Source organism: Schistocerca gregaria, chromosome 8 (assembly GCF_023897955.1).
Source record: "Schistocerca gregaria isolate iqSchGreg1 chromosome 8, iqSchGreg1.2, whole genome shotgun sequence".
NCBI classification, from domain to species: Eukaryota; Metazoa; Arthropoda; class Insecta; order Orthoptera; family Acrididae; genus Schistocerca; species Schistocerca gregaria.
The window spans coordinates 389,233,919-389,297,818 of NC_064927.1; the positions used below are offsets into that span (position 1 = coordinate 389,233,919).

The 63,900-nt window shown below is 39.4% G+C and overlaps 1 protein-coding gene across 1 annotated transcript; it reads right to left on the bottom strand.

Moving 5' to 3' along the window:
* Window positions 1-4,073: 4,073 nt before the first annotated feature.
* Window positions 4,074-37,374, bottom strand: LOC126284001 (lachesin). Its single transcript, XM_049982543.1, has 7 exons — window positions 37,113-37,374; window positions 30,410-30,651; window positions 28,858-29,114; window positions 19,191-19,454; window positions 15,268-15,407; window positions 8,260-8,377; window positions 4,074-7,544 (listed from the first exon to the last, which is right to left on the bottom strand). Exons 1-7 carry the CDS (start codon window positions 37,156-37,158, stop codon window positions 7,523-7,525), a joined length of 1,089 nt encoding a protein of 362 aa, XP_049838500.1. The 5' UTR covers window positions 37,159-37,374; the 3' UTR covers window positions 4,074-7,522.
* Window positions 37,375-63,900: the final 26,526 nt, after the last annotated feature.

Genomic DNA, 63,900 nt, shown 5'->3' on the forward strand with positions numbered 1-63,900 from the left:
TGCAGAAAACCGTTCACGACATGGCTGACAAAGTGATGAGATGGTCAACTGCAGAATGGTATGAGCAAAATTCAAATTGTGCAGTGGTTAATAAATTGTGAGACTCGAGCCACCATATCAGCCAGGCATGAATCATACATTCCAACACCTTGCAAACACAACTGGTGAGAGAAATGGAGCAGTAGCTGGAAGGAAGGTGTTTCCCTTATTGGGCTTAGGTATAGATATGATAGTGGCTTCATGCCACTGTCTGGGAAACCTACTATCTGTCCAGAAGTGATTGTACGTATGAAGGAGAAAGTGCTTGCGCGCAAGAGAAAAGTGCTGCAACACTCAATGTGAACATCGTCTGACCCTGGGGTGGAAGATCAGAATGAAATCAGAGCACACTCTTATTCCCTCATAGTAAAGGTGCATTGTAGCATTCACAATTCTGAGACAAGAAGGTTATCACTCGAGTCTCCTCCACTCATTTTTGGCAGAGCAAAGTGGGTTGATAGTGAGTGAAGCTCAAAATCTCCACAAAATAGCGGCCTAAAGGTCTTGTAAATAACAATGGGGTCCACAATCACATCATCTGCTATGGTTGGGTGACTTTGATTCCAGAGAGCTGTTGGATGTTGGCCCACATGACGGAAGGGGTGGTGGAACTGTTAAAAACTCACAGGGTGACAGTTACAAATGCAGAGACCACATCCCCGTGTGCGAATTCCATCACAGCATGCCTCAGACCACCATGGCACCGGGATATCGCGCAGCAAAGGTGAAATGTGTGGTATGGAATATTCTGTGGCGGTAAGAATAATTTTTGTAAGGTACTCTACTTGGTCATCATAACTGTGGAAACGCTGCTCAGCAGGGAGGAGTAAAGTCTCCAGTCGGTCTTATAAGGCTGACAATTGGGTTTACACATAGGTGGGTAGAAGTGCGCAATTGGATAGCACACAGCAAATGGTTGCTTTGAGTACATGTCAGAGAGAACGGACCACTTGAAATGACAGGCAAGCTGGGCAGTACAGAACAAGAGGTACAATTGGGTATAGGCGAGCATGGAATCTGCAAGTATATGGGTGCTCCAGTGTTAAGGCAGATGAGATTGAGTTAACTGTGAAGGTCATCCAAGAGAGCACCTCTTGTACAGGTTGTGGAAGAGCCCCAAAGGGGAGGTATGCATTAGTCACCAAACAGCAAAAAGGGGTGAGGGAGTTGACCAATAAGCTGAAGGAAGTCTGCACTGGTGACCCCAAATGACAGACAGATGTTAACAAACATTGCAAAGAAAAAAGATGGAGTGAGGAAGTTAAGTGTGAACTGCAACAGCTTGCAGTTAGGTATTCAGTGAGGTGGAACGAGATCCTTGGGGGGAAGGTCAAAGCGGACCAGAAAGAAATACGAGAGATAAAAGTGGTCATGAGGACACAAATTCATTTCCTGGAGGCAGAAAATCAGGGAATTCTGCAATTCCAAGAACAGTCATAATTCCTCCTTGTTGGATCAAATGCCACAAATGTTCCAGTGAAGCCGAGTCATGACAGGGAAAGGGAGAAGGCAGGAAAGAATGAAAAATTGTCACCTCAGTGGTTGCCAAGTGCTTCCCTCCAAAGACTCACTGCTACAGGGTGCAGAGACTGAAGGATCCTGAGATCTACAAAGATGTTGGCAGTTTCTCTAGGTCGGCCTGTTGATTCCAGGACACAAAAACGGTTGGCAGTGAGCACTGGTGATACGGAGGTGAGCTGTGTGAGGGTATCATGTGGCAAGACTGTGGAAAAGGATCTGAGTCGGCGAAGGAGAAGACCAGTTTCTTTGTTTGACTTCTTAGAGCCTTTGCGGTTGGGAGATGAAGACTCAGACATTTGTTGGCTGGAGAGACATAAATAGTCTTTGCACGAGTATTCCTTGTCTTTTCTGGCCTGCCAGTTGTGTAGTAGGTGATTTCGCCACTGGAGGTGGAGATTTGATGGCTTGTTTCACAGCTGGTGAAAGCGATGGGGATGCTACTGTGACACTGGGCAATTAGACAACTGCAGTACTGAATTTGGGATTGCAAGTCTGCGTGGCCACGTCCTCCGTGAAGCAATGTGTAGCAAGAATGGTAGAATAAGTGCTAGATGGTAAAAAGCAGGGTGTTCGACTAGCCAACAACTTGCGATATGGTAAGGCACTCTTTCCTTCAACCAGATCTGAAAAGTCCATTCATCAAGATTCACAGGACATTGTCAGGATGAGACCACATAGTTGTCAGTGCAATTTACACAGCGGGAAGGAGGCGGCGGACAATTGCCCTCTTGAGCATGCCTACCACAAGTGACACATTTGGCCATGTTTTGACTGAAGATTAGAGTGTGGTTGTAATGTTGACACAGGTAACGGTGCATCAGGTTTGGAATATACAGTTGCACCGTGAGACAGTTGTTGGGCTTGAAAATTACAACTGGTCTCCAAAATCAAAGTGCTATTACATAAACGAGCAGGATTTTACAGTACATGATGCTGCATCAACACCTTTCTGAGTAATAAACGAATTAACCATAGCGAAGGACTGACCATCCTCAGTAAGTGATACCACAAGAAAATGAGGTGCATCTGGGATATTCTTGGAATCTTTAGCCTCATTCCGTTTTGTTTAGCAGACAATTCTGCGATGCTGACTGGCTCTTTGGGAGAAAATCCCCCGACTGCCAGTGTCTCAGATGGTATTCTGCTTGCAACTGGTGGGCCCCCTCACGGTGGGGGATAACCCATCTTAGATGATTGTTGATACCACAGGTCACACTTCTCGAACGTCTGACAGAGGGAACAACTGGCAATTCGAGAAGGTCACAGCTCAAGCAATCACCCCTCCTTGGGCCTGGCCTATGCCAGAGGTGATGCAAATCCCTCCTGTCGACCCATGTCTGGGAATTACATGTTACCCAGTCACACATTATTTGTCAAGAAGTGTGGGCTGGCCTTCAGGAGTGCACACAGAGGAAGAAGAAACAAAGAGGAACCTCACTAAATGCCGAAGTGAAGGAAATAAAAACCAACAGGAGGACTGTTCTGATGCCAGGCTACTGGAACTTCTCAACACATTCCCAAAAATATCCCAGATGCATTCCCCAAGGGAGGAGAAAAAGTTTTGGGGGAGGATAGACAAGCAGTACGGAAAGGGGAAAAGGGGCTGCTAAGGCTGGGGCCTCGTGGTAGCCTGGCACGAGCTTACCAAAGAGCGGTGAGTCCCCTGGTGGGAGGGGGTACTTGTTGTGAGGGCAAGAGCAAGAGTTAAGGTATATTTGTATGTTCCATTTATTTATGCAGGACAGTTACAAACAGTCTGAAAAGCTTGTAACACAGTTGAAAGGTAGGTTTTGCCAGAAAAAAACTGTTAACAAAAAATGTGATTTTTAAACCATTTCCAAGTTAATTAACATTGAAGCTAGCAAATCAGGTCGTCACTGGGGCAAATTCAAGTGGCTCACCAGTTAAGTTAGTGTCAGTTGTTCTCATTACGTAAATGATAATACACAAGTCTTCTCAGGTTTAGTCTTTACTACCATCCAATGCCCAATTTTTTTACTGCTTGCTAGGTCTTACAAAACCAAAGGAAAAACATGTTTGGCTACACCGTCTCTGGTGGGCTGCTTGAATATGGGCATGCAACAGCCTGACTTTCTAACTTCAATGCTAATTAACTCTGAAACAGCGCAATGTATAGAATTTTTTTCTAAGCAATTATATCTCAAGCAGTTCCTACCCTACTACACCTTACAAGCTTTTCAGACTTTTCATGACCACCCTGTATATTCACAGTTGTGAATTCTGATTAAAAATTATAACTGACTGCCTACAGTGTTCAATTTTTTAAAATTTCCCTACAATGTTGTTAATAATTGTCAATTAAGAAGCAACATACTTTTACATACCTGGCAGTTTTTCAATCTGTTGTTACGACATGAGTAAAAATTTGCCTCTACAGGATCCTAAAGCATGAGAGCTTTACAGAGACTGACGGTACAATTGCAACAAGGAAACTGTTTTGTAAATATCAATGATGAAATTAATTGCGGGTAGCTGAATAATAATGAGAAATATTAAATGCTAGGTCTTTTTAATGACAAAATTGTGCTCTTTATTTCACATTTCAACAAAAAAACTACATTTCATTTCAAGGAAATTCTTTCGATCAATATAACAAAGACTGTTGAAATTTCTGTATAAAAGTACAAAAATAATGACAGATCTAGTTATTGGCATTATGAAAATATAAACTGGATATCATATGCCTTTGAGGCAGTAACAACTGTAAAAAAAGATGGCAATCAGCTGCCAATATTATTTTTTGGGCATCACAGTACTCAATGAGCAACAAGGCAAATTTTCAATTTGCATGTTAATACTTATGTAATACATATTGTACTTCATTACAAATGCATATTTTCTTATATTTTGAAAAAAGAATATCCTAGCTACAAACAACATTTAATTTTGATAAACAAGCTGCAGTGCTTTTCTATATGGCTTCAAGAGATCACCTGAGAAGAAGAAGAAGAAGAAGAAGAAGAAGAAGGAGGAGGAGGAGGAGGAGGAGGAGGAGGAGGACGAGGACGAGGAGGAAAAGATCTAGTTTTTTTCATGTACTAATTTACATTTTAATCATTTTCTCTTATTTTCATGTATCTATAAAAGATAGAGGGGAGGGATTAGAAGAGTCTGTATTTACGACTGCATATTTACTCTTCCCTTCACAGTTATCCCATAAAACATTTTGAAGCAAACTACAATTATCAAGTAAACTTAACAGCAATAATTTTCCTCCTTGTGACATCCACAGTCTTATCTGGAAAATGTTATGATCCACATAAACAATATATTGTATATTTTATCTCCTTTGTCTCTGATGCAAAAAGTAACACATGAAACACAGGTCAATATGCAGCAAATAATAAAATAAAAACCTCTGTAGCAAACAGCGCACATCAGTTTGAATTTTTTTTGGAAGTTTACAAAAATTTAAAAGATTCTTTACATGTATATTTGACAGTTTTGCAGCCAAGGCTCTTGTATAAAGTACAAAATCTAGAGATTTATTCTGGCTGAAGTCTAGAGAACAGAAAAAGTTAATATGCAGCCAAATGTTCCTGCTTTAAAACTATTATGGGAAAACCTAAAACTTTGACAATAACTGTAACCCTTACACATACAATACCATACTATGAATACATATTGTTGAAACATATCTGTAATTCAGTTAATTGTAAAGTGAATGCATTCTACAGATATTGTCAGAATTAACAGCTCATGTGTAGAAACGGTAGGTAAAGCTCCAAAACAAACATCTTGTAATGTAAGCATTTTATGTGTTGGTTACTGTATGTTGTTCTTGTGGGCATAAAATGTAAGTGTTGCTGCTTTTCGTGAAACATTTATTTTTTGAGAATTTATTTTCCAGCAACATTATGTAATTAGTGTTATCTGTAGTCCACAGAAATTGATCTGTATCTCAAAACTTTACCATACTGTTTCACGTTAAAAAATACATTTTGTCGTGGTAAGTTACCAAATGTCCTCACAATCCGAGAACCTAAGTTTCACTGCTCACATTCAAAAGCACTAGGCTGATTTATTACTGATTTTGAAGTGAAACATAGCAACTGTACCACTTTAATGTGCGTGGTGTGAATGTTCTTACACTGTAACACATTTTTGTGAAAGTTCTGCTAGACAAATGAAGAGTAAGGAAGGTTGTTCTCTGAATATAATTAAAAGTGTCACATTTGGAATCTAATAAGACACATCATTACTTTTAAAAATCCTACTTTAATATTTTGAGCTGAGCTATCTACTGTTTTAATATAGAAAAACAGAAAATGCATATAAAATTTATTCCAGTGTTACTTTTACATATTGGAATGTTTCTCTTTTACAATTGTCTGCCTCTGAAATTATACAATACCTAATGATTTTTGGCTGCAGGTACTTGTAATAACTGTACAATATGGAATTTATGACCAAAATTAAATCAATTTATGAATGAAAGCCAAAGTTTACAATAGCCACAACCAACTTGAAAGCAAGTTACAAAAATGATATGTACACAAACAAATTAAATATAAATACAAAGTAAACACGCATATACTGTTGTTACTACATAAATATTGCAGAAGTACTACAAAGATACATTACAAAGTGAAAATACCCACACAAGAAATATGTAAGCATATCATGGTGCAGGTCAACCACACAAAAAACGTGCAAATGCTAATCGGATGAATATCAGTGGGTACATGATTCTGAATATTTTATGATCTGTTTATTAGCTATTCAATCTAAATGACAAAATAGCAGCTAGTATTAAAGGCTTAAACTGTGTGTATGTGATAGCAAGAAATACTGGGTAATATAGTAAAATTGGTATACCAAAATGTTGTGATTTGAGAAACTAAAAGTACGAGAAAGTTTAGAATATGACATATTTAACTGTAGCAAAGACATATCACCAACAGACACAAACATATATCTGCAAATGCCAAAGATTAAAAACAATGGTTGGTTTTAATATTTTGAGTTTATTACTTTGTTTTAAAACAGCTTCCATATCAGTCTTATTACTGCCCAGATCTTAAGAAAGACTTAATTAAATTAAACTTACAAAAATGATTAATACCATTTACTGTGTTATGCAATACCCACGGCTTTCTATTCCACCTGTTTATGATTTAACTTATTATGAAGTTATAAGCTTTAGAATCACTTTTCTACAGAATTCAAAGAGTTACATTCGACTAAAATATATGTTTACAATCTTTACTGCAGCCTGCACAATGGACTGGACTCTCGTAAACCAAAATTTTATAAGGAAGAGTATGATTAGCTAATATTTACATAGTACAAAATTACGAATATCATACACAGTAATGAATCATCACAAAAGGCAATAATGCAAAAACTTTACATGCTATTAAGTAAAAACTTAGCTGCCCATTGGATATAAAAAAATTAAAAGCTGCAGCAGCAGCATTTCAAAAGGAATGTAACGTTCTCAAAGAAAATCTCACTCTCACAATTCTACCACATAGCACATCAAAGAAACATATTTTTGTACCACTACACATGTTGTGCCTGAGTAAAGCTATCAAGTCACACAATGTTCCATAATACTTTCAAAATGACACAATCAACATAATTTCAGAATAAAGCCAATTGTCTGCTTGGTACAGATACCAAACAAAACATTAAAGAAATACAGTAATTGTGACATGCCCCAAAACAAATTTAGAATCTTATTATACAATGGAGACACTTATAGAACATATCTACCATATGAAAATAAATAGTTCCTCTAAAGTCTTGTTTTTATATGTTATTCATTTCATGTGGAATGTTATGAGCAGAAGCTCCTTTAGCCTCTGTGTGATCAATGCCCACAACTTATATTTATATGTCAGATAATCTGCAAAGCACTGCCATCCACAGAAAGACTAACAGTATAAGATCCAAAAGAATATAGCTGCCTTCATTTGGCCACACAACAAAACGAAAATTAATGTTTGGTGTTGAGGTTTCTGCAAACAAGAATAAATGCATCATTAGTAACAGTTCACAAGCATTTTAACTGCCACAGTAGTAATGATAATTCACTATCACTTTCAAAATACTTGATGGCTTATACATAAAACTAATGCAAAATAAGTTTTTACAGTTTTGCTTATAACACACAAAGCTATTTCAGTAGTGGCAGAGGTGATAAGAGCTACAGTTTTCTCCATACATTACACTTATCACATCAAATATTAGACAACTACAATAACACATAAAAACATAGTTTTGAGGAAATATATCGAGACTTTTTCATAATGCCGACAATCACTTATGTACTGCCCACATAGTACAGATTGTTTGTTTTTAAAAAGCATGGTGATGCAACATTACATTTTTCTATTGCAACAGAATTCTCTGAAAACTGTGTTCCATTATAAAACCTATTTTGTATGATCAGATTATGTTGGAAAAATATGATTCCTTGCAATTACTGTCTGCTACCCTAATGCATTAAATTAACTGTATAAGTGACATTAATGAATGTTGTTCTGTTTTGGTGTAGATAAAATAACAACTACGATTTACAGGTAGAATCCATTCAGGAAATCTGGTATATTGTAATAGGTATTATTAAGTACTCAATACTTACACACTCGATCAATACATAAACATGCTACAGCATAAGACGTATGCTTCCTTACTACTGAATGTAAAAATAAACACATCAATAAAACCTACCGATGCAATGCAACTATAATAGTTGAGATGAGAATGAGAGCCATGCTAGTTGATATTTCTGCTGCATCTCCTCCATATGCTTGACCACAGGCAGGGGGACAAACAGGGATAATGGTTTCTGCAAACAAAACATGGCAGCATGTGCCAGTTTTTGGTAAACATAACAAGCAAACTGCACATTCCGCAAGACATATATAGCATAAAATACTGCTGTATCTATAGATGTCGTTCTCTCAAGAAACACAAGAAAAGCAGTTTTAATATTCAAAAACTATTTGTCAGATGCAGTGCAAGCATTCTAATCACTGAAGGCAATATAATAAACAAAACAAGTACTACTTCACGACAGATGAACACCAAAAAACAATTTTAAATAATATTTTGTATAGCACACAATAATAATTTGGCTTTCCCTCAACATGGGAGATGCAAAACTCTTGAATCACAACTGCTCCATGGACAAATGAACTCTGCTAACACTCCAATCTAGTGCACCAAGTGTAGAGCGGTGTGGGACAGTAGGGTGTGGGGAAAAAGGAATTTTGCAGACAGACACTGCTAGAGCAAAACAACCACAATGTCAGCCTGCCAAATAGATTTCCCTGCCTAGCCACATGCACACAAGTCTGTTGAAATGAGTTTTTAAACAAGATTTAAATTCTACACTACATATACTATGTTGTTCATTTATGCCACTATCAAAAAGTGGAGAAGTCACACTGTTCATTGTACAATAAGAGCTGTTCCATTTATCAAATTATTTGAAAGTCAAGTGATTGTTGTTGTGGTCTTCAGTCCTGAGACTGGTTTGATGAAGCTCTCTATGCTAATCTATCCTGTGCAAGCTCCTTCATCTCCCAGTACCTACTGCAACCTACATCCTTCTGAATCTGCTTAGTGTATTCATTTCTTGGTCTCCCTCTACGATTTTTACCCTCCACACTGCCCTCCAATGATAAATTTGTGATCCCTTGATGCCTCAGGACAAGTCCTACCAGCCGATCCCTTCTTCTAGTCAAGTTGTGCCACAAACTTCTCTTCTCCCCAATCCTATTCAATACCTCCTCATTAGTTACATGATCTACCCACCTAATCTTGAACATTCTTCTGTAGCACCATATTTCAAAAGCTTCTATTCTCTTCTTGTCCAAACTATTTATTGTCCATGTTTCACTTCTGTACATGGCTACACTCCATACAAATACTTTCAGAAATGACTTCCTGACACTTAAATCTATACTCGATGTTAACAAATTTCTCTTCTTCAGAAACACTTTCCTTGCCATTGCCAGTCTACATTTTATATCCTCTCTACTTCGACCATCATCAGTTATTTTGCTCCCCAAATAGCAAAACTCCTTTACTACTTTAAATGTCTCATTTCCTAATCTAATTCCCTCAGCATCACCCGACTTAATTCGACTACATTCCATTATCCTCGTTTTGCTTTTGTTGATGTTCATCTTATATCCTCCTTTCAAGACACTGTCCATTCCGTTCAACTGCTCTTCCAAGTCGTTTGCTGTCTCTGACAGAATTACAATGTCATCGGCAAACCTCAAAGTTTCATTTCTTCTCCCTGGATTTTAATACCTACTCCGAATTTTTCTTTTGTTTCCTTTACTGCTTGCTCAATATACAGATTGAATAACATCGGGGAGAGGTTACAACCCTGTCTCACTCCCTTCCCAACAACTGCTTCCCTTTCATGCCGGTTTCTGTACAAATTGTAAATAGCCTTTCGCTCCCTGTATTTGACCCCTGCCACCTTTAGAATTTGAAAGAGAGTATTCCAGTCAACATTGTCAAAAGCTTTCTCTAAGTCTACAAATGCTAGGAACGTAAGTTTCTAGCTTCTAAGATAAGCCATAGGGTCAGTATTGCCTCACGTGTTCCAACATTTCTACGGAATCCAAACTGATCTTCCCCGAGGTCGGATTCTATCAGTTTTTCCATTCGTCTGTAAAGAATTCGTGTTAGTATTTTGCAGCTGTGACTTATTAAACTGATAGTTCAGTAATTTTCACGTCTGTCAACACCTGATTTCTTTGGGATTGGAATTATTATATTCTTCTTGAAGTCTGAGGGTATTTCGCCTGTCTCGTACATCTTGCTCACCAGATGGAAGAGTTCTGTCAGGACTGGCTCTCCCAAGGCCGTCAGTAGTTCTAATGGAATGTTGTCTACTCCCGGGGCCTTGTTTCAACTCAGGTCTTTCAGTGCTCTGTCAAACTCTTCACGCAGTATCGTATCTCCCATTTCATCTTCATCTACATCCTCTTCCATTTCCATAATATTGTCCTCAAGTACATCGCCCTTATATAGATCCTCTATATACTCATTCCACATTTCTGCTTTCCCTTCTTTGCTTAGAACTGGGTTTCCATCTTGATATTCATACATGCGGTTCTCTTTTCTCCAAAGATCTCTTTAATTTTCCTGTTGGCAGTATCTATCTTACCTCTAGTGAGATAAGCCTCTACATCCTTACATTTGTATCTAGCCATTCCTGTTAGCCATTTTGCACTTCCTGTCGATCTCATTTTTGAGACGTTTGTATTCCTTTTTGCCTGCTTCATTTACTGCATTTTTATATTTTCTCCTTTCGTCAATTAAATTCAATATTTGTTTTGTCACCCAAGGATTTCTACTAGCCCTCATCTTTTTACCTACCTGATCCTCTGCTGCCTTCACTACTTCATCCCTCAGAGCTACCCATTCTTCTTCTACTGTATTTCTTTCCCCCATTCCTGTCAATTGTTCCCTTATGCTCTCCCTGAAACTCTGTACAACCTCTGGTTTAGTCAGTTTATCCAGGTCCCGTCTCCTTAAATTCACACCTTTTTGCAATTTTTTATGTTTTTAAAAGATCAAACTAGACAATACCAGCCACAAATATCACATGATTCTCTTACACTGATGAGCTGAAACAAATTGACTACCTGTTTAATACCATATTGGTCCACCTGTGGAACACAATGCAACAGACACACTGCATAGCATAGTTTTGACTAGTCCTTGTTAAGTTTCTGGATGTATGTGAAACAGTAAATTTCAGGCCTGTGGTTTGTGGTCACAGAGCTAGTGCCCAATAATGCTCCAAATGTGTTCCCCTGGGCTCAGATCAGACATTGACATACAATGTTCTGGGGCTCTCTGGCACACACAGTTGTCCTACTGGAAGATGGCATAGCCAATGAGAAAATTACCAAGTATGAATGGCTGCTAGAGGTCAACGTTAATGTAGTCCACAGCTGCCAATGTATCTCTGATTACCACCAAATGCCCTTTGGAGCACAGGTGAATGTGACACTTAACAGAATACAGCTCCCTACTGGCCAGCTTGGTTAGCACAGTGCATGTTCAAGCAACTGTTTACCTAGATGATGGTGTATCTCAACACGACAGTCAACCTTGTGTAACAACAAATGTCATTCATATGATCAGGCTAAAATGACCCTCTTGATTGTGGTGTTGGATCAACAATGGAAGGTTGCCTGTTACACACTGATGTTCAACAACTTTCACTGGACGGCATGCTTCGAAACTTCTGCCTGCACTGACGTTGTATTCTGCTATCAGATCTGCCACAGATCGCCCCTAACCTGCATCACAGAGCAGGCAAGCCTCTGATGTCCTCATTCTATAAAGAGGTACAGGCATCTAATACCTTGTTTTGTATTAATGGTTTCACCGTCCTTCAAATACTTTCCAAAAATGAAATGCTCACAACAGCAACACACGAACAGCCAACTAGTTTCACTATTTCTGAGGTGCTCTATCCAAGGTGTCACATCACAACAGTGTGCCCTTTGTCAAAGATGTTTATATCAGTGGATTTTCCTGCTTGTGGCCCATATCGTCACTAGAATGATACCCTATTCATTTTTGCTGTGATTATTGACGTCCTTCCTGCATCACATGCCTGTAATGCCACCAGGTGGCATTCAATCTCATGGTGAGCAGTGATCATAATGTTGGTTCATCAGTGTATCTTCTGGCAAAATTGCAACATTCCTAGAGATTACCAGAAAAAGAGGTCACGTGTGTGTGCAGTCCTCGGCGGATTGATCACTTCGATTTTACGGTCAAAACGACCAGTTGTTAGGATTCCATCCACCTATCAACGTAACAGAACCTTCTATCACAGATATAACAAAGAATATTTATGCTTTCAATTAAAAATTAGAACTATGGAAAACAAGTTTTCAAAGAGGTTAAAAGCTTTAGTCAGCTCAAGACTGACTATACCCTATATGTGAAATCACGCTCATTTTGGCTTCTTATGTAACCAATTAACACCAGTTTCAGCTGATAGACTGGCATTATAACACCTAACTCAAGGGTCTATTTGTCAAATCCCACAACGCACCCAACTTTAATAAAATGATAACGTAAGAGCAACAGCCTTGAATGCACTGTCAAAATGTTAAATATATTTCAATGTCCTGTTCATTGTGTTACCGTTGCCGAAAGTATATTTCTTCAATTACGAGATGAATTTACTGCATTAGCAAAAAAATAAAAAACAAAAAACTAATTCAATTAATATCCTCCTAGTCATAAAATGAACTGCAACATTCACATCCTACAAATAATACCATCATGCTGTAGACGCATCTTCTGCTGCTTTCTTGTTTCCCCAACATCTGCAACCTTCATCGTATTATGTAAAATAAATTTCCAGAGGGTGGGACAAGGACGAGAGTGCTGGACACACAAAGATGCACTTTTCATGTAAGTGAGCACATCAGGACACAAATCTTGGAACCAGGCCTGGTCTTACACTTAATTTTTATTAATTAATGTCAATATCAGTAACTACTATTAAACATATATATCTTTTTGCACATGTGCACACAACAACATATATACAGCTGATGAAACTAAGCTATTGACATGTCATGCAGCACTTCAACAATAAAATTCTATATTTCTCAACTGTGACTGTGTATTTACCGCAGAAGAATCTTACATCGTTCAATCTAACTTCAGTTTGTTTGACATATTTTATTTCAATAATCAGCTCATCATGAATTAGTTAACGACAGTACATGCTAAATTCATGACAAAATTTGTCACACACAGATAATCAACAAAATTAATCAGAACTTCATCTCAACAAAAATGCTGGTGAGGGTCTCAGACTGGTGAGCAATACTCAAAAACCTGTCATCAGTGTTTCGCAAGCTACACCTTTCATGGATGAATTATCATATAACAGTTACCCCTTCTTCTGCCATATCACATCCTCCCAATTGACAACTCCACATTACCTACACGATGTGCCACTCCCCACCACCTCCAACACCTGTGCATCACATGCATAGTGTATGGACCTGCCAACCCTCATATTTCTAAACAACAAACCAACTGCCTCCAAGCCACTAGTTACCCCTCCCCAAGCTCTCTTCTGCCTCTCTTCATCTATGTCACACAACCCCAACCCCCCCCCCCCAAAAAAAAATAAAAATTCAGCTCCACTGAAGTCTACCTGCCAAACTGCAATGGTGCGTTCAGCCAGCACCATGTAGGGGCATAGACGCACATAGTCGTGAGTGTGCATGGAGGTGGGGTCGGGCATGCACATGCTCGTGCGTGCTCTAGCTCAAGAAGGTCTCATTACAAAAGCTAGTAAGTTCTTTTGGTTTCTGTGTGTGCCTATCAGTAAGTGGTCTTTTTACTCCAGAAGTATTTATAGTCTTGGATAAATTACATTTCTTTAAAACACTTCCAACGATTCTCATTCTGTCCACTGTATGTCACTATAGATGGTTACTCCTACATATTTTACATTTATTACTGTTTCCAGTGATTTATCACCAACAGTGTTATCTGGAACTAACAGTTCTCTTCATCTATGTATATGCAATATGTTACATTTATTAATGTTCACTGTCAATTGGCTGTCTATGCACCAATTGTCAATCCACTGCAGATCTTGTCTTCCTGCGGCCTACTAAAGTCTGTAGGCAACAGCATCGGTCACAAAAAGCACATCACGGAGCTTCTAGCATTATCTACTAGATCATTTTTACCTATTGCAAATGGTAACGGGCCTATGCGACCACCTCTAAGATACACTTGAAATTACTTCTGCACCTATCAATTCCATGCCATCAAATCCATTCAACACTTTTTGCATTGCTCTCCTTACACTCATTTTAACTTTGTTCAGCTTGCTTATATCTTTCTCATAAAACATTCCCACTGTCACTTTCTGTATAGTGATATGTGACATACAATATGTTATTTAGCCAAACGCAAGGAAAGATCCAGCATACTGTGTTGCACATTACCAACAGATCCACTACACATCAATAATGTAGGAAGTACTGGTTTTGCTGCAGCATCGTAAAATATCTGTTACAGATATCTTGCAAAACCCCTACACCCACAAATATGCATATTATCTATCCATTCTTCATAAATTAGGAGTTATCTGACAGTGTCCAGTACACAACAAAAGTCATGCAAGTCACAAAGAAAGAATGACTGTCATTTTAAATGTCTAATTAATAAGGGGGTCAATGACAGGAATTATGAACTCTGAGACTAACTTACACTTTAGTAATCTCTGCAGGCAATCAATAGTACTGAAGACCACATTTTGTAAGGTCTTGCTTGTACAGATTTATATGTCCTACAAACCATTAACAAGTCTTGGTCTTAAGTAAACAGCAAGATACCATGTCTCAGTTTCACAGTAATACATGCACCACATATGCATATTCTTGTTGCATACCAACAAAATGCTTCACAAAGATGTGAAATATAATGCGTAATGTTTTGTTTTTTTTAAGTAATAACAGCTTCTGCCATCAACAACAAAAATAAAGTTTAGCCTATAAATAAGCAACAAGCAGCCTATACTGAAACATGCATTTAAAATGTATGTGATACCGCAAAAACTTTCTTATACTACACGAGTTTTCTGGCAGATCTCAACAAGAACCCATGCATGTACTGTTTAACTAATATTACTACTGAAGGCCATAGAAGACTCACCAAACAACTCCACTTCTTCCCGAGCTTCACCCAGTTTGTTGGCTGCCTTGCATTGGTACTTGCCATACTGCCGTTTCTCAATTGTTATCACACGAAGTGTTGTATCAGTAAATTCATCAGCTGTTGCAAAATGTGAGATGCTGTAAAAAAGGGAAACAGAAGAGGTTCACACAAATAAAACAATATCAAGGAATAACCACATGACCTCATGATCTGTTGGTTTCTTAGTTTGCTGTCAATGCTGTACTACATGAAAATATACTGCACATAATAGACATGTAAGAATTTAAATATTTGACAGGGGAGGGGAGGATGGAGCTGCATGCAAAAGCCAGGGCTGTACTGAGTGCATCCCACTCTGGCTCCTTGGACAAGAATGTAAAAAGGAAATAGGTCATGTCCTTTTCAAAGAAACCATCCTTGCATTAACCTTAAAGCATTTGTGAAAACCACAGAAAATATATCCCTAGATGCTTGGGTGGGTATCTGAAATCCACTCCTTCCAATAGTAAGTCTACTGTCTCAACTAAGTGACTTCTCAGTGTATAAGAGGGTGGAACTGAATAGGGCAAAAGGAAAGAGGGGCTTGAGTTGTAGAACTATATAACTAAAACTGGACTATGATGAGCACCATATTTCTAGACATCTTAGAAGTGGTCATTACAAAGGAGAATCATTTGATAGCTAAGGCATGCATAAATGTACCCTTGACAACCAAAGAGGTAAAAAAGGACACTCCAGCAGCTCTTCTATCTTTAACATATGTACCACAGAGGGGAGTGTGGATAGATGGAGAGAGTACATTGACAGCCCCTATGAGGGAGCTGAAGGTGTGACAGAAGAGGAAATGGGAATCAGTATCAATGATAGGGGAGGATATACTACTAGAGTCACAATTTAAGAGAGCTCTGGAAGACCTGTGGCCATGTAAGGTGAAAGGCACAGATGACAATCCTTTGGCATTTATAAAATCACTGGGGGATTTGGCAATCATATGATTATTCAGGTTGATTTTTACAATCTATGAGTTTGGAAACAAACCATCAGACTTCAGGAAAATATCTTCAACATAATTCCAAAGATACCAAGAGCAGCTAAGTGTGAGAACTATCATGCAATGAGTTTAACAGCTCACACATCCCAGTTGCTGACAAAAAATAATAGAGAGAAGAATGGAAAAGAAAACTTAGAATCCATTAGGTGGGAATCCGATTGGCTTTAGGAAAGGTAAAGGCACCACAGAGGCATTTCTGATGTTGCCCTTGTTAATGAAAGCAAGACTTGGGAAAAATAGCACCATATTCACAGGATATGTTGAAAACTATCAAATGTCTTCAACAATGTAAAATTGGATGATTGAAATACTCATAAAATGGAAATAAGCATTTGTAAAAGATGGGTAATAAACTACATGTACTAGAACCAAGAGGGAAAAAATAAGACAAAGTTCAAGAACAAAGTGCTCTGATTAAATAAGATGTAATATAGGGATGCAGTTTTTTGCCCCTACTGTTCACACTCTATACATAGAAAAAGCGGTGATGAAAATACAATGAAAGAGTCGGATCAAGATACAGGGTGAAGAGATATTGATAATATGAATTCCTGGATGTTGTTAAGCTTGATGAAACTGAGAATAATTGCTAGAAAAAACAGTCTATTGAGCACAAACTATGGAACGAATTCCACTACCTTGGATATCAAAATAACGACAGACAAAGCAAAAAGAACATAAAAACAGAGTAGCCTAGGCAAAGAGTGTTCCCAGTTAAAAGAACTCTATAGTATCAGAAAATGGTATCTGGGGGGACAAATAATTGAGGACACTAGGCTATTCTGAGATGAAGAGGTTGGCTTAAGAAAGGAATTCATAACACATCACATCATACCAGTCGGGGTAATGGGTTGAGGCAAACACCTGGAATTTGGCATTATCAGTGATCTCTATACTATCTAGATGTTGAACTTCAGCTATCTGATAGTGCCAGCCATAGATGCTCATATTTCTTGCCAAACTAAAACATGCTGCTAGGAAATATCACTAGAACACGAAAAGAAAATACTTTTCAATTTCACTTCCTCATCAGCCTATTACATCACATGTTGACATAAAGTTCAAAACAAGAAATCAGTCTGCAATTCTTTGTCGCATGCAGACCGATGGAAATTTGTTTGCCAAACTACAATATGGCAGACGACGCAAAGCACGTGTATTTGCAGACATGCTGCAGCTCTATACTCAGAGACCAGACTTCTACATCCAGGTTGTATAGATATCACTGGGCATAATTAAAGGATTCTGATATCAAGTACATAATAACCTGACCATGAACAACTACTTGGTGCTAACAGCATATGGACAGTCTTCCATTTGCAGCAAAACTGTAAAGAGTATGGAGCACTTAACTGTAACACTCCCCATCATCTGAGATGTCAAGCTATTATTAATTACATTGGTGAGTCTTACAATACTAATGTTTTTAGATTCTAGTTGTGACACGCAACTTTTTCCTGGCTGACTGCCCAGATGCTCATTCCTAGTATAAATAATACTTCCCTCTAAGCAACTCTAATTCCCAGGAACCTGTCACGCTTTCAACAGTTTCAGAATATGTCTGTCACATGATTTGTCATCAACTAAACATCTGTAAAACTTCATACATCACAAGAGTTTGCTACATGTTCATGATTTGTGGAGTAATTTCTGCAGTATAATCTTGAACAATAACTATGTCCATAGGTTTACAAAGGCCTTTATCAATTCCCTGAAGAGGTCCACTGCAAATTTGCTTGAAATGTCGGCATCTTAGGCGTTTGTGTGTGTTTCACAATGATCTGGCCTAACCTATAATGATTTTAGTCAAACGTGTTTCATTCAATAAGAGCCCGCATCTGTTTGCTATCATAATAACTAGTATGAATGATTGTTCTTACAAACAGCAATATGACACATCACTGGCAGTAGTTATCTCCTGTACAGTGAGTATTGCAGTTATAAACTTTTTCTACTTCTTTTTGCACAACAACCACATCAAAATTAACGTGAATCACGGAATTATTAATGATTTATATTTTTGTGAGAATAAACGCGTATGTTGTCACCAAAATTCATGTAAATTAATTATATAAAGCAAATGTGATGGATTACTGACATTAGCTCCTTTAAATGCAGCTGCCATGACTACTGAGGTCTATTTTCTTCATTGCATACTTCTCTCCCTCTAACTATGTAACTTTATTGTGATCTCTTTTTTTTTTTCTCACAATCTCAGTAACAGCTGAAGCTTTTTACAGTCTTTTTATGTTATTTATGTTGCTTCATGTGTTTTCTACCAACTTTGTTCAATTTTGCAACATATACGTTTCAGTACTCTCCGATCACTGCTGCAGTCTGTAACATAAAATTTATCGGTTTTTCCAATGCCTATTGCTAATCTCTCTCTGTCAATTTCACTGTACTTCTGATTGGTTGTATCTCCTCGTCACAAAGTACTGGCTGATTTCCCCTTGATCCTTGGGCAGATCTAGTTCATTTAACATTTCCCTCATTCACTGTGTGATGGACTTCCAAGAACAAAATTCCAATATGTCTCATAAAGATTGTGTGGCTTCTCGTAAGTATAGTGTGGCTTTGTATTTATTTGATTAAAGGTTTATTTAGAGATTTTCTTTTCTTCAGCTACCATAGTCTGCACAGTCTGCACAGGTACTGAAGTGACAAGTAAGGGCAAAGTCAGTGTCATACTCAGTGAATGAGCACTCGTGCACGAGGGAACTGGTACACTGGACACAATCGTAGAGAACTTGGTTTGCTGTTTTGCTGTTACAAGATCACCTGACTGTAAAACACACACACACACACACACACACACACACACACACACACACACACACACACAGTAAATGACGTGAACTGTACTAACCTGTAATGCTGGTTGTTCGAAAGGACAGTTTCATCTTTCAACCATGTAATGGCAGGGGGTGGGTAAGCCTCAACATGGCATTCCAAGTCCATATCATACTGCAAAGCCTGCCCAAGACGAGGTCTTGGTACTGTTATCACAGGTGGAAACTCCACTTCAACAGCTATGTTGCGCCGTGCTCCTTTGCCAACGCCATTTTCTGCCACACAATAATAAGTACCTCTATCCTCTTTCCCAATCCTGGAAATCTTCAAGACATTCCCTCTGTAATAGAAATTATACACAGGAATTATTTCTGAAAATATTTGCTAATAGCAACTACTGACAATTTCACAGTTGACCTGAAACATTGTACAAAATATGCTAAATTTCTTTTAATTTATGGCAGCAGACATAGAGAACAGATGTAATTGATTACAGTGATAATACAATTTTAGACTAATGTACAAGAAAGTGGCATCATTCATGTAGTTAAGAAATATAGTGGTGAAGAATAAATACCATTTTTAACACCTAGGTGATTTACCTCTATTAACAAAAGCCTTCAGTTAACTCTATTACAGTAAGACATCATCATGCTTTCATAGGTCATAAACATATGCATGGGGTAAATAATTTGGTTTTTATTGACTTCAAGCTGTTAGGAACAAGTCTTAACTGAGGTAAATGAGCCACTTTTACACCTACACTGCAAATAATTAAAAGCAATTTTTTGCTAAAATGGTTGCAGCATGTACAAGATCAGATAGTGCAAGATATTCATAGCCTAATTAGCTTCTGTCCCACATACAGATACTGCCTCAACAAAAATACTACTCCTCTTGTGGAAGGTGCTATAACTAGCTTACATATAAAAATAACTTTATCACTATGTCTCAAGTTAGCAATCCAATATTTTAGAAGCAGAAGCTGTATTAGACATGCATTCTGACTATGAAACACACAAATGATTCAGCAGCCCTCCAACTGTAGAAAGGCAAAGAGGTAATCTTTGAAGAGCAAAGATGGATGTGATTATGCTTATATCGAAAGCAGTTGTCACAGCGTAAGAAATTCACACTGCCTAAAGAAATAACAATGACAGCAGGGATTATTGTCATACAATGAGCACTTCCATACACCAAGAGTCATCGGGATGATCCAATTATTATTCTCTCCAAATGCACATCAGTGCTTGAATTACTAAGATACACCAACAGAGGAGAAAACAGTCTTTTGAGTGACACACAGCATCATCAACCTTAGCTGCATATGCATGTACATCCAATATGGACAAAGGAGAAGAAGAATCTAAATATAAAAATGTGAAAATAAATAAATTCTGTACAGATTAGGACGTAGAAGCATCTGCCTGTGAGTACTATTGGGAAGGGTAAGATTTGTGATTGTTACAGTATAGGGGTCTCCACTGGGTAATTTGAAAATTATAATGAAACATTTTGATGAGTTACTGTACTTTCTATCAGACAGGAAAGGGATTCTAAATTTGTGGTGATTTTAATGTATATTTCTTGAAGTAATTGGACAGAGGTGCTTTTAGCCACTTACAATTTGGTATCAGTCAATTTTCCTACTAGAGTTGTTCAAGATAGCAGTACCCTTAGAGATAATGTATTCACTAAACAAGAAGAAGTTAAGAAGACACATATCTACCCAGTTGTAAACAGATTGTCAGGTATGATACACAATTAATCACACTATATAACTTAGCTCCATGTACTGTACAGAAATACACTAAAAAAACTGTGTGGCTCATTAATGACAAAACTACTGATGGTTTTAGACAAAGCTTAAAAAGTTAGACTAAGGTGAATTTTACAAATCTAATGCTAACTCTAAGTTCAACGTATCTTTTTAAACCACTTGAATCCAATTTTGACAGTAATTTTCATAAAAATATAATTAAATATAATAATTGAGAAATATTAATGAAACCTTGGATCACTGCAGATATCAGAGTTTCTCCACAACAACAAAAATGACTTTTACAAAATAGCCAGAAATACTTTCGTATTATAAACCCTACTGTAACAAGTTGTAAAAAAATCCAAGAATATGTACATCTTGTCTGAAATTGACACATCAAATCACAAAATAAAATCAATATGGAATTTTGTTAAAAGAGATGCAGGGGAAAGAACCCGTAGGAGATGACACTATTTCTGTTACAGAGAATAGGAGCGCTGTTGCAGTAGCCATCAGAAAGATCGCGGGAGGCGCACATCGGCACTGCGCATCACGGACGGTAGTTGCCGCAAGTAAGAGTCCCAGCCACCAGAGGGCACGCGAGAATTCGGATGTGATCTCTGCTGGCGGAACAATAGCAACTCAGGCAGCACGGGCCGTGCATATTCAGTTCACATCGGGCATGCCTAGGACACAGTCCCGGTCTACGCTGAGTGAAGTGCGATGTAAAACGTGAACAGTGTTGCTACAATTGTGAAACACAGTTCAAGTGTAGAATATTTTCCAATAGTTACTTTTTACACATGGGTGACAAAAATTGGTGCACAAAGCTCAGCAGACAAAGCAAAACAGGACACTGACAAAGAAAGAACAACAGGACACTGACAAAGAAAGAACAACAGGACACTGACAAAGAAAGAACAACAGGACACTGACAAAGAAAGAACAACAGTACACTGAAAACAGAGGACATTTAGTGAAAAAATAGTTAATCTCATATCTCCATACAATACGTGAAGTTCATCCTGACCCTAAAAAGTAAAAGTTCATAGAGGATGGATAATATCTCCAATAAGACAGTAAAAAGTTGTGACATTACAATATGTAATTTTTTTGTCACTTACGTAATGGGTGACAGACTCAGGGTGTTTTCCCAGAAAGGTTGATCAGCTATTTACAAGTTTATGGAGTACATAATAAATGCTTTAAATGATAAAATATTACCATTTGGTTTCTTCTGTGCTGCATCTGATTGTGTCAATCATAACATACTAAGTTTCTATAGAATATGTAGTTGAATGACAGATTTAGGTCTTATTTAACAACGATACTACACAAAGCTACCATAGGTTGCTCAAGCAACACGAAGGTGAATGACAATTCATCTGTATGGAGAGTACCAAAGGGTTCGATCATTGCAGTTCTTGCTTTATGTCATTGATCTACCATTTTATTTGACTCAGGAAACAGAATTAGTCCTGTCTGCAGGTGATACAAATATTGCGATGCAAAGCAAAGAAAACACAGAAAACAGTAAATGATTTCCCCGTTATAATTACGAAGTGGTGTTTGCACTTTGGCGGTGGGAGGACACAGTTTTGTACTATCAAAGCTATTGCACCTCCTATTAACCTAGTATACCAACAGGTAATAATAAACAGGGTAGAAAATTCTATGTTCTTGGGTGTGTATACTGATAATAACTTAAACTGGGAAAACGATATAGTAGAGCTACTTTTGGCATAAGAATTATCGCAAACTTTGGGGATACAGAAAAGGTCAGGTATTTTGCATTTTTTTTCACAGATGTCTTATGGAATATTATCAAAATATCCACGGGTGTACTGTCGGGCTGTAGTGTCCAACGGGCACAATATTTCGGCGATCAAACATGTCGCCATCATCAGGTGAACTGACGGACTGAGCTCCTGTGATCGTGCCGACACGGAGATCCGTACGCTATGGCTGCTCAGGGGGAACTGGGTTCGGTCGCGGCGGCGGCCGATTTAAATACTCTCCGCCCGCGGCGCGCTCCCTCCGCCGTCCGCGCCCCGGTCGCGTGGTGGAACAGATTGCGACGGCGTCTGAGATGACGTCAGTGTGATGGCTCTGTCCGCTGTGATCGTCACAACTATACGTTTGCTCGATTTACTCTTGATTAACCCAATCGCTGGTTCCCAAGCCTTGCTAAGATTATAGCCAAAGTCACGGTTTATGAGGTCGTCATTGGTGCGAATTTCAATGGCCTCTCTAACAACGCTGTCCCAGTATCTCGACGTCTGTACTAGAATCCTCGTGCGGTCATACTCCATAGCGTGATTTTCCGACAAACAATGTTCAGCGACCGCCGACTTGCTCGGATACATCAGTCGAGTGTGACTCTGGTGTTCACGGCATCGATCCTCGACGGTACGCATCGTCTGACCAATATACGACTTGGCACATTGACACGGAATCTGGTACACGCCGGCCTTCCTCAAACCGAGGTCATCTTTGGCACTCCCCACCAGTGCACGAGTTTTATTCGGAGGACAAAACACAGTTCCGACCTGGTGTTTCTTCAGAATGCGGGCGATTTTCCCCGAGAGTGCGCCTGTGTATTCAATAAATGCAGTGCCTACCTCCTCCCTCGTGACTTCATCCATCTCAACAGGTTGTGCTGCAGTGGTTGGGCGGAGAGCACGTTGAATCTGCCACTCTGAGTACCCATTTTTTCGAAATACAGTTCGCAGATGTTCCAATTCCTGGGGTAGACTCTCTGCGTCAGAGATAGTGCGCGCCCTATGTACTAGAGTTTTAAGTACTCCATTCCTCTGTGAAGGGTGGTGGCAGCTGTCTGCGTGCAAATACAGATCAGTGTGCGTTGTCTTCCGATACACCACATGACCTAGGGTGCTGTGAGCCGTCCTCTTGACCAAGACATCAAGGAAAGGTAATTTATCCTCCGTTTCAGTCTCCATAGTGAATTTGATGTTGGGGTGTATGGAGTTTAGATGTGTAAGGAAGTCAAGGAGTTTATCCATACCATGTGGCCAGATGACGAACGTGTCGTCCTCGTTATGTGACAGAAACCGGTGTTTCGGGATGAGGGGGGTGGGGGATGGGTGGACCACCACTATGGCCCAATCCCATATAAATAATACTTACTTCTAGTCAGAGATATCACAATTTACCAGCCACCAGCTCTTGGGGGACCTAAGACAGTCCGCAAGTCTTTACATATCAACCAGTCTCCACTTTTGGACTTTGCTGCTGCTGCTGCTGTTGCGGACTTAGTGCCCTCGAAACAGTGGGTAACCTCAGCCCTACCTCACCTGCTGTTGGCATTCTACTCTGGAGGTCTACCATTCCAGCCTGGAGCAGTTTAGTCATTTGCCCACCGTCGCCTTTGCAGGAAAATTTCTTGCTGCCTACCTCTGCTCATGTGGGCAAACACTGCTGCTGCCATGAGCCATGTCCCCTTTGTTCCTGTCGGCGTCCTCTGAGAATCACTGGCATCATCACCCGCCAGCTGCACAACACTGCAACCTGTCAGGCTGGCCGGTGATGGCCGTGCCTACTCACAGTCCATGTAAGTTTATGCTGTGGGTGCACTGACTTCTCCAAGTATCATCACAATTGTTGTAGTTGACGAACAATAAATGGATGTTTTAACAATGATGTTTTGACAACAAAACATCGGATGGTTACTGGGCCTCCATTCCTGGCTCCACTGTACCCCGCCATAGTAGGGTTTGTCGTACTCCGATCTCTACAGCACTCTTCAAGTCCTAGATTAACTCTCTACAACAAAGAATGAGCGCCTTGTATGTTTTGGGCTACTGGCAAGTTCTGACTATATTTATTAGGCAAACCATTCACCATTCTGATGGACCATCATTTTCTATGCTAGCCTGAAAAATCCATCAGGTTGACTGGTAAGATGGGCACTAAGGCTTCAAGTTTATGACCTCACAGTGATATACAAAACTGGATGCAAATAGGATGTCAACAGCATTTCAAAGAATCCTTTGGCAGAGCACAGCAGTGTGGATGAAATCTGTCATCACTGCACTGAATGATATTGCTGCTGAACGCAAGGAAGGTCCAGCACTAATGAAAACCAAACAACCATGAAGCAGCAGGAGCCAAGTAAAGGAAAATTCCATTTAATAAATGAAGCATTGTACAAGAAAAACTACAATCAAATGGGGCATAATGGTTGCTTGTCATCCCAGCTCATCCACAGCCAGCTAGCTACTCTTAAGTACAGGATGTACATAAAGTATTTGTTGTGCAATCCCATATTATTTATTGTGCAAGAACCAAACATTGTACAGATATCACACACAAGTCTTTTGAAGAGAAATCCTGAAAGTTTTTTTTTTTTTTTTTTATGTGTACCACCACAATGTAGTTTGGTAATTTGCCGATAGTTGGCGCTAGTTGCAAACATGGCGAGTTCAGGTGCGTAGCAAGCTTTCAGTGTGTTGGGAGTTTGACAAAAACAAGTGTGCTTCAGCTGTAAAACAGATGTTTAGAAGCAAGTACAGTAAGAAGCCACCAACAAGGAAGGCCATTTACCACTGGCACAACAAATTTGCTATGACGGGTTGCTTGTGCCCAGCAAAGAGGAGCGGACGTCTCAGTGTGAGTGAAGTGAATGTGGACCGCATACGAGACACATTCAAAAGGAGTCCAAATAAATCGGTGTGTTGTGCATCTCGTGAACTCGAAATGGCTCCAATGACATCCCATCCCATTTTTATCGGAAGTTCATGGGTACGTAAACACAGAGCTGCTGCATTGATGGATTGGCCATGCTACAGAAGGGGACAGCTGTTTCATGAAATGGACTCCCTGGTCACCGGATCCCACTCCACGTGACATTTTTCTGAGAGGACACATTAAAGATCTAGTGTACGTACCGCTTCTACCACATGATATAGCACAGCTTCAGGAGAGAATACGGAAAATGACTGCCACAGTCGATGATGCCCTGCTGGGACGGGTATGGCAAGAATTCGATTACCATATTGACATCTGCCAGGTCACTCATGGTTTGCATATCGAATGTTTGTAAAAAAAAATTCAGAGTTTCCCTTCAAAATGCGATATGTATGACATCTGTCCAATGTTTAGTTCTTGTGCAGTAAATAACTGAAAATGTTCCCAGACTTCATGTACACCCTGTATTTTCATGATGTTATAACATCTGATCACCTGGGATGCATGAAGACTTTAGACACAGTCAGAAGGAGGTCAGGTCTGTTAGACACTACATAAGGAAAACTGATGATAGAACGATGTGCCCCAATTACCTCTGGGGCCTCGGGTACCAAATCAACTTGCAGCAGCACTATTTCAGCGAGTTCAAACCAACCTCTTGGGGATGTTCCCGAATTCAACAAATTGGAATCGGTGGACAATAGTCTGTCACCAAAGCTGTGCCATCTGAAGAGGCCACAGAGAGTGTGGAAGCTTCTTGCAAGAGATCATTCTGAAGCACAGAGGATCTTTTGCGATGGTTTCTGAGCATGGAAGTTTTCCCAGTCAAGACTAAGTAATTTTAATATTGCAACATCAACCGGATGATGACAACTGCCTACCATCCATAGACAAATGGCATCACACAATAATGCTGTAATAAGACACTGGCAGATATACCTTCGGTGTATATTGATGCTGAACAGAGAGATTAGGACACAATACTGCTCATCATGACATTCAAATATAACACAGCGAATGAAGGCACTATATAAGCTTCACACTGTTCTTTTCGCCCCAAGGTCGTGAGGCAGAAACAACGATGGGTACACTACTCCCATTTCAACTGGGCATACAAACATTAGTAGAAACTAATGTGGCTAAAACTTAGAAAATGTGATAAAGAGAATAAAAAGGAATCACATACTCTTTCCCAATCTCACCTATGATCACCTCCAGAATCACTAACGCACATGGCAACATTAAGAATGGTCAGAGGTTCTAAAACTGTCAACTAAAACACAAATAAGACAAGAGGAAAAATAAATAATTCACAGGAATATATGGCTAGCTGATCACTTACAAAAACACAGATGAGCCAGCCACCTTGACAATACTTTAAAACTGTCACCTCAAAATTTTAGGCAACAAGCCGGACATTGCACAAAAGTGGTCCTCTTGCCAGAACAAGAAACTACACACCAGAGGATTGGTCATATGCGAAGATGAGTGCATATGGATCCTGGGCACACATAAGAAAGAAAGAATGCTAAAACAACACACATTGGGCAGTGAGATATAGCCCAGGAGACTTGGTTCAGATCTTTACACCTGTGCAAAAAGTAGGACTGTCAGTGCAACTTGGGCCATACCATATCATTCTTTGCTTGTTGGACACATACATATGAAGTCAAGGAATATGACTGTTCATCAGAAAGACAAAAGAGCAGAGTCATTGTTCATGTCTTCTGGATGAAGATCTACTACAGCCAGAGGTGCACGTCAACAATGGGAGGTATTACCTTTAATGCTCTTCTTAGTGAAGAGAATGTAACAACACGACCAGAATGCATTCATATGACAGTGTCACCATACAGAGGACCACTGAGGAGATCTACATCCAGGGTGCTATAACCAATTCCAATGAGAACTTCTGAAAAGGCAGACTGCTGTTTCTATAGGAGAGGAGCAATGCCACAAGGTATGTAGTGTGCAGCGTGGTGTAGTTGTTGGTGTTGCTGAAAGCATGCAGTGTTTCACCATTTAAAACCTGATCACCAGCAATTATTTGTTACTTAGTATTTATCTTTTCTAGAAGGTTCTTGAAATATCTTATGCTTGTATACTCTGGAATATTTCACGTTTCTATAAATAGCTGCACTCTCTGTCCTGGGCAGGTCTGCTCTGATGTTCATAATAAATGTGATTTCAATGCTGTGTGTTGAATTTCACTGATGACTCTGCCTTTGGATATGGACTTGAGTGTGATTATGATGCAATAATGTGTGTAACTGGGACCATGACCAAAAAGTTTAGACCATAAAGTGTTGCATCAAAACACAAACAGAACAGAAATTGTATTATGTGTTACTCTATTGTCAGTTCATCACTCAAAAAGTTTATGCATCCTTCCACACACACTCTCATTGCTTCTAGCACCTTTCAAAGGAAGCAGTTCCACCACAGTTCTGTCCCTTCGTCAGCAGCCAACAGTTTTTTCCACACTTTGATGCAATCTTCAATTACTTTCTGGCCAAGCCTATAATTTATCAGTTATTACCTCTGAGTCATGACATTACAAGAAGAAATAACTTTGAGAGACACAGTTTTACTTTTATCTAGTAAGTGAGGCAATAAAAAGTTTACTGACATCCTGCATGTGTAATACAAGGACGACAGTTGATGCCAACCAAACTATAGTACATATGTGTCACTGCACATATTGTACAATGATACTTTTAAAAACAGGTTTTGTCACCAGAATGAGATTTTCACTCTGCAGCGGAGTGTGCGCTGATATGAAACTTCCTGGCAGATTAAAACTGTGTGCCCGACCGAGACTCGAACTCGGGACCTTTGCAAAGGTGCAGAGTGAAAATCTCATTCTGGAAACATCCCCCAGGCTGTGGCTAAGCCAGTATCCTTTCTTTCAGGAGTGCTAGTTCTGCAAGGTTCGCAGAAGAGCTTCTGTAAAGTTTGGAAGGTAGGAGACGGATACTGGCAGAAGTAAAGCTGTGAGTACCGGACGTGAGTCGTGCTTCGGTAGCTCAGTTGGTAGAGCACTAGCCCGCGAAAAGCAAAGGTCCCGAGTTCGAGTCTCGGTCGGGCACACAGTTTTAATCTGCTAGGAAGTTTCAGGTTTTCTCACATTTGATCTACATCTCATCACATCTAGTTTCTGTACTCACTACTGTAGCTTTCTCCATGTGTTCTTGAAATACACGATTGACATATGAATATTGGCAAAAGATATGTAGAACATAACAATAATACTAGAAATTTCAGTTTCTCTTACCTATATATAGAACCTCCAGTAGGAAGGATAGCATTATTCTGACGACGCCAAGAAACACGGGGTGCAGGATAGCCTCCAGCATAACACTCAAGTCTTACAGCCTGTCCCTCACTTACAACTAATGAGCGCGTAGAGTTGTCTGAAATTACAGGTGGACGGCGGACTTGAAGATCTACTTCTGCTGTTATTTTGTTGTTCAAACCAATGATCACTTGGCACTGGTAGAAACCAGCATCAGTCTCTTGAATGTCCTTTATCTGAAAATCATGCACAATTACAAACTGCTCATTTTTATTTCCTGTAACTGTGCTAATTTGTGGCACGCACTACCAAAAAACTAGTGAAAAGAAAATTTGTTTTAAACAGCTAAATATTTTACAAATAAGTTAATGTATTGAATATTTGACCTTGGGCAAGTAACTGAGAAAAAGTTAAGAAATGGTTTGAAACCAAGTTTAAGTTTGCTGGAAGTCACTAAGTGCTCTCACCGTCAAAACACCAATGAGTATAGTTTGGGCAGCTTGTACTCTGTTTCAAGCAAAAGCTGATTTTACCCCTTATCTCGATGCTTATGGTGTCACACTTCCTGCATATTGTACAATGATATAATTTTGCATGCGCAATAAGTGGTATACGCGGATAATGTCTGAAAAATGTGTTGCAAGTAAATTTAGTAATAAATTAAATCATCATCCCATATGCTGATGTTTTACTGCATGAACAGTGTAAATGTAGCAAGTGATAAACTCTTCTTTCTTTCAAGTCTTCTGGGAAGGGCAACGCCAGAAAAAAAGTTTTGTAAAGGTTTGAAATTATGTATAAAATGTATTTAAAACTGCCAAGTGCTCTCATTCTCAAAAGTGGATGAATATAGCCTAGGTAACTGGCGCACTGAGTTACGCAGCTACAAGTTATGTACAAAGCCGATAAATGTAACACTTGTCTTACTGAGTTGACCTCCAACATAAGATTATACCTCTTAATGAGTTGTTTACATCAGCACCTTAATTTTTTATATGAAATATTTAAAATCAATTTTTTGTTGCTCCTGGAAGCCGATAGGTAACCTGTAACCGGACTGTGCACTATGAATCAAAGTTAACCATTTAGTAGCACACATTACATAGGTATACATATTGCTTATGTACACACACACACACACACACTTAAAAAAAGACCACAAATTTCTTCTTTATGGAACACAAATGCGGAGAGCAGTCAGGTTTTAAAAAGTGTAATTTTATCTCCTTATACCTATCATTCCTTAACTTCATCAGTACTGGCTGAATTTACAGAAAGGATAAAGCAACTCTAACATTAAGCAGATTACAATCACAATACATTTTCCTTATATTTAACATTTTATTGTCATTTCTATATCTGGTGTACTTGTTTTTAAAGTTTATCTGAAGGACACAGTAATTGTGAAGCCAAGAACACCAGCAGTTATCCATACTATGCAGTGAATTAGTATCTGAAGCCAATATTTTTAAACAAAAATAATAGTAATTATCTCCATATTGTATGTGATACATATTCTCTGTGTACTTACCTGTAAGGTGTATGTTGAACTGGCTGTATCATACCTCAAAGCAAATCGGCTGTCACGAATAATCAACGAACTTCCAGTTGATATAGGTAACGGATCAACTTGCCTATTTCGATCCACTTTCATCCACAGCACAGGATAGTCCTGGGCATACTGCACTGAGCATTCAAGTTCCACAGTGCCACCAATGTCTTTGATTTGTTCTTGTGATATGCGTGATATTGTAGGTGTCCGCTGAGCATAAACTGTTTAAACAAAACAGTTAATTAAATTGAATGTCCTGGAGAATACTTCATCTTTGTAAAGACTTCAATTGAGTTCATTCTGCGGGTAGAGCCATTTCTACAGTATGCACTACAGAATGTCACATATTTGTACTTCCAGTCTCTTGTAACCTTATAAAATAGCATTTTGGGGCAAAACTAATCCTCCTTTAAAGAAATGTTTACAAGAAAAGAGCTGCTCAAATAAGGCCACAAATTTCTCCACAATTAGTCAAAAATGTTATAACACTCACAGAAACTTCCCCACATGTACACAAATGTGTGTAGGCTAAAAGTCCCAAATTTACAGATTTGCACACTAACAGAGTGATGGCTACAACACTGATAACTGTAATGCCTCCCATGTGTAGAATAGTTAGCACAATGTCCCAGGGATAACATTGCTCAAAAATCCCAGTCCAGCCAAACAGATTTAATGTTTACATGATTTTTCTAAATTGCTGAAGGTGGATGCTCAGATGTTTTCTTTGATAGGTGATTGCAGACTTCCTTCCTCGTCCTTCCCCAATCAGAGTTTACGCACAATTTCTAATAACATCACTGTTGATAGGATGTTACTTCTAATGTTCCCTTTTCCTGTACAGAATGAGTAAAAAGAAATTTAACTAAGAAAAATATGAGTTACATTGGACTCCTACATGTGTTGTCAGCAGACCTGTGTGTCAAGATATAGGAAGAGGAAAGGAAATTAAGATCAGAATTAAAAATCTTTTACATTTGAGGGATGTTTTAAGTGACTATGTTGCCCCACGGTAATACTAATCTTTGACCAATGTCATACCAACTCTCAAGATGCACCACAATTATTATTTTTAAAGGGAGACCAATAACCTTAAATGTTTCCATGGTACAATCATATAGACATCAAGTACAGAATCACACAAATTCTTATTAATAAATATAGAAGTTAATGGGACTGCTGAAGGAAAAGAGGGGTTTTGAGCAAGAACAAATATCTAAGATAACAATTGCAAAATCATATTAATAGCAAAATATACATGCCACAACAAGAGCAAACAATAATTCAAAAAAGCAAAAAAATGAACAATACAAGCAACCAAATGGTAACATCAGTTGAGCTATATATCTCATCTAGAAACACCCACACTACTACAAAAATCCCAGACCATACCACAAAAAGCCACGAAGTAACATCAATACACATGGTGAAACAATCGTTAAAACCAACAAAATGCGGTACTGACAACATCAGCTAATCTATATTGCACAACTTAAAACACTAATACAAATACACAGAGACTAAAAATTACAAAACAAAAGTAAGTTCAACAAAACCAAGAATCAAATGTATTAGATGCCAACTTGCACATGAATGTGGGATTGAAACACATAGATAACACAAGAAAAGAGGGCAAACAACAGTAATACAATTACACAATTCACAAACCACTTTAAAAACAAAGAAACAATAAGAACACACACCTCAATAAATAGAAAACAATGTCATTTATGAAACCTCACCCTTCCCACCCAAACAAACCTGCCACCATTTCAATTTAACACTCAAGCCAGGGCCTGCAAATGACTCACTGACTACAGCCAAATGCCCCCTTCATGTACTTTTTGATGGTTTTTTGCGAGTATCTGATGCAGTGTGGAGAAAAGACCAATAGGGATTTTTATTATTATTTACTTATTATCTGTCTCCTTTCTTACGAAGTAAATCCTTTCAACATTGTTTCAGTTTTCGAGAATGTTTTTTGTTATAAACATTCTTGCAAGTAATGCTGCATTTTTCTTAATGTGTCACAACTCCTCAGCTACAGCTATTTCTTTGACATAGCACCATCCCCAGGCCTCAAATAGCTCTCTATGCCTCAGCTTGCATTACTTCCGGTATGTATAATTAAGAATGTTTCAGTTCTTCTTGTGAATCGTCAGAATGTTTATATTGGTATCTTGGACTTTTGGACAATTTTGGTTGTTCTATCAACTTTTGTGCTTCCTAACACATATGTTGAAATATGTCTACTCAACCCCTTTCTTCCCTTCAAATTAATTGTTTTTAACTGTTTTCTATTCTGAATTTTTACTACTTCTTAACACTTCCTCATGAAGGCATTTACGATGAGTTTTGTCTGATTCTGATTCAACATGGTCTGTATGCAAATATTATTTCCTTCAAAAATTTACATTAGTTTGCAATTATAATATCTGAGTCATTCCATGTCAAATCAACACACTTTAAATAAAAATTTTACCTCACCCTCTTAGATTTTGCTGAAAGTTGGTATACTTATAGTGAGTGGGTGCTGAAACTAATAAAAATACTAAATTTCAATTTTTTACCTCAAACCATTCCTGAAATATGGTCAAGTAAACTTTTCAAAAACTGGCCAAATCAAAAGTGAAGAAAATCTCATCAACGATGCGTAAACTTTTTGTTGCTCCTGAAACTTCTTCGTCAGATACTGATGAATCCATTCTTGAAAATCTTAAAAGAAACTTTAAATTTTTTTTAAGTAGAGCAATAAAAAACTAATGTTCTTACAAGTTTACCTCAAAAATGGAATGTGGAGTGTCAGGAAAATAATGAGGGAATTTAATGCTCCTTATTACATTGTTCAGCAGTCCAAAAAAATTTTGAAAGAAAGAGGACTCATGGAAGGTCCAAACCCAAAACCAGGGAAGTGTTTACCAACAGAAACTGTAAAAACTGTACATTCATTTCATGAAAATGATGAAGTTAGCAGGGCAATGCCAGGTATTAAAGATTGTCTGACAATTACAGAAACAAGTGGAAATAAAACAAAAATATCAAGAAGACTTATTTTGTGTAACCTGAAAGAAGCTTACATACATTTTAAAGAAAGTTTCCTAACATAAAAATAGGCTTCTCTAAATTTGCTGAGTTGAGACCAAAACACTGTGTATTAACTGGCCGGAGTGGCACACACACTGTCTGCGTGTGCACAACTCACCAAAACATAAAATTAATGATAGAAAATGCCAAACTAAATATAGTAACAAACAGCAGCCTAAACAATTATAAGCAGTACATTGCAAAAATGCTTTGCAACCCCTCATCAGTTGATTGCAACATGGGAAACTGTGAATACTGCCCAGGAGAAACTGTCATACATAAAGTTTTAAAAGACTCTTTTCATGAAAACTTAATTGAACAAGTTCAGTTCTTCCAGTGGATGTCAGTTGACCGATGTAATCTGGAAATTGTTCAGAAAAATTCTGAAGATTTCATAGATTTATTTTGTAGTAAGATATCGACTTTGATTCGGCATGACTTCATTGCCAAGCAACAACGAACATTCCGTAACTCCACAAGAGAAAACCTTATGAAATTTGAATTTGTTGTCATAAGTGATTTTTCAGAAAATTATAGTATAGTTCTACAGGATGAAGTTCAGAGTTTCCACTGGGCAAGACAGCAGATTACCATTCATCCTTCTGTTATATATTACAAACAGAAAGACAAAATTGAGCATACGAGCTTCATCATTGTTTCTGATTGCCTGGAGCACAATACAACTGAGGTTTACACCTTTCAAAAGAAGCTAATTTCATATCTAACAAATAAATTTCAAAAGATTCCAAAAAAGATATTATTCTGACAGTTCTGCCGCTCAGTATAAAAATAAGAAAAACTTCCTGAAACTTTGCCTTCATGAGGAAGACTTCAACATAAAAGTTGAGTGGCAGTTTTTCAGCCACAGCACATGGGAAAGAGCCTTGTGATGGAGTAGGGGGTTCAGTAAACAGACTGGTAGCTCGTGCAAGTTTGCAAAGGCCATATCAAAATCAGATCCAAACCGCACGACATCTATTTGAGTGGGCAGTAGATAATATCACAAATGTTGATTTTGCATATTCCACTCAAGAAGACTACACTGCTTCAGAAATATTCTTAAAACACTGACTTGAAGAGGCACTGACAATCAAAGGAACACAGCAATTTCACACTTTCATTCCCAACACTACAACAAAATTAATAGTCAAATACTTCTCAGGTGATACTCAGAGTTGGGAGAGGGAAGTAACTACATTACCAGACAAACTGAAGTTACAAGATGTATCAGGCTATGTCACCACTGTATATGGCATAAACTGGTGGCTTGGGTACATTTTAGGGGGGGGGGGGGGGGGGGGGGGGAGGAAACTTGATGAAGTGAAAATAACTTTTTTCATGCACGTGGACCGGCTAAGTCATTCTCTTATCCTGCAGACGCAGATGTCCTGTGGGTGTCAGTTGTGGATGTTCTCACAAAAGTGAATCCATTTACTACGACAGGGAGAACATACGTTCTTAATGAAAGTGATGTAAACCAAACCCAGTCAGCTTTATTAAAATGTAATATGTGAAGTTCCAAGACAATTTATTGGGAAACTGCTTTCAACTCAAAACTTAATTTTTGTCACAGGTTAGTGTTAATGTATATTTTACAGAAAGTTGTTTCAAAATTATTGTTAGTACCTATTGTGTTATATTTAGCTATGTACATATACCTGTTACTCAAAAACAAGCATTACAAGAACTATTATGTAAATACTTGTACTTATTCATACTTTATTTCAGTTTGTAGTTAAATGCTCAATTTCTTGTTTTTGTTATATCAGTTAATATACTATTAGTGAAGTTGTATGAAATTAAAATAAGCAATCAACTTAATTATAAAATATGCTGATTAGTTTTGGTTTGATAAGGTGATGTTTTGATATGTCTAATACTTTTCTTTTTACTAACCTTTCAGTATATTTTAAAGAAATTCCTGTTTGTTAAAGGTCCATATGGTCAAACTAGTGCCGTGAAAAGCAAGAGTCCACAATAATTTTTTTAAACAATGAACCCATCATCACCCCAGATTTATATTTTGCCATGTGATTTATAATAGTATGAAGTAGTTATGGAAATATTTTGAAAATTTTCAATTATGTACTTTTTGTAAAAAAATTAAATCAAAATATTAATATTTTGAAACAGGTTATTAATTAAAAAGCTATGTTTTGTTGTATATCCCTGAAAAGAGCATCCATAATGACACCTTTCCCAGTTCTCTAGCTCAATTAGGGCAGCTCCTAGGACAATTTAAAAAAAGTCCACTCACACATTTTTGGCCGGTTTTTGAAAATTTTACATGACCGTATTTCAGGAATGATATGAGATAAAAAATTGAAATTTGGTATTTTTCTTAGTCTCAGTGCCCACTAAAAGTATGTCAACAATCAGCAAAATCTAAAAGGGTGAGGTAAAATAGGTGTGTTGATTTGACATGGAATGACTCATCTGCAATAACAGTTCTTTGACTAACTACCTCTCTGTTAATTAATATGTCACTCCTTTCGCCTATGTCAGTGTGATACAAATGTGATGAATGTCATGAACTGCCATTAGTTTACCAATTAACATAAGCTGTGTAGACCTAAGTCAAGCATCAAACTACACCCTTCGTAAATGTTATCCAGAAAAATATTGAGTCCAAAAGCTGACATGCATATGAGTGATTGTCACAAACAATAATAATAATTGCAGCTGACGATGAAAGCAACTAGGTGTCCTGGGTGTTGTTGGACTTTGTGCAGTGATTAGCGTCCAGAAGCTCGCAGACTAGACATTCATTACGGACACAGATTTTTATCAAATCAAGTGGTCTTAGAACTTTGCCTGGCTATGCCAACTGTCACTCTGTGGCTCCCTGTACCGTGTGGCATAGCATTTATGGAAGATGTGACTTAAAAATTGCACACAAGTTGTGTATCTAATCAACTCAAGCAGACTATTGGACTTTTCATGCAGTTTTTATTATAATTAGCTTTAATACCTCTATTGAAACACTGATGTACTGTATGAATTGTCAATCAATTATGTATAGGTACCTTAGCTGTGACTACCCCAGCATCAACATCATCTGTACGTTGATGTTACCATAGCTTTCAAAGTTGGAAAATGTGTTGCTTGAAGTTTAATCTGGTATCTAACATTAGATAAACTTTCCATTACGTTGATATCCATGTCGTTTCCGATATGAGTGTTCACATGCTAGTATCTAATTTTACCCAACGTCGTACAAGTTATTGTTATCACACAGCAAACAATATTCAAAATAATGTAACCATGCGCGACTAGTCGAAAAAAATTTAGATATGTTGGTAATCACAGAGTTGTCTGCAGCTATTTATATAAATTCTTCGTCGCAAAAAATGTACTAATACAAATAGTTATGCAAAATGTAACCCTAGCAATTCTTATACATAAAAGTTTGCATGTGCGGGTGTCCTGCTCAAAGTACAAAAATCATACATGGGTACGAAAGCTATAAAAACTAAAAATCTCCAGGTGCATGAAAATATTATATTTTATCCTAAACCCGCGAAATTTTTGTTCGTTCACTGCCACACCTAATTATTTATAAGAGGTTGCGTTAACTAGAAACAAAGATTAAACTTACCAACAGAGAAGAAACCGACCCAAATCGTAAACAGCCGTAAATCCATTTTAATAGTCACAATCGAAAAAAAATTTCTTACGCAGTCAATCAACACCTACAGACCTAGCCAACAAATAACCGCTTCACACATCTACACCGCCAGTTTTACTGAACAGTTGCTATGGTTTTGCAACAAAACAAAAGTAAACACTTCCTTGACAAATGGCGGAGACCAAACACACCCAGTTACAGAGATGATAGTACTGAATCATCAGACAAAATCAAAGATGTTAGATCGATCGAATATAATTTCAGCGAACAACCAAGATGGTCCGAGGTTAGAAAAACGGAGGTTTGACGCTTTCCTGAACGTCCTGCCATGTTTTGGAACACCGAAGATTAGAGGAATTCCTGAGCAGTCACGCTACATGGCACGTCAAAGTCGAAAGAACGTGATGACGTCACAGCTGGTTCATAACATACTCACAAGAAGCTTTTTCGCTTATGTAGGTTAGTACTGTTCTGAATTACAGACTCGACAGTTTTATACTACGACTCTTGGTTACACACCTACATGTATATAGAAATTTACATTTATACAGCATATTGCACATGGAGGATACACTTGTTTTTGGAGCTACTGCCCTGTAGTAGGCAGTAAATATTCGGATTAGAGCAGAACGGCGACGAAAACGAAAAATTAGCCGTTGATGGGTTCGACCCTGGCTGAATAGAAGGGACTGTTAATGAAAGAACTGAGGCCCGAAGATTTGCAAGAATTTCGAAACTCCGTTAGGATGGACATGGCCTGTTTTGAGAAGCTGCCATGATAGAAGATGGAATCAGAAAGTGTAACACGGTCATGAAGGAGGCTATCCCATCTTCTCGAAAGTAATAATTATATGTTTATACGTTTTGTGATCATACCAACCTAGATCACTGATAAAATTCCGGTGAACGCCCTGTTATATTGCAGGCCGGTTGTAACATTACGTTTCCAGGTGAATAGGGTATATTTTAAGAGTCCGGCTTTTAACCACAAAACAGCACACCCCACCATTTCAAAAGTCAAAAGTTGCTGTGGATACATGCACTGCAATTTGCAACAATTGAAAAGACCAATACTTAAAGGTGAACTTGTGTTATTTTTCCGTGTGTGTGTGTGTGTGTGTGTGTGTGTGTGTGTGTGTTACTCAGAGTTTTGCAATCCTCGTCCATCGCACTGGGCCAAACTGCAAAGACTTTCTCCCTTTCACTGTCAGTTTATCTTTTCTGGCATGCTGAAATCAAGCAAGAGATGCAATCAAATCAAACCTGAACTTTCGTAAACTAAGACACTACACTACAAATCGAAAATCACCGTTTGACATTTCATGCATATTACTCAGAAAGAAACGATTTCCTACTATGTTATTATTGTACAGTGTGTCATGCACACTCCTTTCCTCGCTGTGTGCCTGATTTAAGGCACTTAATGCCTCTTTGCTCCATTTCATTTCTACAATACAAAGCTATCAATGGAAAAAAATTCTTACACAAACAGCTAGTATAAAGGAGTGTACAGCAAATAAAATTCTCTTTTCTGCATTTAAGAAACCTGTTTACTGAAAAAAATTCAGAATACCCCCCAACGCGAAAAATCCTCAACACAAAAATCTGAAATTAGCCACTAGCCGCCTAACAATAACCAAACAAGCAGAAAGCACTGTGATACACCCTTATACGAATGCGCGAGTTATGGCTGCCTACTGCGCATGCGCGGATTGACGGCAGTTTCGAACTGCTCTCTATTCTGGCGCGCGGATAATGTGTCTGCTAATTTCCGTAGTTTCAAGCATTCTACCGCTAGACGGCTGTCGCACTAGACCACTACCGTTCGCGGCGGATCGCCATGTAATACCCGCTTTATTTCGTAGTACATGATAGACTTAAACAAAGGAACTTTACAGCCAACCGGTTGCAAATAACTCTGGTACAATTGACCTATGTTTCGACACCTACTACGGGTGCCTTCATGAGAATGAATCCTATAAAATAATACATAGAAAATTAAGAATGACGATTAAAAACCTTAATTAAGATGACTGTTGTCATGACGTGCAAAGGTTATTTCCGTAAAATTGCATTCCGAAAATCAATGGTCGGAATTTTGAGCCACAGACCCCAAAATTGCGTTCCCAGTTTAAAGTACACAAAAGTCACCATTGATATGTGCGATTGTGAATAGTACTAACAGTTCACATCATTAGTTAGCAAGGTTTCTCCATGAAAAATCCTTTATTTTTCAAAATTATTTTTGGTGGTCGGTAGTCAAAATACAGTCAGTAAAATCAAAGATCTGCAATGTGTCAAGATAACTACATTGTTTGTTCAAATTACAACTGACACAATTTAAAAACCTACATACTTTTAAAAAAAGATATTTCTGACGAGAAAATCACTGACCTAGTTCGTTTGCTAAGAATGATAGTAAAATACAGTTTTTCTGTTTTCAGTGGCAAACTATACCGTCAGCCTGACGACCTGCCAATATGTAACCCACTGGCAGACATCGTAGGCGATATTTTCATCAATTCGCTAGAACAGATATTCTTCAGTAATTATTCTGCTGCTAATCTGGGTATTTTATCATATTCTCGGTACATGGACGACGTTTTGATCACATACAGTAGTTCTCAGGAAGCTTTTCAGCATTTGTTTAAAATTTGCAATAGTATTCATGAAAAAATCAGCTTCACTTGTGAATTAGAAAATAACGATAGTCGGCTTAATTACTTTCACCTCAGTATTGCTGCTGAACACGACAGACTTTCTTTCAGTATTTTTCGAAAAGCAACTAATACAGATCAAATTGTACCCACTTTTTCAGTGCGTCCTAATTCCCACAAAAAGCTTTTTTCCAGTCAGCTATTCATTGTGAAGTTTCTGTACCTTTGACACCTGATAAGCTCAATAAATAGACGAATGTAATAAAAACTACTGCTGTTAATAAAGGCTATGATCTCTTAACAGTTAACAAGATCTTCAAAGCTAAAAGATACACTAAAGTAACTACGTTAGGCGTCAGTGCTGTTTCTGACAACAACGAGCAAGAAAATGTTTCTCGATTCCATTTTTAGGCCCTGTTTCTTATAAAATTCCTCGGTTTCTATATTAAAAAATGTGGATACAAAGTTACCTTCTCCACTAACAACAATTTGCATAAAATCTTGTTCACAATCTCAAGTCAACAGTTGCTCCTATATGTAATTCAGGAGCATATAAAATCACTTGAGAAACATGTCCTGTTTCTTATATAGGACAAATTGGAAGATCTTTTAGGGTCAGGTACAAAGAAAATTTACTGGGAAAAAGAGGCACTAATGTACATAATTCCACTTTATCTGATGGTCTGCTGATTTCCAGTCAGAAAACGAAAATAACTGAAGAAATTTCAATTTTGCATGGAGAAAAGAAAGGTCATATATTGGACGTACTCGAAGAGCAGGAGATTTTCAAGCATATGTCTCAGAACGATGGCCTCATCTCAAAGGATGGTTACAATTACATAACAAAAATTTTTTCAGTGGTTTTAATCCACTACTTGCAGGATTTTGATTCCCCTATTTTTTACTATATTTTTTGCCTCTAGTTCTGAAACATAATTTTCTAGGAATCTCAGATGTGTACTATGGTAGCTAACTTCATGTAGATATTTCTAGGTTTTACAGCTGTTTGTACAGTTTTTGTATGTTATTCTGTCCTTTACATAACAGTAATTTCTGTAAAGTATAATAGATAGCTACTAAACTTCACCTGTTTCACTACTGTGTAACATCAGTAATACATTAAGCTCCATTCCCTTTAATCTGGTTTTATACTTAACTGTGATTTTTCAGTAATTGCAGTAATAATGTTTCACATTGGCACATGTCACCGTCCGTGCCCGACTGGCAGTGCTACCTTGTATTGTTTTTGACGCAGCAATATAAACCTCTGGGCCAGTCAGTCAGATGTTATTCCTAGTTAGGCATACGTGACAAGGCTGGAATGTACTTTATTAAAATTTTGACTTGAGCATAGCTGCTCTAAACTCCGACCATTGCTTTTCGTAATGTAATTTTATTTAAGTAACCTTTGTGCATAATGACAGTTTTCATCTTAGTTAAGATTGTTTTATTGCGATACTTAAATTTCTATGCATTATATACAGTATTCATTCATAATTTCATTATGATGAAGACAGCCCTAGAAGATGTTGAAACCTAGGTCAATTGCACCAAAGTTATTTGCAACAGGTTGGCTATAAAATTCCTTTGTTTAAAAATTGTATACAGTTGCTGAGAAACAGCTATATTCAAAATCACATGATAGATCTTTATAAAATGACGAAATTTAGTTTAAATAAGTTTGGAATGATTGATGATGAGGAATATAGAGCAAAAGAGTCTTCGTTGGAAAAATGTTAAAAAAATCGAGAGTGTGAAAGAGAGCTCCACACTCTTTATATAGGAGCTAAATGAGGAGGAGTCATCGTTCTAATTTTTCAGAATATCTAGACAACCGTGTTTTTACCTGTGAAGCGAGATACCAATAAAAATTACAGTGAGAAATACAAGATTTAGGCATTCAATATCACCTTGACAGAAGTTGGTCCGCTGCCTATAGTATGTCTAAATGGGCAGTTTTAGTATATTTGAACTACACTGGTGTCCATAATTAATACAACAAACGGAAATTTTGTAAGGGGACTTTTATTTTGTCACAGAACAGTATAAAGAGGTAGTAGTAAAGTAGAAATTATGTAAAGAATACAGAATGTAGAAAATTGCAACATGCATAATGGTAGACAAAAATGTTTTTCGTTTTTTTTCCGACTTAACAGATTTGCACACACATTCTGACATCTGGTCAATGTGCTCCGTATGGGGTGTGACTACCTCTGGCTGCAGTACAGGCCTCACAATGATGGAGCATGCCATGAATGATGTCATCAGTCCCATATTGAGGGAATGACTTCCATTATTCCCACAGAGCTTCTCCCAGTTTTGGAGAGTGGTTGGTGGATGCTGACGTATTGCAAGCCATCTCACAGCGCTTTTCAGACATGCCCTATGGGGTTCAAACCGGGAGAGCAAGCAGGCCACGCCATGTGTACAATATCTACCATTTCCAAGAAAACATCCACCACCTGTGTTCTATGAGGTCGAGAATTATCGTCCATCAGTACGAAGTTTGGGGCCACAGCACCTCGCAACAACCGCAAAAGAGGTCTCAAGATCTCGTCATGATATCTGACAGCAGTTAAAGCTCGACGATTTAAACTTACAGTTTCATGAAGAGGCGTTTGAGCGGTGAACATAATCCCTGCCCACACCATTAAGGATACTTCTTGATATGAGTCTCTTTCCACAATGTTTGGGCCCAAAAATCGTGTTTCACGTTCCCTCCAGATGCAAATCCATTGAGAATCTCTCCAGACAAAATCAGAACTCATCTCTGAAAACAACATTGGGCACTCTTCGACTGCCCAGGTGGCATGTTGACGACTCCACTCTAAACGTTTCATTCTGTGTAGACACGTCAGAGGTAGACATAACAGCAGGTCTCCAACAACAAAGGGCACTCCGTGAAACCTTCTGCACAACTTTTGCCTCTTTACAACACATCCATGGATGCTGAGAGCTCACTTTCCAGTTGTCATGCAGTACTAAGGCTGTACTGTCTTGCACTTACAGCTAAATAACGTTCCTCTCTTCTGAAGTCACACATGGTCGGCCCTGCCCTGGTCTTCTGGATACAGTTTCGGTCTCTATAGACTGTCGCCACATCCGAGAAACAACAGAACGATTCACACTAAGCCATCAGGCCACATTAGTAAACGACTGTCCTGCTTCCTTTCTTTCTCTGGCCCTACACCGCTGAGAGTCTGGTAGGCATCCTCTCTGTGCCATACTGCACCACCTGTGGCTGTGTACACAACGATTGTGGATACGACGCTATCCGGAAAATAGTACCTCGTTTCATGGGTGGCCAGACGTCATCATAGATGTGGTTGTCCATTGACCAGAATGCCATGTTCCGTGCAGAACACGATCATATGGAAATTTGGTTGACAGTTCGTATGATTACTTCGTGAATTAAACACAGGACGAGGAAACAGCAGTTTGTTGCTTTAATTTTGGAACCACCAGTGTACGTTTGGTCGATTCAGAGGAGGGGACCAAACAGTGATATCATCGGTTCCATCAGAGTAGCGAAGGATGGGGAAGGAAGTCAGCCTTGCCTTTTCAAAGGGACCATCCTGGCATTTGCCTGAAGCAATTTAGGGTAATCACAAAAAACCTAAATCAGGATGGCCAGACGCGGGTTTGAACTGTCGTCCTCCCGGATATGATTCCATTGTGCCAACCACTGCGCCACCTCGCTCGATTTGAACTATGTTTACATACATATCTGCTACCAGCTGTTCATAGTTAATTTATTACGAATCTTATTTTATAAACTGTAAATGTATATGACCCCACTTCTGGTCAATAATTGTAAATGCCTACAGGGTTTGGGAAACGGGGGAGGCGGCTGTTACATTTGCCTCATGGTGCATGTGTGCTGGAGGTCGATCGGTCAGGATTTGAGAGTGGGCATCCAGTGCTGTCGTTAAATAACAAAACAGGAAATTAGGTACAATAAGGAGGATGTATTTCAATTTATGGTGTACTACAGGCGCGCCTAGGGTCGGAAGTTACCAGGTTTAGGCCAGTCTAGGAGGCCGAACAACCAACTGAAATGGGCAATGGAAGGGGAAGCGGTTCATGTTAACTTATACTGGGAGGACTTGTGGTCTAAATAATAACTGATTTATTCTTTCTTAATATCAACTGTCAAATGATAGCTAAAGAAACGTCATACAAACATTTATCTGACAATCTTTTTCAATTATATACAGTCTATGGTTAACAAAGTGATCAACTGGGGATCAACGCACCCACACTAACCAGAACTAATAGCTTTATCTGACTTCATAAAAGTGAATCTGTGGTATGGTCCAAAACCTATGCTACTATCAAGCATCTATACTCAACAGTTGCACAAAGAAAAACATGGATCCAAAGGACGGGGTGCCGAGAAGCTTATATTGGAGCCCTACGCCGAGGCAGCGAATACTTTACACTTCTGCAGGTGAGGGCGGCACAGAACAAAGAGCCCGCCGAGTGCAGTCACGGACAACAGCAATGTGTTATTAACGGTTCGTGCCCGGAAATAGGCAAGCATGAGGTCTTGCGTGCAGCTATTCAGAATGCAGATACTTCTCTAAGAGCCTCTGAAACCACGGTGGATTCCAGTGTACAGGTGGACCTGTCTGCTGGTCTGAAAAACCAATTTGACTCTGTGACACAACTATGCGTAACGGAATATGTAAAACGTATAGACGGCCGACTCACAAGAAATAAGTACACTCACACACAGCTTGTCGTGTGCGTAAAGCAAGAAGCAGTACCTCTGACAGCTCAGGCTCTAAGTGGCACACTAACAAAGGACACAAGTCACACCATCTAGGTAAAGACCTAGCGAAGAGCCAGTACCTGAATGTTCTTCCCTTTCTCTACAGCTTTCCTCTGTGGCTCAGTAGCATAGCACATTTGAATGCTTAGATTACACTCACTTTAGCACAATCCAATCACGGGCTAGAGCTCGGCATTCGAAACTGGGAGACCTCCCACCTGCTCTCCATACACAGATTTGACCAACCAGCGACTTTAAAAATTAATTGGGAGAAAAGTAAAACAGATTCAGCTTCGCGCCCTCTTTCCCACGCATTTACGCCGTGTCTTTGCTAAGATCATGACTTGGATGGAACCACAGCCCTCCATAAAAACATCGTTATCTCCCCTGTTGCGTCCATTTTGAACTTTCTATAGAACACTCATAAACTCGCTAAAAGCCTCGTTCCGTCACAAATGTGTTTTGTAGCAGAGTCTGGATCCCTGGGCCCCACTGCCCTATCCCATGGAATTCGAAAAACTCTCAGCCGTCTCACCCGCTTTCTACCTAACAATGGCCCATACTCTGCTTTATTGCTGGCCATGAGATCATACAATCCGCCGGTCAAAGGTGCAGCAAATCTTCAGCCTAGTCAGCCTACCTGGATGTGACCGCCAAAGACCGGGGCCACCCCACTGGTATGCACAATTAGATCCACCGGTCTAATTGGCTGTCGTCAAACATTTCCACCCAGGTAAGCCTGTCCATTCCACAGCAAAAAGCTCCCCTAGGCTCTCAGCCAGCACATGCTTTTACTGCTGCCAATCCACTCGTCACCCTCTTCCTTTGAACACAGGTAAAGCCTGCTGCTATGCCTTCTCCAGAGCACACAAGCAAGCGCATTAACTACTGCCAACCATTTCAACATATGAATGAAGTCAGATCGTATCAAATGTAGAAACTAAGTAATAAAGATCACCTTCCCTATGAACATTAAGCAGCATGACACAGCATCAAAAGTGAGAGTGCCCTGCCATCTCTCAGGGTACAAAACTGTTGAGACCCCTACCAATGCTATTTACCTCCCAATAATAGTTTTCGCTTCGAACTATCTGTAGCTGTGTATTGTGGACAAGGATAGTCAACTTGTCGATTTTCGCGGGGACAAAATCATTGTACAGCTACATCTAAAGTGGAAATCAGGAGAGACCTTGAATGAGCAAAGACCCAGAAGCGGAGATGGCCGTCAACCAGCCAGGACATATTTAAGGCAGAATCGATGACCTTTAACTTGCCAGACCAGAAACATAGGTTAAGAGCTTCAACCAGTCAGAGGGTTGCAGTCGCCATATATTGTCAACGTAGACAGGAAGGGCATAAGATATAAAACCAGAGTACACAACTTACAATGTGGCATTCCACAGCAGAACAGCAAGGTAATAACATGTGCAAACTAACAGTTTCTTAAATCAGTGGGTCTGAAGCCGTCCAATGACTTCGTGAAATATAACTAGCCCGGTGGAATATAACAAGTGTATCATGTGGCAGGAATAATTCTCGCATAAAGCTTATGCATCAGCCACATTTAACACGAACGACAAAATTGTGATTGTCATCCAACACAAAGACACTTTAACCCTCCCATTGTCAGAGTTTCATATATCATTTACAAAAAGAGATGGTGTTGTTACAGTGGCATTGAACCTTACACACAATTGTTTAGCAGTCCTGTTTCATAACATATGATATGAACTTAATGGGATCGAGATTGACAACATATGTAATGTAGGGATCAACTCTCAAATCCTATGTCTCGCTTCTCCCTCGGATTTGAACGATTTAGAAAATGCTGTATGGTTCATAGACGAGCCACTGGATAGAACAGTGGAAGAGTACAAGAGACTTACTGTGCGTATACCTTTAAAATTGCTTGTGGGATACTTTGAGAACATATGGGCAGTTGTTCTGAATGTTCAACAGGAACTTATTCTCGTACAGACCGTAACGGATAACAATTTATACATTCAAGGAACTCCATATTTAACAATCATACACAACCACTCACTCGCAGAAAGATCCCTACATAAAGACTGGAAAATTGCTCAAGCAACACCAGTACCCAAAAAGGGAAGTAGGAGTAATCTGTTGAATTACAGGCCCATATCACTAGCGTCGATTTGCAGTAGGGTTTTGGAACATATACCGTATACGAACATTATGAAGTACCTCGAAGAAAACGATTTATTTACACATTGTCAGCACGGTTTCAGAAAATATCGTTCTTGCGAAACACAACTAGTTCTTTATACTCATGAAGCAATAAGTGCCATCGACAGGGGGTGTCAAATCGATTGCATATTTTTAGATTTCCAGAAGGCTTTCGACACCGTTCCTCACAAGCGCCTTCTAACCAAACTGTGTGCTTACGGAGCATCGCCTCAGTTTTGCGACTGGCTTCTTGGTTTCCTGTCAGGAAGGTCACAGTTAGTAGTAATAGACGGAAATGCATCGAGTAAAACAGAAATAATATCCGGCTTTCCCCAAGGAAGTGTTATAGGACCTCTATTGCTCCTGATCCATATTAACGGCAAAGGAGACAATCTCAGTAGCCATCTTAGATTGTTTGCAGATGATGCTGTCATTTACTGTCTTGTAAAGTCATCAGATGACCAAAAAGAATTGCAAACTGATTTAGATAAGATATCTGTATGGCGCGAAACTGGCAATTGACCCTGAATAAAGAAAAGTGTGAAGTTATTCACACGAGTACTAAAAGAAATCCGCTAAATTTCGATTACGTGACAAGTCACACAAATCTAAAGGCTCTAAATTCAACTAAATACTTAAGGATTACAATTACAAATATCCTAAATTGGAACGATCACATAGACAATGCTGTGAGTAGAGGCAACCAAAGACTGTGATTCATTGACAGAACACTTAGAAGGTGCAACAGGTCTCCTAAAGAGACTGCTTACACCACGTTTGTCTGCCCTATCCTGAAGTACTGCTGTGCAGTGTGGGATCCGCATCAGATAGGACTGGCGGATGATGTCGAAAAAGTACAAAGAAGGGCAGCTCGTTTTATATTATCGTGAAGTAGGGGAAATAGTGCCACAGACACGATACATGAATTGGAGTTGCATTCATTAAAACACTGGCGTTTCTTGTCACCTACGGGATCGTGTCATGAATTTTCAGTCACCAGTTTTCTCTTCTGATAGTGAAAACATTCTGTTGGCGCCCACCTACATAGGGAAACATGATCATCACGATAAAATAAGAGAAATCAGGACTCGCACAGAAAAATTTAAGTGCTCTTTTTCCCGCGCACTGTTCGAGAGTGGAACGGTAGAGAGACAGCTTGAAGGTGGTTCATTGACCCTTCTGCCAGGCACTGTATTGTGAATAGCACACTAATCACGTAGATGTAGATGTACATGAGAGCTCAAGAAGAGAACGAGATCACCACCAATATAATAATATGGAAAATTCCACACATCACTATATCGAATGAGCAGCACATGAAGCTTTTAAAAGTTCAGATTGTCGGAGTATTTCTACTGTTATCTTTCCATTTATGAGAGGTTATCGAGTACCTAGTGTTACCGACTGCCAACAGACGTACGTGCTCCATTAAAACCGTCGCTTAACTGGAGACGCCCAGGTGCATCAGACTTATGTTTCAGACCAAAAGAAGAGGGAATGTAGGAAATGATTCCACCAAATCAGGTTAACCAATGCCAGAGTCTACTTGAAATCCAACTTCTACCCATAGGATAATTTACTTCTGCAGTGGGATGAAAATGTACACAGTCTAGCATATGACATGTATGAGAGGTTCTGTGCTTCATACTATGAAGAGAATGGATGTCTACTCAGTCAATGGCAATTCAGGGAGCTGGCGCCAATTATCGTAATAGACTGCTCAAAACATAATAACTAAATCTGTACCTGTAGACGTATGAATTGAATTAAAATCTTCATCAAATTTCCTGGAACACACTGCAGCTTATGCTCTAGTTAAACATGACTGTGTGATTAACTACTGCCTGCCTACTGGTGCGGTGCAACGATTTGTATAAATGAACAGGTGCTGCGCCTACCCAGAGCATTCGACAATGGTATGTCAAAGTGTGAGCATCACTGCAGATGCTCAAGATTTCTATGATGATGGTTAGTTTATTTTTAAAGACCTTGCATTTGTAACATAGACAGAAGATGCAGGAATAATAGACACATCCTCAGCAAATATTGCATCACTGAGATCTTTCAATGATGTGGAATGTGCTAAATACGGAAGAGCCAAAGTGGTTAGCACATTTCCAGCATGGAATTCACTAGGATGATCCTGGAATATCTAGTAAAGATATGGTGATGTAGCTTCAATTGTTCAGCCACATTGATACCATCATCTACATGAAGGGAAGGGGAAGTTCACATCAATGCGACGAATCTTCACAGTTGCTGCTATTCAAGACCTGGAATTCCATGGGTGTCTTGCTCTCCATTAACTCAAGCAGAAGATATATGCAAACAGTGTTGCTGTGTCTGCTTATTAAAATGGAAAATTACTTTTAAGCTGTATGAGAAACAAATGAATTTTTACCTCACAATCTACATATGATTTCTCTTCACACTGTTCCGTTTTTGATGGTATACACTTTTGCCCTGATAATACGTCTTTGGTGTCCTTTGAGCACAGGAGATATAATTTTAGGCAAGTTAGCTGTATGTCTTTGGAGGTAGACATGGTCATGTACTCCTGATCCTGTAAGCCAATTTGTGCTGCACAATAGGCATAATCCTATGCAATGATTCTATATATTTTGTTATATTCCATCGTAAACTTCACTTCCTTAGATTAGATTAGTACTTGTTCCATAGATCATGAATACGACACTTTGTAATGATATGGAACGTGTGAGGTTAATAAAAGGTGTCTATACAAGATCTTACATTAGACAAAATATTACACGACAGTCAATAATTTTGTTTGTGGAGGTTTGGAAATTGCCCACTTACTATATCCAGAAATTCATCTAATTAGTAGAAGGAGTTGCCATTAAGAAATTCTTTTAATTTCCTTTTAAATTCTATATGGCTATCTTCAGACTTTTGATGCTATTAGGTAAGTGACCAATGACTTTTGTGGCAGCATAATGTACCCCCTTCTGAGCCAAAGTTAGATTTAACCTTTAATAGTGAAGTTCATCCTTTCTCCTAGTGTTGTATCCATGTACACTGGTATAACTTTTGAATTCGTTCAGATTGTTAATAACAAATTTCATAAGTGAATATATATATTGTGAGGCTACAGTGAAGATTTATAGCTCTTTAAATAAGTGTCTGCAGGATGATCTTGGATGAGCTCCAGCAATTATTCTGATTACAAGCTTTTGTGCAATGAACACTCTTTTACACAATGATGAGTTACCACAGAATATGATGCTATATGAAAGCAGAGAATGAAAATAGGCGTGGTAAGCTAATTTACTCAGATGTATATCGCCAAAATTTCCAATGACCCTAATAGCATAAGTAGCTGAACTCATACGTTTCAGCAGATCCTCAGTGTTCTTTTTCCAGTTCAACCCCTCATCAATACATACACCTAGAAATTTTGAATATTCTACCTTAGCTACTGATTTCTGATCGAAGTCTATATTTATTAATGGGGTCATTCCATTTATTGTGTGGAACTGTATATACTGTGTTTTGTCAAAGTTTAATGAGAGCTCATTTCCAGAGAACCACATAATGATTTTCTGAAAAACATCGTTTACAATTTCACCAGTTAATCCTTGTCTGTAGGTTGTGATAGCTATACTTGTATCACCGGCAAAAAGTACCAGCTTTGCATCTTCGTGAATATAGAATGGCAAGTCATTAATATATATTAAGAACAGCAGAGGACGCAATACCGAACCTTACGGCACCCCATTCGTGATTGTTCCCCAGTTTGAGAAATCACCAATTTTTTGCATATTCTGTGAACTGTTTATTTCAACTTTCTGCACTCTTACAGTTGTGTATGATTTAAACCATTAGAGCACTGTCCCATTCATACCACAGTACTTGAGCTTATCTAGAAGTATTCCATGATACTCCTTAATAGCACTCATCTTCATAAAAAGTGATGTCATTTGTGTCATGAACATACTTTATATGCACAATGCAATAAACATTTTTGTAAATAACAACAAAGACATATGGTAACGAATTTTTTCATTTATGCAACTTATACACACACAATTTGTTTTTAGAGATAGAACTCAGTTCTTGAGACACAATTCTGTCACATGTGTGGACACAGTACACATACACTGTGTATGAATAAATAAATATTTAGTTGACATATATTTATGCTTCTTTACATAATTTAAACTTTGTTACCTTTTTCACAGCACACACACACAGATATATATATATATATATATATATATATATATATATATATATATATATATATATATATATATATATTGTGTGTGTGTGTGTGTGTGTGTGTGTGTGTGTGTGTGTGTGTGTGTGTGTGTGTGTGTACACAGTACACATTCTGCGCATACATAAATGTAGTTGAGAGTTCAAGAGGAGAAGAAGATCACCACCAATATAATAATATGGAAAATTACACGCACACACACACACACACATACTCTCACTCATTCTCTCTCTCTCTTCTTTCACTACAAGTGAATAGTGTGAGTACAGGAGAGTTTCAGTCCCATAATCACAAATGACCTTTTTATCATCATGAGACGACATTCCGATTTTAGTTTGCAGCACAGTGCACACCACATGTCCTCGCAATCGAATACTAGTGTGTGTACCACAAGCGGCGGCTGTGGCGCAGCACCATCAACACGGCTGTAAAACAGTACTGTAAGTACACATATCAAAAAACGTTTGGCATCACCTCGGTTTCGAGAGTTGTGGAACCTGTACAGAAAATTGGAATAGAGATCAACGTAAACACCATTTCCACCCTTCTTATTGTTCATGAAAGCCACACACTACATGTTGTACCACCATACAGCGAGACTTTCAGAGATGGTGGTACAGATTAGTGTACACACCAGTACCTCTAATACCCAGTAACACGTCCTCCTACATTGATGCATCTCTTTATTCGTCGTGGCATACTATCCACAAGTTCATCAAGTCACTATTGGACCAGATTATCTCACTCCTCAACGGCGATTCGGAGTAGAGCCCTCAGAGTGGTTGGGGAGTCACATCGTCCATAAACAGCCCTTTTCAATCTATCCCAGGCATGTCGACATTATTCATGTCTGGAGAACATGCTGGCCACTCCAGTCGAGCAATGTCGTTATCCTGAAGGAAATCACTCACAAGATATGCACGATGTGGGTGCGAATTGCCATCCATGAAGACGAATGCCTCGCCAGTATGCTGCTGATATGGTTGCACTATCGGTCAGAGGATGGCATTCACATTTCGCACAGCCGTTACAGCGCCTTCCATGACCACCAACTGTGTACATCAGCCCCACATAATGCCACCCCAAACAGCAGGGAACCTGCACCTTGCTGCACTCGGTGGACAGTGTGTCTAAGGCGCTCAGCCTGACCGGGTTGCTTCCAAATTCATCTCTGACGATTACCTGGTTGAAGGCATATGCGACACTCGTCGTTGAATAGAACGTTATGCCAATCCTGAGCGGTCCATTCGGCATGTTGTTGGGCCCATCTTAACCACGCTGCATGGTGTCGTGGTTGCAAAGATGGATCTCACCATGGTTGTCAGGAGTGAAGTTGAGCATCATGCAGCCTATTGCGCACAGTTTGAGTCGTAACACGATGTCCTGTGGCTGCACGAAAAGCATTATTCAACATGGAGGCGTTGCTGTCAGGTTTCCTCCAAGCTATAATTCGTAGGTAGCGCCACCGAAAACTAGGAGTTCACACATGCAACTACAAAGCAACTGCAGTTCGCCATTAGCAGTGGCGATACTTCTGTTGCCTGTATGAACCCGGCTTAAGAGCATCCCTTCCTATCGAAGAAACGGAGCTCCTCAAGGCTGTTAATGACCTGCAGTATCCCACTGTTAAATGCGGTGCAGTGCTGTGGATTGAACTGTCGCACCCCTTCCCAAAGTTACCTCTGGTTTTGAAGAGATAATCCTTCTTTATCTTTGGGGGATAATGATGTGGTAACGCAGAGCATATCAATCACCGAATGGTTTCATCAATCCATCTTGAGAGCCATATTGTCCCGGTTTTCTGAGATGAAAGTCTATGATCCAGTGAATGGTCTAGCTATGTCAAGCTTCCTGATGATGTAGCAGATATGAAGACATGTATCAGTGTCGAAAATACATGCGTATTTTGCACTTTCAATACCGGCTTGCGAAAGAAATTACTATTATTAGGATGAAATTTAGCATACATCTCGCAGTAGATACCTTGGTTTTCATGAGTGTTATAACTTTGATGGGATCGAGTTCCAAGTCAAGATCCAGGACATATCTGAGTTTGAGGTGCAGAGTACCGGAATACCAGTTCATGTTTATGGCCTGCAGGATGAAAGCAAGTCAAATGAACGGAACGATCATGTAATCGTCGGTCCCCTTACTCAAAATTTGCCAGTGAGCCTAAGGTGCAAGCAAACATGTTCTTGTTCTTCAATAAGAAAAATAAGGAGAAAGGAAATTATCGTTATGTTTGATCAAAGACATGTCCTGCCTTCTCTTCTCCCAGATGAGTAAACATGAACATAAACAGCATTTTTGCTCAAATTGTCTGAATTATTTTTCCTCAGACAAGTTATTAGCAGCGCATTTAGTAGACTGCACTTCCAAGGACCTGGTGCGAGCTATCAGAAGCTACTCCAGTTTGTAGTCTACACTGATTTTCAATGCCTCCTCCCTACTGTGACCCACTGTCAAACTAAATTCCAGGAAAACACATACCATATGCGGCAGTGTACCAAATTGTACCATTATATGATTCAAGCCTTAACCACTACTAATCGTACGGCAGGAATAAGCCTACAGTTTGGCTTCTCACTGACACTGAAAAACTTTCATGGGAGGTTGATAAGCTTTACAGTGACATAGTTCCCATAACCAAATTAAAGGAGAATTAAGATCTGTATAATAAAGTGGTTGACTGTCATATTTGTGGGCTCCAGTTAGATAGAAATGGAGAAACTCCTTGTATGGACCACTGTCATCTTACGGGGAAGGTATGTGGCACAGCCCACAATACATACAATTTGAAGTACCAGTCACCAAGCCACATACCCGTTTCCTTCAATAATTTAAGTCGGTATGATGCTCACTTTCTTGTTGAGCACTTGGCTGATTTCGACATTAAGAAAGATCTGGTCAGTGTCCTGCTGAGAGCATCGAGAAACATAGTTCATTCTCTAAACGAATGACGCCAATAATTACGCTCCGCTTCCTTGGAACACAACATTTTATACAGGCAGCACTCCAGAAACTCGTTGAAACTCTACTTCAGGAGGATATGCATGTCACTCCAGCCGAGGAAAAGTTTCACCTTCTGACTAGGAAGTTCGTCTTCCTATATGATTATCTGGCTAGTATGGAAAAACGCAACAAAACAAGGCTACCCAACATAACTGCATTCTCCAGTTACCTTCGAGTCGATGGTGTAATGGATGTAGTGTCTTTGTCAAAGAGTCATAGGCACACCAAGGCAAATATCCCAGAGATGGGTGACAGGTTCAATGCATCCCTTTATATGAGTTACATTGTATACCTGGATGTAAATAACTTATACAGGCACTCCATGCAACAGTCACTGCTGACTGGTGAGTTTCGATGGGTGTTTGAATATTAATGCAAGGGATTTGGTGGAAAAATCAAGAGGGGTGTTGCGGTTGATTCTAATGTGGGGTAAGTGGTGGAGACAGGACTCACATACTCTATTAGTTTGGATAATGCGCATCTTGATTTGCTGCTGTGTCCAGAGCAACTATTTCTATGAGGAGGCTCAACACCAAAACTGATGACAACGCTTGGGAATAAGCAGAGATATTTTATCCAGTATAAAACCTGCAGCAGTGTCTCATATTGAGGATGGTGCTGGTTAGAAACACTTACCCATCTCCTTCAAGCAGTCCACTGGTTGAGGGAGTGTATTGATTTGAATATATGACAGGGTGCTTCTGCGACATGTGTCTTTGAGAAAGAGTTTTATCAATAATGAATAATTTAATTTTCAGCAACACAATGGAGAATTTAAGGGAACGGTGTGGAATTTTGATTAGGACCAAATGGAGTGTTGTTGGCGTGCAAGAAAATGCATCGCCATACCAGATTTTAGATAGGTCGCCATATTCAATAACAACTTTGTTGCTGTGGAGATGGAAAGAGTTTACAAAGCCTATTTGTGAGGTGATGTGCATACTAGACCTATCCAAACTCCATATGTGCCACTTTCATTATGAGTTTGCAAAAACTCATTTCACAGATTCTAAATTATTTTATATGGATGCAGCTAGCTTCATCTACTGGACGAAGAACTGCAATCCATGTGAAGTAATGAGGTACTATGGTAATGAATTCAACACATCCTTATAAACAGCCGATAATACAAATATCAAAAAAAGTTTTGGAACACCCCAGTTCTCAAAAAACCTGAAGGTAGACATTAACTGTGGATTTTGTATCACAGACACAGCCTTTGACTGTTCAGAGATGTTACTAAACCTACCACCGAGTGAGGTGGCGCAGTGGTTAGCACACTGGACTCGCATTCGGGAGGACGACGGTTTAATCCCGTCTCCAGCCATCCTGATTTAGGTTTTCCATGATTTCCCTAAATCGATGGTTCCTTTGAAAGGGCACGGCCGATTTCCTTCCCAATCCTTCCCTAACCCGAGCTTGCTCTCCGTCTCTAATGACCTCGTTGTCGACGGGACGTTAAACACTAACCACCACCACTACCACCACTAAACCTACCCAAAGATGTAAACAACCACGCACAAGAAGCGCCTATTAAATGGAGGGCTTTTGATAGTTGATCAGTTCCAGTCGCTTCACCAGGGAGGAGGTACACTCCTCGTGATGTCTGTAGTCCAACCATGCCTACACAGTCAATACCGCGGTTCGATCACGTCCACATTGTTACTTTGTGCCAGGTAGAGCTCTCGACCAGGGAAGTGTCCAGGTGTCTCGGAGTGGACAAAAGCATTGTGGTTCGGACATGGAGGAGATAAAGATAGAGTGGAACTGCTGATGTCATGCCTCTCTCATACCGCCCTAGGGCTACTACAAAGAATTGAACTTGGTTCTACTTTGTTGCGCCATTTTGCCTTCTCCACAATCGAATAACGTCATTCGATTGCTACCTCGCGGCTGGATTCAAACCTTTCTAGTGCGTATTCGTTCGCAGATAGTACTTTTGTTTGTGTATTTGATACCAATATGGCGAAAAAGTGGTCAACAGCGAGAATTGCGAGATTCTTGGAGGTGTACCAAGAACGAGAAAGCCTTTGGAACCACAAAAGCGAATCATACAAAGAGAGACATTTGAGAGATGCTGCAGTAATTGAAACGGTAAACAGTATGAGTGAATATGTACCTGGAATTGATGTAGCTACAACAAAATTAAAAATTCGAAGCATTCGAAATGCTTACATGAATGAACATAAAAAAGTGCTGAAATCACTTAAGAGTGGTACGTCTACAGACGGTATTTATAAACGTAGCCTTGCTTGGTTTGAAGCTGCAGACCGGTTCTTGAAACATCTTGTCGAGACAAGAGAGACGAGAAGCACTTTGGTAAGTAATATTTTACATTTATTATGTTTCCAAAACATCTTATTTAGTAATATGTCCAGACGTTTCTTTGTTGTTAACTCTCCGCTCAGTTCTAATGCCACAATTTGCGCTACAACATTAACGCAGGCCCGAATCATTTCAGCTGAGACAGGTGATGACATTTTGCAAACTGCGCAATTACGAAGAATTTGTGGCGTTCTGTGTGAACAGTAGCTCACAGCGCCACTCCAGGATGACTTGAATTGTGGCGATACTTTCGTTGCGTGTGGGAACCCGGCTTTAGGAACGCTACATGGTCACAGTACCCTTCTGCGGGATTCTCGATTCTAGTGAACGAGATTCGCTCCTCAAAGGCATCTGCAATGACCGAGTATTCTAGTTGCGGTTTGGTGTCACTAAACTGATGTTCTTGACTAAAAGGACGGAAGAGGGAACTGCCCCTAGCTACAGGATCATCGCTATTATGAATACTATAACTACAATTAGATGAGAAAGCTACTTGTGGTGAGGTGTTGATGTGCATGTGCGGTACCTTGGAAGATCGGTGACGACGAGATTGTGGAGAAGGAGGAGGAGGAGGTGCTGCGGTGTTGAGCCATTGGGAGCAGACTGGTTGCTGCTGCAGCTGCAGCCCTAACCCACCTGCCTGAGGGAGGGTAGCCCACAGACGCCAGAGTGGAGCCGATGTGCAGGCGGTAGCAGCAGCAGCAGTGGCGGGTGCACCAGCTTCTCGTGCAGTGAGTAGGGGTGTTATTGCTGGCGAGGCATACCTCATCAGGCCTCGTTTTGGCGAAATAGGCTTCGCTGCCACGAGTACCACATCACAGTGTTCTGCGTGGACGATGGTGCTATAGAGAAATAATAACGAACAAAGTTAAGTACAACGTTCCTGATATCACCAGCTGCTGCTGCAAGGAAAGAAAGAACACCGATTATTTGTAAGTAGAATGAGTACATGTATACAGGGTTGTCCATTGATCGTGACCGGGCCAAATATGTCACGAAATAAGCGTCAAAAGAAAAAACTACAAAGAACGAAACTTTTCTAGCTTGAAGGGGGAAACTAGATGTCGCTATGGTTGGCCCACTAGATGGCGCTGCCATACGTCAAACTGCGTTTTTTAAAAAGTAGGAACACCCATTTTTATTACATATTAGTGTAGTACATAAAGAAATATGAATGTTTTAGTTGGACCACTTTTTTCGCTTTGTGACAGATGACGCTGTAATAGTCATAAACATATGGCTCACAATTTTAGATGAACAGTTGGTAACAGGTAGGTTTTCTAAATTAAAATACAGAACTGAGGTATGTTTGAACATTTTATTTCGGTTGTTCCAATGTGATACATATAACTTTGTGAACTTATCATTTCTGAGAACGCATGCTGTTACAGTGTGATTACCTGTAAATGCCACAATAAAGCAATAAATGCTCAAAATGATGGTCGTCAACTGCAATGCGTTTGGCAATATGTGTAACGACATTCCTCTCAACAGCGAGTAGTTCACCTTCTGGGATGTTCGCACATGTATTGACAATGCGCTGACGCATGTTGGTAGGCATTGTAGGTGGATCGAAATAGCAAATATCCTTCAACTTTCCCTACAGAAAGAAATCCGGTGATGTCATATCTGGTGAACATGCGGGCCATGGTATGGTGCTTCAACGACCAATCCACCTATCATGAAATATGCTATTCAATACCGCTTCAACCGCACTTGTGCTATGTGCCAGACATCCATCATGTTGGAAGTACATCACCATTCTGTCATGCAGTGAAGCATCTTGCAGTGACATCAGTAGAACATTACGTAGGAAATCAGCATACATTACACCATTTAGATTGACATCGATAAAATGGAGGCCAATTATCCTTCCTCCCATAATGCCGCACCTTACATTAACTCGCCAAGGTTGCTGATGCTCCACTTGTCGCAGCCATCGTGGATTTTCCGTTGCCCAATAGTGCATATTATGCCGGTTTATGTTACCGCTGTTGGTGAATGACGCTTCGTCGCTAAATAGAACGTGTGCAAAAAATCTGTCATCATACCGTAATTTCTCTTGTGCCAAGTGGCAGAACTGTACACGATGTTCAAAGTCGTCGCCATGCAATTCCTGGTGCATAGGTATATGGTACGGGTGCAATTGATGCAGATGTAGCATTCTCAACACTGACACGTTTGAGATTCCCGATTCTCGTGCTATTCGTCTGCTACTGATGTGCTGATTAGCCGTGACAGCTGCTAAAACACCTACTTGGGAATCATCATTTGTTGCAGGTCGTGGCTGACGTTTCACATGTTGCTAAACACTTCCTGTTTCCTTAAATAACGTAACTATCCGGCGAACAGTCTGGACACTTTGATGATGTTGTCCAGGATACCGAGCATCATACATAGCACACGCCCATTGGGTATTTTGATCACAATTGCCATACATCAACACGATATCGACCTTTTCCGCAATTGGAAACGGTACATTTTAAAACAGGTAATGTATCACGAAGCAAATACCGTCTGCACTGGCGAAATGTTACGTGATACCACGTACTTATACATTTGTGACAATTACAGCGCTATCTATCACAAAGTGATAAAAGCGGTCCAAGTAAAACATTCATATTTCTTTATGTTCTACACGAATATGTAAATAAAATGGGGGCTCCTATTTTAAAAAAACGTAGTTGATATCCGTTTGACCTATGGCAGTGCCATCTAGTGGGCCAACCATAGCGCCATCTGATTTCCCCCTTCAAGCTAGACGAGTTTCGTTCTTTGTAGTTGTTTCGTTTGACGATTATTATTTCATGAGACATTTGGCCCAGTCACTGTCAATGGACCACACTGTGTTAGTTACCTGTTTCGTTCTAGCTTCTTGGCATCTCCCTTAAGTCATCTCCTCACACCAACAAAGATCTTCCTCCATCTTCCCCACCCATTGTGGCATTTCATCCTCAGCTGAGTTGGGGAATAGCCATCTGTTCATCTCACTGATATCACCTAAACCACATATTAAATTTTTTAATAATAAAAGCATATACACATGCGAAGAACTATGAGAATTGTTTTTTAGAATATGCATTTACAGGAGATTTGCTATAGCCCCCACATTTCCTTGACACATACCCCTTCCTGTTCACCGTCTTCTGCCAGGAAATCGTCTACAACAACAACAAAGAATATGCTCCATATTACGTATATGATGAAATTTTTCTCAATCAGCAACATATTATGTATACACAGTTCTACAAAGAGGAAATGTGCATATGCTACCTACAATGCTGCTCCTGCTACTGCTATTGATAGCTTTCACAGCCAGTTTATCAGTTATATGTTGGCCATATACTGAAACAGTAAGGCGATATGTAGTCAATACTACAAAATTCTTTGTGAAAAGTTACAATCAAGATCATGTACAACAGCAAAGACACACTGACTGGCCACTAAATAACACCAGCATATTACGTATATGAACAAAAATATACTACTTAAATGCTGTTTCTGCTGCTGTTGCATCTCAGCATTCATCTCATCCACAATAAGATAAAATGTATTTCATACTACAAAATTCTTAGTGGGAGAAAAAGTTACAGTAGCCGATTTGAATATTAACTTACCAGTTATTTCCCAGTGCATCAGGTGTTCGCCACTAGTGGCATTGCTGCTGCTGTTTGATGCCACTGATCACTTCATTTTTCCAAATAAAAACTGGTAGCATGCACACAAGCAAGAAGACGACATGAGACACCAGCGAATGATGCTATAATGAGACCGAGGTGGAGGGGGTAGGGTTTATTTACGACCGTGAGTCAAATGAAAATCTTGAATTTGTAATAACAAATCGAAATTTCGCGCCGTTATCCTGTAAGTTGGGAACCGTGCTACAAACAGCATGCAGAATGGCTTGTAGGTGGCAGCATAGTTCAGATGCACACATATAGTCGCAGTATCAGTATAAAGATGGCCACCCCACTTGTAACTTGCACTAGGGAAGAACAGCGTTCTGTTATTCGGTTTTTGCGTAGTGAATGTTTGAAACCTATTGGAAGTTCAGTATGGTGATGCATGTTTGTCACAGCAGCAAGTCTACGAATGGAGTAGGAAGTTAGCAAATGGTGTGACTTCAGTGGAAGATGCTCCTCGTCCAGGTCAGGCACAACGAGTTGTGACACCACAGAACACTGCAGGAGTTGAAGCCAAAGTGAAGGAAAACCGCTGAGTGACACTGAATGACGTTGTAGCATGTTTACAGCTTAGTCATAGATCAGCGCAACACATTGTGCATGATGTTTTCCAGATTCACAAAGTGTCTGCAAGATGGGTGCCACGGCAGCTGATGCCTGAAATAAGAGAACGACGTGTTAATGCTTGTGAAGAACTTCGGCGCTTTGAACGAGAAGGTGATGGGTTCCTTGAAAGAATTGTTACTGGGGACGAAACCTGGGCTCACTTCCACCAACTGGAAACGAAGAGAGCGAGCAAGGAATTTCGTCATTCCTCATCACCAAAACCAAAGAAGTTTCGAACAGAACCATCAGCAGGAAAGATTATATTGACTCTCTTTTGCGCGTCATTTTGGACCATTACATGCCTAGAGGGACCACTGTCACCAGTGCATCATACACAGATCTCCTAAAAAAATCATCTGCGGCCTGCAAACAAATCAAAGCGACGGGGACTGCTGTCAGCAGGTGTCGTTTTGCAATATGACAGTGCAAAGCCCCACACTGCCCGTACAACAGTTGCAACAATCACAGAGCTGCATTTTGAGTGTCTCCCTCATCCATCTTACTCACCAGACCTTGCCCCAAGTGATTTCCATATGTCTGGACCACTCAAAGACGCAATGGGAGGAAAGAAGTTCCATTATGATGAAGAGGTATGCCACATGGAGCATGAGTGGTTGCGCAGACTACAAAAGAATTTTTTTTCTAAAGAAAGTTATGCACTTTGTAAGTGCTGGAGGACTTGCATTGAGCATGGGGGGAGATTGTGTTGAAAAGTGATACAGCTTTGTACCACTTCTACATAATAAATAATATTTAAAAAACAAACTCTGCCCCTACATTTGGCAGGAACCAATCAGGTTGCAGAATTTGGGGCTACCTTGGTCGATAGGTTTGGAAAGGTTGGTTCATGCACTCACAAACAGGATGTAACCACTTGAGAGAGAGTGGAGGTGACTTCTGAGGTATTAAATATCAGAAGCTCACCAACTTCTGTTCTGGGATAGTTGGACTGTCCAGGCAGTGACACTCGAGGCACACCCTGGAAGGCTGTATAGTGAACTACTGCTCTGTATGCTTTTGGCTACCTTTGTGACCATGTGGCTTATGGGCAGTGTGTAGAGGAGCGTGCTTGTGTTCTCAAACGTTCTGCATACAAGATCCCCTACATATGGCGAGTGTTCTTGAAATTTAATTAGTTGATTTGCTTTTGTCTGTTCATACAAGTGGTTGCTGATCATGTCAGCCTTTGTGATGTGACTACCAGTCAGTAGTTCCCAGTTATATCGCTTGCATCATAGGGATCACTCGTTAGTTGTCCACATGCCTGCACACAAGTATTCTGGACACTATGGTAAGCAGATGTGCTGTCATGACAGCCCCAGCAAAGTGCGGTAAGGAAGTTATTTTTTTCTAGCATCACTCATTTACTTGGAACTGTTAGCAGGCATGTGTTTTATCGAGTCTATTTGCAGCATACATGTTAGGTGAGGTTTCTTTGTGGTATGTTATTCCCACCGCCAACCTGTAGCACTGTAATTCTCAAAAGGACAGATTATTCCAAAGGGGTTGTAAATCAACCTCCAGGCGGTCATAAGCCAATTAGCAGAACAAAGGGTTAAGGGGAGGGGGAGGCGGTCATAAATTAATAAAGTTTACTCCTGAATGGATCCAACCAGAACTAACAAAGAGGTGCAAAACCGGCTTTATTCCACTACTGGCCTCTCTTTCTTTGTTTTTCACATGCAGTGCTATGGCACTGTGACACTAGGCCAGAAGTCGTCCATGACTAAGTTAGGCTAAAGTATTAACGTGGAGAAAGGAACAACTAACTTTCTGGAGCATTTGTGCGTTGATATGCAACACAAGTAACTACTTTTTTGACCTATTCAAGTTGTTATTTCGACGAAGAACACAGCAATACAATTACACTACTCACAGTGTTTTGATCCCCACAATATGTTGGAGAGCCTAAGTCTCTGGCTTCACATATACAGTGTTAGGGCACCCCCATAGATTCTATCCTCATTGGTTACCACACAATACATCTACATAGACAAATAGACCAGAATACTAAACAATTTACTGATATGTACAAAGCTGGAAGTTGGAGTCGCAAGCATAAGCAAAAGTGCTCAACACTGTGATCATAAATGTCATGTACAGATAAACTGCAGCTTGTAGACTGGAAATCCTTGCAAATCTGACACACAATATATATATATATGTGAGTCAGCTGTTTATTCAGTCTAGTGCTTTTCTGCTTTGCAAGGACTTCGACTTTGGATCACTTTTACAAGAAATTTGGATGTGCCATGGAATTACAATATAAAAACAACAAAAATAACATAATTCATATACACAGGCTTTAATATACTTACAGATCTAGATTGAGAAAGACAGGCCAGAAAGTCAGCCAAGGCCTTAATGTAGGAACCATCCCAGAGTTTCTCTCAAGTAATTTAGGAAAACTACACAAAATTTAAATCAGGATGGCTGGATGAAGATTGAAGCCTCCATTCATGGGATTATAAGGCCAGTCTGCCTAAACAGCAGTACCTCATTTGATTTATCTCTAGTAAACAGTACCTGTTTTGGAAAGAATTTATTTAATAAAGCAAAAGAACAGTGCTAAGCCATTCATCCATTTCACTACCAGTCATTGCATGCACCATACTCGCAATACACACTAACATACATTATTTCGTAACACTGTACTTGCTATCAGGTGGCATCAAAATCATCCAATGATGTTTGGTTTCCATCTTGGGTACCACAATTTCTCGTTTATTAGCCTGAAAAACGTCAGCATCCTGCTATAAAGAGAGAAAAGTTGAACTCAGAAAGAGGACAAGATTTTTTTTTTTAATTTATCAATGATTTTTGGAAATCACCCATACAGTCAGCCTCAAATAAGATGTTAGTATTACAAACTACATAGCTTTGGAAACAAGGTTTTCTGTTTTATCTTCGTTGTTATTACTTACAAAATTGCTCTACATTTTACAATACACCTGTTCTGTGTTGCCTAAGCAATCTTTCACTGTATAGAACAGTAGTTCTCGAAGTTTTTGGACTCATGGCTCCCTTGACCTGAACATAAACACCTACGACTCCTTTAACACATGACGTTTGACTCGAAATGTGCAGTAAAGAACGTTATAATAAGTTTCGAAAAAATTACTAAGAGTTGTTACTTCTTTATTAACTGTTGACATAAAATATTTTAATCAACTTTTAACATTATTATACCATATACTTGCAATGAATTAATAGGAATTAAGACATTGCTCCTTCATCATGAATTCTTCCCTTTTTGGCACAGGATTGGAATTGCGAC

Excerpts from the sequence above, each read along its gene's own strand:
- LOC126284001 (XM_049982543.1), bottom strand. The coding sequence starts at position 37,158 with ATGGATTTACGGCTGTTTACGATTTGGGTCGGTTTCTTCTCTGTTG. Across the intron at positions 30,652-37,112 it reads GGTCGGTTTCTTCTCTGTTG|TTTATGCTCAGCGGACACCT; the intron begins GTAAGTTTAATC and ends TTGTTTAAACAG. Across the intron at positions 7,545-8,259 it reads ATTATAGTTGCATTGCATCG|AAACCTCAACACCAAACATT; the intron begins GTAGGTTTTATT and ends TCTTGTTTGCAG.